This window comes from Hyposmocoma kahamanoa, unplaced genomic scaffold (genome assembly GCF_003589595.1).
Source record: "Hyposmocoma kahamanoa isolate Upper Pololo Valley unplaced genomic scaffold, ASM358959v1 99817, whole genome shotgun sequence".
Classification (NCBI taxonomy): domain Eukaryota; kingdom Metazoa; phylum Arthropoda; class Insecta; order Lepidoptera; family Cosmopterigidae; genus Hyposmocoma; species Hyposmocoma kahamanoa.
This window is the reverse complement of record NW_020656047.1, coordinates 35,562-93,618: the sequence shown is the minus strand read 5'-3', so window position 1 is coordinate 93,618 and position 58,057 is coordinate 35,562. Positions and strand designations below refer to the sequence as shown.

Here is a 58,057-nt window from a genome sequence, read left to right as displayed (position 1 = left end):
TTAAAACCGTCTTCTCGGTTGAAATTACGGTGTTTTTTAATTTCAGTAGCTTCATCTACGTTTCTACTATAGCGATGACGTTCTATAGAAAGGATCTTGGGCACTTGGGGCTAGGTACCTTTAACAGCTACTAGCGGCTGAGCAGAGGTGTAGCTTTATTAATTCAAATATTTATTTTATTGAATATCATGAGGTTTCTTTCGCATACGCGTTTTTGTACTGATTATTGTTGAAAAAACTTATAAGCTTCTTGCTCAATTATATTATTAAAGTAAATAGTATCTGAAAGAGCTATAATTTAATTAATTAAAATGCTAACGACAAACATTATTACGTTTACTACATTTTACACCACATTTCTATCTACGTCCTGAAAAATTACATGGAAATCGCACACGAGGTATTCACTCTAAGCGTCCTTAGGTATTCACTCCTCGTGTAACTACACGAGGAGAAAGTTTTCGCGCGGCCGCCGCGTGGTGGCCGCCCAGTTACCACGCCTTCATGTACATTAATGGCGAATCTGAGTTCTATTTACTAGGTAACAACATTCAAATTCCTCTGCATAATACAACAGCGCGGCCGCCGGTTAGACCAAGACAAGCCAGTCTCGCCCGCGCGTCTGAACCGCGGTTGTCGTAGTATTATCATATTTGACGGGGTTGAGTTGAACGGAGAAAGTGTGGTCCTAGCAGTGAAGAACTTCTTAATATGATAGTGACAATTTCTTCAATTTCCTCTTATAGGTGCAAGTGGCCTCAGAAGAGAAGCTGACGCTGATGTCCCGCGCGGGCGAGGCGCTGGCGCATGCTGCAGACCTCGAGCGGCAGTTGCAGGATGCCCGCAACCGTTATACGCAGCTGGCCAGGGATCGGGAGAGAGATGTAAGTGGCACTTCGCTGAATCTAAAAAACTGGACTATTTGTCGCTTGGTAGTGGAAAAATTTCCATTTTGAAAATATCACATTGTTCAGAAAAATAAATATTTTTCCGGATGTCTTTTCTTTAATTTTCCACATTTGAAGTTGACACCTGTCAAAAGTTGAAGTTACTGAACGAAAACGATGTAGCCAACAACAAGTGGTGGCGGTGTGGTGGTTGGAGGGTCTTTTTTCGCTGTTGTGAAATACTTTTAAATCTCGTTTTCGTTACGTGGCTTTTCGCTACAACACAGTCGGATTGAGAACCTCCTCCTTTTTTTGAAGTCGGTTAAAATAGAATATTAAATCTATAGAAAATCTAAAAAAAATATGCGGAAACGGTGAACAGGCAGCCAGGAAATAATTGAGAATTGTAATTCGCAGGAATCAGAATGGAAGCAATTCCAAAGTGACCTCCTGATGACAGTTCGCGTAGCGAATGACTTCAAAACTGAAGCCCAAAGAGAACTAGAGCGTCTTGTATCTGAGAACAAGATAGCTAGAGACCGCATTCGACATTTGGAAGACCAAATACATTCACTCAAAGGTAGGTGTGAAAGAGAAATATGCACTGCTGTAATCACAGAGGGAGATGCATGCGTGGTGTTTACATCAGAGTGAGTTCGTTGATCGATGTTTAATTTTAAAGGGGACACACAACACGTTGGCACTAAAAAAATTATATATCTCTAAATTATATATCATTATTATTTTTTTAATTACACAATATAGCTAAGATAGAAACCTACTCCAATTTTCAACTTGAATAGTGTGATAGCTAAAAACTCTTGGGAGATTTTTGTACGTACAGAATAGTCGTGAGATCAAAAATATTTGAGAGCGAGAAATACATTTGATCTAGTCCTGTGTCGGTTGATCAATCCTGACTGATTGATTCGATCGTATTTTCGATCATCTATCACTCGTCACTCACGATATTAAATAAATAAAAAAAAGATAAATTTCGTACCGGTCCGATCGATGATCCACTTACAAAATTATGTGATGATTTATTAATCCGTGATTGAATTTCGGTCGAGAGAATTCCATCGAATGAATGGTCTATCGTACAATTGTTCGACCTAAACGAACTAAGTGAGATGGCGGACTGGAGCTTGGGGACTAAACGTAAGAATGAACGAGACGAGACGATCTTATTATGGTATGATATTATTGTCAATTGCAGATTTAAGTGTGATGTGAATTGTTGAAAAACCTCTAAAATTATGAAGTCCAATTTTGCGACCATTACCCGCGCTTAGGTCAAACATAAATGATCTAATCTTCTAGAGATCCGCGACCAGGGTCATCTGATTATTTTAATTCCATCGAACACGATCGACACAGCTCTAATTTGAACGAATTTCACAATGTTCCAAAAATGTGCCCAGAAATTAAGCAGGCCTTGTATTAATATTATGCCTTATTATGTATATACATACATTAATGCTTTCATCTAACTCACTCCTTTGTAATATTTGAAAGTAGAATTTTAATTCTCTATATGAATAGCATAAATTGTTTTGAAGTCGAGTTTTTAGTTCTGTTTCTACATCACAGTAGTGAGTGTGCATGTGGTAAGTATATTGAGATGTAAATAAATATAATTAATAAGTTATGTTCTTCAACAGCAGAATTAACTTGCATTATCATGCACTAATTCTGTGTAAATAGCGCCTCCATAGACAGTGAATGTTGTTTGTGGTCTATATCAAACTGGTCATAGAGACAAATTAAAGTAAAAAGAAACTTATGATCTTTCATTGGTAATACCAACATATCCTTGTATTTTAAACGAATGCGTACATTTCTAACGCGTTTCTAAGTGCTTTAAAAGTAATATTTCATTTTATTAAAATCTGCATGTACAATTTTAGTGGTAAGGTCTATGGAGGCCAAGCTTCGAGTAATTTAACCGTACAGTCATACTAACTACTGTACAGTGATGTTAATGATATCTAATCAAATATTTGCCAAAACAGGTGATGATAACACGAGGGAATCCATCGAAATTTTTAACTGTTCCGATGATGAGAAAGTTACACAGGAACCAGAATTTGAATTGCTAGATGATTCGGATGATATATTCACAACTATATGCCATAAGTATTTGTCTAGGGTTCATAGTGCCTCTGAACCTATTGTAAAGGATACCAGCGTTGGTGACCAGACTAAAGCCGAACTGAAGAATGATTTTAAATATATCCAGAACGATAGAGTGATGATTGCCGTAGCAAATGTGACTGTTGATGAAACGAATGATGATGACAGCAGTAGAAGTCATGTAGAAAGTTCTTCGGATAATAATGATCATTTTCAAAGCAGAATTTTGGCCGAAGTCGTTCTACCTTCCTTTGAAAACAAACTGTTTAAAAGGCAAAACGCTGTTGACGTTTGTCGAGAGAAAAGCAGCCGACAGGACGCAGTAGATATCTCAAATTCTGATGATTCAAGTGAGGAAACAGGTGTGAAAAAAGAAATTAAGTTCATTTCAAAGTCCCAATCCAGTAACGTAATCATAGCTAAAGATAGAACAATATTTAGCACAAGTCCGTCGGGAATGTACAATGGTAAACCAAAATCATTCAGCTTGGAGAATTTGCATAAAACAAATGAGTTTGAAGATGTTTTGAAAGAGGCTACTAGTATAGAATTTTATAATTTAAACAACAATTATAGCGAAACGTCATTATACACTGAAGGCTCTGACAATGTTTTTTTATCGCCAGTAAAGAAACATTATGATAAAGGTCATGAATTTGGCTGTAGCGTTATAGTGCCTATAAATACCGACAGAAGAGAATCTGTAATACGTTCCGAGACACCAGTTAATAATGTAATTCGTACGCCATTGTCATTAAAACTGGATCATGATGTAAATTTGCCAGTTGTTAAAGCAGAATCTATTCTACCCATGGCCTACCCTGATGACATAAAACCTTTTCTACTCAAACCATCTACAGAGCCAGTTAAAGAAATCCCAGATTCAATAACTATTGAAGAGAACGTAAAACATTTTAAGAAATCGAACGACGATAAATTGACCTTGAAGTCGGCCTTTACGAAAATGATTGGAAGTAATAAAAATGAATCTAAACACAGACGATCGTCTTCGCCAGCTATGAAATTGAATGATACAGAGCCTAATATTGCATCGTTAAATAAATATGTCAAGGTTGATAAAAACATGAACACTATTGAAAATAATGACTCACAGAAAGCATTTAGTAGGCTTCATATTGGAAGACACTCTTCTCCTTCAAAATTAATGAAAGATAAACAGCCTGAGTCTCCTAAAATCGGTACTGTAAGCGAAAATCTTTTTGAGAACATAATTACTATTGATGTCGAAAATTCTCAAGAGACTAAACCGGGAAGTCATCCAGCAAAGCGTATTGGATTTAATAAATCGAGTAATTCTTCTTCTGCCATTCAGGTCAAAGAAACTCAATCTCCTAATAAGAATATTCTCAAAAGCTTTAATGAAGCTAGTGTTGTAGGCGGCGATGAAAAACCTTTATCAAGAAGAAGCTTCACCAAAGAGCCACGGGAAAGTAAACCAGAAATCACTAGCATGGAAGCTGTAAACGAAAATATTCAAAAAAGGACATCTATAAGTTCGCATAATGAAAACATACCTTCTGAACGGCCTAAAGAAACAACTTATTTGTTAGATGATGATATAATAACTTTGGACAGTTCTAATAAAGACGCTTTACGGACTAACTCTGGTGTTATTGATGAAGTGAAAGAAGAAAAGGTGCTTGCTGCTTCACCAAAGGCATCTGATGATCTTGTGACTAGTACTCCTCTTAGCACTAACGAAAAAGATACAGAAGCAATGATGTCTGAAAACATTGATACAACACAGGTTCATAGCCTACATACTCTAGAGTCGTATGTTAAGGATACAAGACAAAATTCAGAATCACAAGAAAGTGAAAACACATTGGTTAAACATTCACAAATAGTACGAGATAAAGCTGCAAAATCTATGGATGTAAAAGTTACAGAAGACTCCACTAAGTTGATTGATGTAACCACTTCCAAATACACAGAAAAGTCGGTCGAAGATAAAGCTGATAATTCTAAAATTCACGCAGAGAAATCTGAAGATAATCTTAAAGTTATGTCAGATGACATGCCTAAATGCAGCAATACTAATTCAAATCCCTTTTTGTATATAAATACTTTTTCTTCGCAATCAATAAAACCTAATGCAGTTGAAGCCCCGTTCGACGTTAGTTATCATTTAAAAATTAACACTGTTAACGATCTTGTGTGCCAAGATGTTCCTAGAGTTGCTATTTCTAAACCAAATGATGAAATTATTGCTACGACTCCAAAGACACTAGACAGGTCAAGGAATTTCCTCCCCATACAGATTATCAGCGGAAACTACTTAAATAAAACAGATAGAACACCGTCGCCGATAATAATAAGTCCAGTTCTAATACAACCGATTTTCTTTAAACAAAATTCTACGTTATTAGACTTTGATCGTAAACCAGAAAATAAAAAATCTAAAATTTACTACGATGATATCGATCAAGTCAAGTCATCGGAAAATAAAAGTCCAAAGGTTTCGGTATTACCAAAAGTGGACGAAAAGAAGACTAAAGGCATGTATCAAAAAAATATAAAAGGGAAAAACGTACCATTCATCTCTTGGAAAACTTTTGATTCGAACGGAAGTCTACCAGATTCTAAAATATCGTCTTCAAACAGAATTAGCCCCAGACCTGTGGAATCTCCAAACCCAAAAGCACTAAAATTGACAAAAACGCCAGAGTTTTTAATCGATAATCATTATTATCAACCGATGGAAAATGTTCCCTTTGTAATAAACACGACTCCAAATTTTACCAAACCAAAAGTACTGCAAACACAAATCAAAGAAATCAAACCTCATTTGCCAAATACGAATCCTTTCCTCCCAGAAAATCAGCCCATTAGAGATTCCGAAGAAAACTATTATGAGGAAATCGGAGAGCCAATGCTGATTTTTCAAAAACCAGGGAATAATATAGCTGATGACGAAAAAATATCAAACAAATTTCAAACCGCCCGAAATGATTTCTCGTCGGTAACTCGAGAGGAAATTCTCAAAGTGCCAAGACGTCCACGAAGACCTAAAAAAGAGGAAAAGCATGTTCTAAAAATAAACGTTGAAGACGCCACAGATGTTGTAAAACAAATGGCTGGTATCACAAAGTCGGTCATATCATTGTCAAGATCTCCGAGCGCTAAGGATGCAGAGAAGAAACATAGCGGACCAGTAGGCGCTATTGTGTATAATTTGGAGAAGAACGCTCCTCAAGAACGGTCGAGAAAGTTGTCTTTACAGGGGCAGAAAGCGCCTCAAACAGACGTGAACACAGGGTCGTTGCCGCGAGATCGGAAGCCGTATTGGAAGACTCAGGAACACAAACGGCTTTCGCATCCAATACGCTCTTTGAACGACCCTCCACCACTGCGGCCGCTACGTAAGTTGCCGATGGACGTGTGACATGTCAATAACTGTGGAAGACCCATAACGTGTTGTGTTCGATCGTTCTCATTTGGTGGAGGTGTGTGGTGGAGGAAGCTTTATCTTTAAGTGTTGAAAATAACTATATTTAATTTTGCTTCAGCATTTGCACAGCTTTTGTTTGATAGGCATCACGGCTTTTCTCATGGTAACCGGTTAAAACTTGTTAGTGAAGTATAATTGTTTTAGTATTAAGTTTCTTAGTCAACATTTCAGTATAGTATTCTTTCAGATACCCTTTTAGAATACTCTCATTTAGATATTCATAAATCAAAAGACCCTTTAATGACAAAGGACAAGAGCACATTAATATTATTGGTTTTAAAGCAGCACTCATTTGATCATTTTGATCGAACATAAAAAATACATCATACATCAAATTTTGTCTTAAGATACACTTATTCGATAATATCAAAACTATAAGAACCATTTGATAGACATTCACAAGCAAGATACAATCAGAGATGGGTAGTGGTTTAAAACCCAATGAACTCGCCCGGGTTTTTAGTCAAAGCGCGTGGTTTGAATACATTTTTGCCCAAAATCGGGGGCACAAACGAATACGGAATTTGGTATAATTCCATGTTTATTGGTAATTTCAATATAAATAATCTTTTTAGACGGAAAAAGAGGCAACTGCACGCAATACCCACCTCGTAATCTTAGGGACTCAAACTTACTACTAGGGATGCACATTATGATTAGATTTTTATGAAAATCGATTAAGTGTATACGATAACAAGTTTTTATATCGATTCATTTCAATGCGATTTTCAAGCGAATCGATTCAATACAAAGGCAAAATATGTAAGCAAAGAAATAAACATTTTGTAATAATATCAGTACATTTGAACAAAACGACGATTTACAAATATCTACTTGTAAATAGTTTCTGCCCTCGATTTCGAGTGTTAGTGGGTTTTAACCCTATTAAAACCCGACGTTAACAAAACGCTGGGTTGAAACTCGGGCGCTCATCTCTGGATACAATAAAATTTCCAATGCTTGAAGTCCACACTACTCTACAACATACACTAATATCTAGGAAATAGGTGAAATTTTAGTTAATAGTGAAAGTGTTACCTCAGCAATGCCTCCACGAAATGAAGAACCACCAGCGCCGCCACCGCTGCTAACCAGCGCATCACTACAAGACATCATGGCTACTGCAGCTTCGCATAGACGAACTAAAGGTGAATTTCACTTTTACATTATCCCTTGATTATCATAATAACTAGAGATGTGATAGTCCTTTCGGCAGTTTAGGACCACAATGAGAAATGACAATATTTTAAAATAACCACTTCTACAAATGACCACTTCTGAAATTGCCATTTCTTTAAATGCTACTTCAACAAAAGAACGCTTCTTGAAATGACTACTTCTTGCATAGACCATTTTTACAATTCAATAAGTTTCAACTTCGGATTGGAAACATTACCACAAGTTTGACGATGGACTTTTGGTAGTTGGGTGAACGCATACTATACAGGTGGTGCTGGTTTCGAATCTCACCGCTCCGCAGCAGTCCATACTGCCTCCGTGGCCAAACGGTTACCATGCCGGAATGCCACGCAGAGGTCTCAGGTTCGATTCCCGAGCCGGAAGAAATATTTGTATGGGCTACATTTATTTTTCTCGTGAGTTTGAGTGTAATTTGCTGTTATCTATGTGTGTCCATGGCACCCGCGACACAGGATTTCCCTAGTGCGGGGCTGTGTTGAGTGCGTGCTTTATTGTACTTATCGACTCGGCATGGGCTTGAGCCTTTGTTATTAAAAACGAAATAAATAAATTACTGACTAACTGGCAGGTGCCCGCGACTTCGTCTGCGTAGAAGTACTTCGTGTGGTCTACTCTGCCACTGTTAGCAGAAAGAGCGCATGTGACATTTTTTCAAAAAAATTATTATGTATACTGCCGTGATCAAAAAAAAAACCGATCTGTCACCATTTTTACTTTTTAGAGTTTGTTAAAGTAGATATTTTTTTAATTTCATTTAAGCATTATTTTATCGGTTTTGAGTTTTCGTCACAACCGCCCTTTCTATTAACGGCGGCACTACTGCACTACTTATTTGAGAAATTATTGATACTCCATACAAACTTTCATCCCCTATTTCGCCCCCTTTTAAGATTTATTTTTGTGACAAAAAGTAACCTATATCCTATAACCTAAGTCCCATCTATCTCCATATCAAAATTCATCAAATTTGGTTCAGTGGTTTAGGGGTAAAAACGTAACAGTAAGTTTCGCAGTTATAATATTAGTTTCGATAAAGTGCAAATATATTACATGTCCGAAGTAAGCATTCCAATTTATCGATAGTTTGAGATTGTATATCACGGCCCCTAAAACAAAAGTCTCCTGCATTCGTGACAACGGTTTTTGTTTTCTACTACCTACAATATTATTGTGTCCATATAAAACTCTGACTAAATATGTGTATAATATAGTAACCTATCACACAAACTCTTTTTTTTTTCGAAATGAACGTTTGTTCGAATTTTCATTACACCGAAAACCGAATTATAACGAAACCGTTGTTCTTTCACGATGTGTTGGATGTTTATTACTAAGGCACGATTAGGTTCGGTTAAATTAGGTTTAAAAGAAAAAAAACATTTTCCTCTCAAAATTACTATCGAGGTTACGAAAATTCAAGCAAACGTTATTTCTGGAAAATGTCATTTCGGACTACTGATAGGTAACCGTATAATATACCTTCAAAGTGAAACCATACTTATTTTGTATATGTCAACTACGGAATATCGTATAATTGTACTACAATTCAATCCAATTTCTCGTCACAGGTGTGAGTCGAGAAGACTCGAGACTATCAGTGAAGTCACTGATCGAGAGCATAGAGAACGCGGCCAAGGCAGCTAAGCAGTCGCCCGCCACCACCCCGGTGGGGGAATGGCCCCAGGTAAAATTTTGGTAGTTTCTCCGAATCATTATAGACCGAATAATTTTCTTATTCTAAATCGTACACATTCTAATTTGTTTGCACACGTAGCCAGTATCGGTAGCATATCTGTGTTGGGCGATTGAGTGAAACCGTCCAAGAACCGTGAAAGAGTTCGTTCAGAGAAGTGTTGCCACCTTACCTATTTCTGCCGCCAAGCATTAATGTGAACATTATTGTGTTCCGGTTTGGAAGGGTAAGGGTGAAATTACAGGCACATGGGATTTGTCAACTTATGTCTGAGGGTGACGAGGGCAGTGTCAGTGCCCCTCAAATCTTTGCGATTTAAAGCTCTAAGTGGCGTTGCAACTGCTATGGACATATCGACCCCTCCTACGTGAAGTATCGTATGTCGAAATTGCCAAGTTTATAGGGGAGCCTTTTAATATTTTCTGAATTCACTGAAATAAGCATAACACGTGACTACAGCATTTCTCACTTTTATTCGGCAATGCTCGTTTAACTGCCTCTGTGGCCGAACGGTTACCATGCCGGACTGCCACGCAGAGGCCCCAGGTTCGATTCCCGGGCCGGGAGAAATATTTGTATGGCCTACATTTGTTTCTCTCGTGAGTTTGGGTGTAATTTGTCGTTGTCTATGTGTGTGTCCATGGCACCCGCGACACAGGGTTTCCCTAGTGCGGGGTTATGTTGAGTGTGTGCGTTATTATTATTATTACTCAGATAGGGTCGTATTCCAGAACTGTACTCAATGCTCAAATCAGGATTTGAACAGACTTGAGTATGATTTCAAGCACTGGAAATACGACCCTAATGGCAAGGACTTGAGTATGATTTCTAGTGCTTTGAATCATACTCAAGTCCTGACTTGAGCATTGAGTAGAGTTCTAGACTACGACCCATAGAGTATTATAAAATCCTAGATATTGGTTAGATGATCACTCTATGTGAGTAACGAGCTTTGCGAATAAAACCGAGAACTTTAAAACGCTCCCCTGTAAACTTGTGCAATTTCGACATTCGATACTTTACGTAGGAGGAGTCCATATAGGCGTGACGCTTACCACCCGGCGACGCTTACCACAACTTGTTCGTCCCGTCACTTGATAACATAAAAAAAATCTTATATTTGAGCGGATCGCCTCTTTTTTGACTCGCTTGTACTCTCCACCGTTATCGAAGATAATGTCATTCTGATTATTACCTTTCTGAATTCAGGTCCAAACAACAGTGCCAGTGTCAACAACGAACAGCACGATGAAGAACGGCCTATCCGAAACCACGCCGGCGACCAACGGCATGGCCAACAACAACTTCACGACTAAACCGCCTACAGCGAGGAGCGCGAGGCCCTCGCCTATTGCGACTGGTGAGTCTACTATCTTTATTTCGGATGATAAAAAAAATAAATGAAATTTCTTGAGGTGATAAACCCTTAACATCAAAAGAGACGATTTTAAACGCAAAAAAGTTGTTGTTTTATATGATAAAGCTGATTTTATTATTTCTTATATGGCTTAAACACACAATCACCTTTATAAAACAGAGCCTTAAAAAAGAGAAAATAAAATTTGTGATTTAAAGTTTTTTGCTGCCATTTTAGTTTTTAAGAAAAGATGCCATCACATTATATAGTAATTACGAACACATGCACACACACGCACAATAAGGGGCGCGCGCACACAAACAACACTCGAGCGGAGTACATACAGCAGTGTTGCCAGATGGTTACATTACTTACATTTTTCGTAACTTTTTGCCCTCTCGCGTAGTATGTAAGTAATTTTTATTTATTTCAATATTCGTCAAAACCATGACATTTTTTTAAATTCAACTGTACATTATTTGTTATTGTAAATTCACACCCAAATTAGATAATAAAGTAACTCGGAGATAGCGCAAACAAATGAAATCAATTCATTACTGGTTAAAGCTTGATTTTCCTTAAGCATACTTACTTTTTTTTTCTTGTATTTAGTCGTATGTCGCACAGCTAATACAAAAGTGTATTAATTCAAAAAGTGTATTTTTTCAGAATCAATTAAAATACGAATTATTCACTTCCCGTGAAAGGTTTTTAAAATTTATGTATTTGTATAGGCTAAAGTTGTATTTTTTTTACATACAGATAGAATGCAGACATCTACACAAACTTTTATTTAGATTTTTTATTTTTAAAAAAATATTTAAAAATGAAAGATAATTTCAAGTACCTAAGGACTGTGTTGTCGAGAAGTAGCTCACACTCTACTTAAAAGTTTCTCTCTTTTTGAGTTGGATAGATAAATACCTTTTGATATTTTGTTGCAATGTTCTAACGACGGTTTAACAATTGTATAATCTTGAATATCACAAATTTTGAGTTACGACACTTTAGTAATCGCAGTGCGATATGAAAATACTTCACAGTTGAATTGTATAATAAAAAAAATGAAAATATGGCTTTAGCAACAAAAAAAATTATATTTTCAAGTAACGAAACGTAATTTCTGACTCAAGAGCCCTGCCACCACTGCATACATGTACAAACACAACCAAACGCGCTCGCACAGACACAAGCATACAGTATTTTAAGATTACTACGCAAATCACGCAAACACGTAAATTACTCACGTACGATTCTTCCCACCATGGATAATTTACATCGAGTATATAACAGAAAAAGAGACGAAATGTCATTTAATTTTTTAAAAACTATTCAGCCAAATCATTACTGTCACAACTGCGCTCCGATTGGCCAGCCCGAATTCGAAACAATTGACGGGTGTCAAATGTTTCACTTCAAATCGACCAGTTTAACTAACTAGCTTTGCTAGAATGGACGAAAATTGAAAAGTCACATATTTAATATTTAATTACCGATGAAATGTGATTCCGTTTGTTTTGTGATCAGCCCCCATTGTTAGAAATATTATCTTTATTACAATAAATACAGAATATTTTTGGAATATACGCTAACGTAGACACAGGTCAGTTGTTGGCGCTGTACTATTTCAGTTTTCTAATTTGTGATTTCAGCGCAAACGAGATATTTATATTTAAAAGATATTTATATATTGATATTTATAAGTGATATAATGACCATTACCTGATGAGTTGCCAGGGATGGATGGCCCTTATTTCGTCTCTATTTCTGGTTATATACTCGATGATAATTTATAACAATCACTTATTATCGCTTTCAAACTAAACTATTTTAATCGAACCTACACTATTGTACCGAATGCATCTTCAACACCCCCGCATGTTAATGCTTATTTGTTCCCAGCCCGGCATGAATCGAGCGCCTAGCGCGTAGCTGAACGCTTGCCTTTCTAATACTGTGTTCTTGTGTGCACTAATTTATTTTTAGTTTTATTATATTGTACTATAGTGTATTTTGGTTTTATTCTTTTTACCCAATATCGTGTCTTAATTATAACGTAGATTTGTGAAAATATTGGGTTTATTTTTAATGTTACACACCTAAGAACGAACCCTAATAACAAACATTAAGAGAGGTCACACACGGCGGCTTTTAGATGTAAACGCGCGTTCGTGAAAACCGCGATTGCATCGCTATATTTGCGATTTATATGCGATTGCATCGATAAAGTCGCGTGTTTGCACCGCGTTTGCATCGCTGTTTAAAGTCGCGCGCGTTAGCCGTGTGCAACCGCTCTAAGACTATGAAAAGAACTTTGCAAGCAAGTTTTTTGAATCTACAAAACGAACATAGCCTAAATTTAAGCAAGAAATTAAATACAAAGATCGAATACATTGGAAAAGTCTTCGAATCGACTTGAACCCACGACCATAATGCATCGTTGTATTGCTCTTACCAACTGAGCTACGGGTCAAGTTATCGAGTCGTCGAAATTTTCCTATGTGTTTTTGTTAAAGATCGTACTGTTTTTGTTCGTGTTTTTTTTCGGCTTTCTGTGCCGCTGGTGACATCTAGTGAGAGATTTTAGAATCTTTGTAAAATCTCTCACTAAATTGAATTTAATTTTGTGAACATGAAAACCTTGCTTAGCTCGACATATTTGCTTAGTCGAAGTCAAAATTCATTTTAAAAGTCTCAGCGTTAAGCATTCCAATTTATCGATAGTTTTAGATGGTATATCACGGCCCCTAAAACAAGTCTCCTGCAGTCGTGACAACGTGTTTGTTTTCTACTACCTACAATATTATTGTATCCATACAAAACTCGATACTACCTACGTGTTTAATTTACGCTAAAACAAACAAAAACAGTTTTATACTGTAACACCATAGTTTTTTCTGTTTATATGCTTGCTCCCACTTGGGAGCTTATTTGAGAGTTGACAACATTGACTTACAAATAAATGGACGACGGGTCTAATACAAAAACCACGAAAAAAATGTCCCAAGTCAACCTATTTAAACGTAGTGACATGTAAAGGAATATGAAAAAGCTAAAACGTTGAATTTAAATTGTAATGTCATCGCAGTACTGTCTAATTTTGCTTGCTTAGCTGTCAGTCGAACAAACGAAGACTAAAGCGTGAATGACGCTCTGTATACGATTTTAACGCCCTATAAGTTCGGACACTTTTTAGCGCGGACCCGACGTCCATATAATTGTAAGTCAATGGTTAACAAACAACTTGGATTTCAGAATTTTCTAGCACTCAACCCAATTTAACGAGTTTCTATCTATACAAAGCTGTATAGAGGTAAATTTCCAAAAGCCTTACAAGTTTAGAGGTTTCTTGTTATTAAAAATATAACAATAGTGTTATATATAGATAGTACCTTAGACACATACACCTATGGTATATACCTGAATTGAAGTCATGCTTTCTGGTAGTTATTATTTGAACAGATTTTCCGGACAATCTCAAAGAAAAAAGACTTGCTTGGTTGTGGGAAAGGGGACAGTGTTCGCAACTCGTATAATACGATGAAGATAATATTGACTTCAAACTTGTTGTTGAAAAACTTCCGCGAGATTCGCACCTCATATCGTGCTGCCGCCACTATCTGTGAATCTTTGTACGATAGTATAAGTGTGAATCAGTTGGTTGCATATTCTTTTGTGTCCAAATTAATGATGACCCTGGAAACTTGTCACGCTAAGAGCGTAGTCTTACGAGCTGCATCCTGACTGCAAAATAAGAATTTAAATACAGTCAAAAACTAATAATGAGAAAGAAAAGAGAAAAAAATAAACGCACAAGATTAAATCCACAAATTAAAATGCAAAAAAAAGAAATCACAACCAAATAAAGTTAAAACTAAAATATTTATAAAAAGATACTTAGTGTGGTGCGGCAATAAAAGGGTCACAAACTCGGCAATTGCCGAAACATGGCGGTTAGGAGCCAACAGACTGCGATGCAACTCCATCACAAATTGTCAACAGCTTGTAGTGCAACATCGTGTGACACCATAAGGGTCAAAAGCGAATTTATTATACTTATTATATAAATCCAATAAAGATTCGATGTCAAGATACATGTTCCATAGTGTTAAATAAGCTTCATCGTATTGTGCTTAGAACGTTGTCCTAATTAACTTGTGTCTGTGGTTTTTACAACTTAAATAACCCTTTCACGGTGATATGCCAGTTACGATATTTAACATTATTACTATCCAATATTGTTTATATTCTTTTCCGTTGTATAGTATATACTGTAAAAGTTTCTAATGGCATAGTATAATTAAGACAAGTAGGACAACTTCCGCTTATTTGGCGCGTAAATACGTATACGTCGCTCAAAGCGTAGGGTAGTACCGTTATTATTTTAGTGATGCCTACAGGTTGTAAACATAATTTGAAATAATTATAACTTTTTTTATAAAAAAACAAAAAAGAATAATCAAAATTAGTTCACAAATGCCGGAGTAATGGCGTAACATACGCAGAAAAAAAATACAGTCTAATTGAGAACTTGTTCCTTTTGAAGTTGGTTAAAGATTAAGGTATTCATAATGATGTATTGAAATAATATTAATAATCATCAATTTCAGACAATTTGACTGATATTTGTTTAATTACTATGAACTGGCAAAACATATTTTGAAAATTAAAGGCAAGAATCAAAATCGAGTTTTAAAATTGCATACTAAAAATAAAAAAAAATTATACATTTTTTGAAAATTTGACATGAAATAGTAATAATCAGTTTATTAACACAATTAAATTAGATTAACGAATTAAATTGAAGAATTAAAATAATCTATAAAATAACCTTTGTCTAATGCAGAACTTACATATTGTTATTATTATCCCAGCATCGCGGATTAGTACTTCGATTGTGGGGGTATGATGAATAATTCTGAATATGATACGGTCTTGTTCACAAAACTAATAAACACGTCTACTATTTGATGCCATTTTTTAAACACCGAGCGAACGCTTCAATACTACGATAAATTGCGCGTACCCACGCTGTGCAATTTGAGTGCACTGCGAGATTATGTGAATGTGTGCGCTGGCATATACGCATACAAGCTGCGTTGCTACGTTTGTATGGAGTTACACAACTTGTCTTGTTATACTATGCTATAGTCTGTCTTTATTGAAGACGGAGTAAAATGACATGTGTAGACCTATCAGTTTTCATAAAAATGTAAATAGTTATGTAGTTGTTGTCGATAGTTTTATCGATAGGTTGTGATTGAAAGAAGATAAAATTTTGCCAAAAATGACGGGAATTTGAAAGTTACGACGTTCTAATGATTACTAATTGAGTTATCGCCGTTGGTCTACTAGTATCGAGATAAATTTTTATTCATATACATTTTAACACAAATAGCTGGATTTGATTATCTGTATTGAACTGAAAAACTTTGAAATATGTCTCCTCTTTATATTTTTTATAAACATAGTTCTAAATACAGTGGTATTATGTATAAACTTATAAAAATTGACAATTTAAATGAGCTTGTGCGCAGTAATTGGATGAATAATAGGTCGAAGATGATTAAAATGAAACAAGTTCGGCTATTTATTCCATAAGCGTGACCCATATTCAGTCGATAGTCGATAGAATATTTGTCGAAAGCATTCACGCAAGCGGGCAACACTTTTAAGCCATGAACTGTCATTTTACTCTGACTTTAAAAAATACCGACTATAGAAATTCACATTGGAATCGTGGTGTTCTTCGTAACACGAGATGATGACGTATCGTAACTGGCATTTATCGTATCTGTGGCTTGTGGTTGACGTGTGTGGCGTAGCAGACGCGGCTGGCGGCAGCAACATTCCCGACGAGCAGCGCGCACTCGCATCGCTACAGCAAAAAGCGATCGAGTCCTTCGTAAGGAGGAACAGCCACGGCGACATATGTGAGTTGCTTTATTTTGACTTCAAATTCAGACATATGACTTTTCAATTAAAATAATTGTACTTGAACCAAATTTTTTATTGAATTGATATTCAATTATTTTTTGTGAAATTACTCCACTTGTTTGCATTGACTTACAATCATATGGACGTCGGGTCCGCGCTAAAAAGTGTCCGAACTTATAGGGCGTTAAAATCGTATACAGAGCGTCGTTCACGCTCTAGTCTTCGTTTGTTCGACTGACAGCGAAGCAAGCAAAATTAGACAGTACTGCGATGACATTACAATTTCAATTCAACGTTTTAGCTTTTTCATATTCCTTGACATGTAACGTTTAAATAGGTTGACTTGGGACATTTTTTTCGTGGTTTTTGTATTAGACCCGTCGCGTCGTCCATTTATTTGTAAGTCAATGACTTGTTTGTTATAATTATTAATACAAAGATACCTTATATGTATAATATATTGTTTTAAGCGTTCGGCTTAGAAAAAATTCTTCGATCCGGCCGGTATCTAGCTGGGTGATGAAATACTTTCATAGATTTCTCGTTTTTGGCGCTACGACTAAAAAGTCCCTGAAAACCTAACACAAAGATCCGACAAGAAGCACATAGACAAATACGTGAGGTCCGCTGGAGGCACGGCTTGCTAGGAGACGTCGGTTCGAATCCGGCCGAATTCAAGGAACTTTTTCTAAGTGTTCCATCTTCATATTAATAATTAAATTTTTTGTACTAGCAGTCACTAAGAAAACTTACTAACCAATTTATGGACACCGTTGTCTGAATTAAAGATAAAATAAAAGATTATTATTATTAATTAACCCTAATGGGTTAATGTCCAACTGATAAAATAAATAATCTTATGAAATAAAGGTACGCAGTAAATACTGCAATGCCAGACATTTTCCGTTTTGATTGATTGACAATTTATTTCTTGAGACAAGCTTATGAAAACCGTGTTCGTTGACACTTCGCCACTGTATTGAATTATAATTTCCCCTTTTTGTGTACCTAGGTGAACGCAAAGACCCCCTGAACGCGCTGCAAGTGAAGAATGGCGGCTCCAAACGAAACGCGTTGCTCAAATGGTGCCAGCAGAAGACGTTAGGATACAACAACATCGATATTACCAACTTCAGGTAGGACATATTTTGGAATAAGTTAATTTGAATTTTTATTATATTAGACAACATTACATACGTTGCTGTGATCGCAAAGTAACTAAAACATTTCGGTTTTGGAAACCGGTGACAATGACGGTACCAGACCCGAGACAGTCCCATATTTTTCTACATAAGTTTTGCTTACAGTGACCCTCGTATCAACCTCTTGGTTATGCGGGAAGGGCGCTATAACCTGTACGAGTAAGCCCGTACAGGGACCATCGTAAGTCAGGCCCTAACCCCAGATCAGCCCGTTTGCACGGACTTCATCCGGTTCTCAGAAGGCTAGTGCCTTAGGGCTTGTGCAGCGTGTCGGCGATATGTCGCGACTGCGGTCGCATCGACTCGCAACGACTTCTAACTATGAAATACAGAGCAGCGTGCGGGCGACTAGCGACCTATAGCTTAGTGAATTTTCGAATAATTATCGACCCAAAGGGAAAATTCCGTTTTACGGTTCCATGCCATAGGAAGGATAAGAAGGAGATTTAATATTCATCCAATTAATATTATGCGGCGATTACGAACTGCATCAATTAAGCTATCTGGGTCCATTATTATAATTTTAATTACTTGTGTAATAATCTAATAATAATAGGAACATTAATTGGTAGGACTGATCGCTGCAAGTCTCACGATCAATGGTTGCCTGTCGCGGGCATGATGCACTAAGCCATTTAGTTCGACATGTTAAAACAAGTCGCAGCGAGTCGGAGCGACCGCAGTCGTGAAAAATATCGCCGGCACGCTGCACGAGCCCTTACGTGAACCGCCACTGGTGCACGTACAGCACCCTCCCCATTTTCCAGATAGGTACTTAGCTGTGGGCACGCTCAATTTCCGTCGCGCTAACGGTTGCCACCCCTGAGCCGTCGACTCAAAGTCGACTATCAAATTTCCTCATTGATGGCGGAGCTGTAGGGCTCACGCCTCTCCCTAGTTCCCAAATTTCTACGCGGCTGGAGGAACCGGAGGACGTCTAGCTCATCTTCTCCTAGCCTTCTGGGCTAGTGCCGGAGTAATCGCGTAACTTTATAAAAACTACAGTCGAATTGAGAACCTCCTCCTTGTTTTCAAGTCGGTTAAAAACAATCGTTATTAAACATGCTCCAGTAGCAGTATAGCTCCTTGTGAAAGAGTTCGTCCAGAGTAGTAGTAGTAGTACGCCAAGCAGTAATATCAGCGTTACTGTGTTCCGGTTTTGAAGGACAAGTCAACTATTATCTCAGGGTGACGGGCGTAGTGGTAGTGCCCCTCAGATCTTTGCAATTTTAAGCTCTGAGTGGTACTGTAACTGTTATGGACAGGCGTGTAGCTTACCGTCAGGCGCATGAATTGTTCGTCCTGCCACTTGAAGTTATTTAAAAAATGCTCCCTTGAAAAATTTTTGGATGACGCTTTCGCCCTTTCTAATAAACCTGGCGATTTACTAATATAACCCTGAATTAAATTTAACTTGACTTCCTCTCCGTAGTTCATCATGGAACGACGGCATGGCCCTCTGCGCACTTCTCCACTCATACTTGGGTGACGGGCGCGTGCCGTACTCGACATTGGCCCCCCACGACAAACGGACCAACTTCTCTGTCGCGTTCGCCGCTGCCGAATCGGTTGGCATTCCTACTACCCTGGTAAGTTATTTTTTTTTAAATTAATAATAAATAAATAAATATAAGACAACATCACATACATTGCTCCGATCTCAAAATAAGTAACCAAAATACTTGTGTTATGAAAATCGGAAACATTTACGGAACCACAAACACCAAGACCCGATACAATATACAAAAGTTTTTTACATTGATCTGGCCGGGGATCGAACCCGGGACCGAACCCGGGACCTCAGAGATGACGACACCATGAAAACCATCTCTCGTCGCGGAGGTCGTCGAAAAATTACGACCAGTTAATGTTCAATCTATTATAGTTAATTAGAATTTCTATAGAGGAAGGCTGATGGGGACATCAAGATCAACGCAAACTGTCTTTCCTAATAAATATCAACCCGCATTGGGCCAGCGTGGCGGATTATGACTCGTGTCCAGCAGTGAGACGTATAAATGGGTTAATGATGATGACCCCGTTATTTACTTTTTACTTTCTGTGTTTATTATCTGTAACATTTCGATTGTAGGACTAGAATCCGAGGTCATGTTTTAAAACCTAATTTTTTAAATTGAAATGTTATTTTGTTCCAGAACATTCAAGATATGATTCAGCAGGAGCGTCCAGACTGGCAACAAGTAATGGCCTACGTCACCAATATTTACAAACATTTCGAAACATAGACTTTGCTTCAAAATTCCTAAAACTCTTTAAAATAATCCTAGACATAACCTATCTACAACAAAATATACAAGATCTCATTTCAAATCGTCATCTCTAAAATTATTTCAATCGATAATTATCTCGCACTTTAAATAAAGACAACTATAGATTATCTACGTATTTATATGTACGCGTGTAAATGAGACAACTATACTTTAACAATTCGTCTTCTATTATTCTTCCAAACATAGCTTCAAAAAGTATCCTATAAGAACTTGTTAGGTTGTAAAGGACATTCCTATAAAGTAAGCTTGCGAGTGATATTTTTATATCAGTTTGTACGTATTTGATAGAATGGATCGATTTGCCTTTGACTGCCTTGTTAGATTGGTGTAAAGCTGTATAGATTGCCAGAAGACTCGAGAAAATGGTATCGATAAAGGTCGAAGTATAGTTAAGACGCGACAGCTATTGTTCTCTTTCTCGCATGGTTTTAAAGCAATGTCAGAGTAACAATACCTTTCGCATGCTAAAGACAGACAAGTCAACAGATTCGCCACGTTTGCGGTAGTGGAACGAATGGGGAAAAAATACGTCTTCAAACAAACATTTTTTGTCTATAAGTTCGAAACTTTCTCATAGATGGCGTTCAACGATTTGTTGATACGGAAAGCACGATCAATGCCTTTACAATGAGTTTACACTACAAGTTGTGTCAGGTCTTGCTAGCTAGAATAGCTTAATTGTTTACCAGTAGGGCTAGCACAACTGTCGTCCACTAATTAAAACGTGGCTGAGTGATAAATGGTGAAATATGCGTTTTAAATAGCAAAGGATAGAGCACAAAGTTTTCTTTTAAAAACGGTTAAAATTAGTTAACGTGTTCGACTTATCGGAACTAACCCTATCGATGCATAGCTGAAATATCATTGAACAATTTCAATATTCTAATACTGGTTTATGGTTTTTGTATGATATCTCAAGAAATATTTTGTCACTTTGCCGCGTTTTAGTTAATGGACGGCAGACAATAGGTCGCGACTTGCGCGAGAGCGACATAACACGCGAGATTTCTATGCGAGAATTGCAGTATCTCGCAGTCCTGCTGCCGAAATAAAGATGGCTATAGTTTTCCTTGTCAATATCGGAAATATTTGAGGACTGCTTTTTTTATAATAATAAGTGACGGAACGAACAAGTCGTGCGCCTGATGGTAAGCAACACGCCTGTCCATAATAGTTGCAGTGCAACTCAGAGCTTTAAATCGGCTGGAGGGGTCATCGCTCTTAACCATAACACTGACATATTGATCTTTGTATCAATTATAATAACAAATAAATATCATTCATTCATTCGGTTATAGCGACCACGTCAAATTGCACAGCGCCTCCAGTGGTAAAAAAGAAGTACACTGGGTACACAAACGTTCTATGGGGTTTACAGGAACCATTCTCTACGTCTATGCGAACATTAATGGAGCATCGGATGCTAATAGATCTTTTTGTGTGGACAAACATTTGATCGCCGTCGATGAGTGTGTATTGACCCTAATTTTTCAATCCAATATTCACGATTATCGCCTTGTCTGTGGTGTTAATGAGCTAGTGGTGTCTCTGTTAACTTGTCATAATATCGTAGTACCGTCTTTCCAATCTTCAAGACTGAACTTTATAACGGAAACCATCTGGTTATTTGTTTCTTGTCTATTGTAGTTATAGAGGTGAATTATAATATTTTTATATGATATAGAAGAGAACAGTGCTCAGCGGTGGGATATTGTAATGGATCGATGATGTATGGTATATATAAAACCGACAAGAAACGAGATTAAACAACCTCTATCTCTACGTGGATGAGAAAGGAACTCATTATGATAAGCTAGAGTTAGGAATTGCCTTAATTGTGGATCGGATAGCCTTGAAAGCAGACTTAGGTAGAATATTTTCTTACTGTTTATTAACTTACGGCGTGATACAGTGTTTACAGAGTTTATGTCAAAATTGACAGCTCGTGGACAATCTTCATTGACATTTCTGTATTTAATATCTTTGATTGCAATTCGTTTATAGAGAAACGATGAGTAAATTTAAAAAAATATTTAAATTGTCGCTCTAAAGAGACGCCGGATTTATATTTGCCTGACGTGTCGTGAGGCGTCAGAACGGTATTGATTTCATACACATAGCACAAATCGTCACATCAGATTGCGACACACTTATATAAATCTAACCATATTAAATGTATGAAATCGATACCTTTCTGACGCGTTACGACACGACACGTCAGACAAATGTAAATCCGGCTTTAGTTTTCTCGACTATAATATGACATCGAGTATATAACCAGAAATAGACACCAAATAAGGGCCATACATTCCTGGTAACTCATCAGTGATACATCACTTATAAATATCAACTCCCGTTTGCACTGAAATAAAGACAGGCCAACAACTGACCTGTGTGTACGTCTCCGTATATTCCGAAAATATTCTATATTTATTGTAATAAAGATAATATCTCTTACAATGGCGTGCTGCTTCAGTTGGTGGTAAGGGGAAAAACAGCAAAACATCTAATTACAAAACAAACAAAATCAAATTTCATCGGTAATTAAATATTAAATATGTAATTTTTTAATTTTCGTCCATTATAACAAAGCTCAAGTTAACTGGTCGATTTGAAGTGAAACAATTGACGACACTTGTCAATTGCTTCGAATTCGGGCTAGCCGATCGGAGTGCAGTTGTCACAGTAATGATATGGCAGAATAGTTTTCAAACAAAAGAAATGACATTTCGTCTCTATTTCTGGTTATATACTCGATGTATTACAACTACCTATAAATAATATACGAGGGCGTATAAACTACAATGGAAAGAGCATCCGTGTAAAGGCTAATAGCGTAGGATAGACCCCGTGAAACTGGCGCGTGTTGGTTCCCTTTTCCTTCCAAGGTCTTTACACGCGCGTTCAATCGCGAACAAATGCCGTATCACGGGATAGAGTGTCTGTGTAAAGCCCGCTATTTACACATAACTCTTTCATACAGAAATGTTCTAGTTATGGCATTAACTTCGTACACTCTGCGTATTATTATTGCTGGACTGATACCTTATATTATAAGTAGATCTATAATACTTATTATGTATTTGGAATTGTACTACATATTCGCTTATTTATACTTAATACTTAACTGTCATATGACCATTTACTTATTTATTTATGCTTTTCATAAAAATCATAATTATAATCAATTTTATAATCGCATATTAATATCTATTCTATAACGCACATAAAATAATGTTGTCGATATTTTTTTGAGCTACATATGTACGTGAAGATGTGGCCGAAGATGGTACAATTTTAAATAATTCAGGGTGCACCGTTTGTGTAATATGACTTTTGATGGTAGAGTACTTTAAAAAATAACTATCATATTTTTTCTTGCCATTTTAGAGTTATGCCAGTTTTTAACCCGGCGTGCTATAAGTAGTAACACGTCTTGCTATAGTTTATAGAATATCTGCTGCAGTATACGGGAGAAATCATGGTTGACCTGTGAGAGGAAAAATGGGAGGGATTTGATCATGTAATAACTGCGCACACTCCCCTAAATATATCGTACATCGCTTCGACACTGGCACATCTCAAAAATAGCAACTATGGCAAGTAATCATTTTATATTATTACTTGTGGTTATTTTTTCAAATAGGTAACCTACCGATCAGTCGTCAAGAGTGATATTAGTGAACTTATCAAATGTTGTCATAATTTTTTACAGGTAAGTAAACATCTTTGCTTTATTTTCCCCAGTTCGTGCACGTCCATAATAGAACACAAACAAAATGATTTTTGACTTCTGACACTATTTATGTCAATGTGCAATGACCTGTAAAAGACTGAAAATATATCTATTTGTTGACAATGTTTATTTGTTATGTGCGTTTTAGAGTAGACGTTTCTTTATAAGTGTTGTGTAATACACGGGTATATTATTCGACAGAATATTGTAATTTTTTTTTTCTGGTGACTTTCGCAATTAGATAAAGCAGCTACAGAAACTTTAGTTTAAAATAAATGTTATTTTAAATTATTTTTCATTGTGAAATTTAGTTTTAATTTTTATTTATCTACTGATTTTGAATGTGAGAACGAACCTATTTTGTAAGTTTATTAATGAAAACAATAAGACATAGTTCAAGTTGAATGGTGATTTAGGCGCTACACAGATCACGTTTTTTGCACGGAGCCGTGAACATGAGAACCCCTTGTCAGCACCGCGTGTTTCATAGTAATAATGAATTTGTTTATCTCAACAAATTAATAGTAAATATAAATTAGGTACATACAGTTTGCAATCAGACAATAATGGTATGAGATAAAAATAGTAATGTTCAACATCGCCCCTGACATTATGCCACAGCCTGGCATATTCAAAACTAACATTCACTTTATTCCTGTCGTAAGCATAAAACAATGAATAGCTATATAGCTATTAAAATTATACCCAGATCAGTAACTACTTCTAACTATTTCACTAGGCCTATCCCAAGGATTGCTTATAAAAGAGCGTTTGTTTGTATGTGATAAAAAATGTGACTGTCTCACACAATTTGTGGAAAAAAGAAAAACCCGACTGCAAAAATATTTAGCTGGATATAAAAAAAGATTAAAAAAAATAACCCTCTTCACTATTTAGATAATCAAGATGAATCTAACGACACCTCATATAAATCAAAATCCATCAATCCCAGCCGTTTAGGCTGTACAGGGAAAGATGGAAATGGACCTACATACACTTGAAAATCATACCCCTCCCGCAGTCGAGTAAAAACATCTCACAAGCGACGTGTTAGAAACAATTCGGGGTAATTTATAAATAGTATATATATATCTTTGATCTAGCAAAGTCTATCTAGACTGATTTTATTCTTCAGTTGTGTCAAAAAGTTATATGTGGTTCCATCTGCTCGCTTGCTGACAATACTTCATATGAGACATACGTTTTGTATAAACGCAGTGCTAAAGCGTGGTCACTATACAAGGTTCAGTTGCTGATAACGTCATATGTAACAGTGCAATGAGATGATGTCCCTGATTGGCTCCAGTTGGAAGGGAGTTTACAAAATGTGAAATTGAATATTGTTAAGTATGATTTGAAGTTATGTTTCTGACTCGGTTGTTGAAGCTATACCTAGATTTAATATAATTAACTATTGTCTATTTTCGAGAGAAGTTTGTATTTTTGTACATATAGCTTAAATAAAGTTCCTGATTTATTAAACTTGAGTATTTTTTACGCTACTGTTAATAGTTAGAAAAAAATATAACGAAACTTATAACATATTTGACAAAGAAGTATCCATCTCTCTAAAATATTTATTTAGGGCATCAAGTATATAACCAGAAACAGAGACGAAATAACTAGCATAGTAATAAGTAAAGGAAGCAAGGTACAATTTTGAACAAAGGGCTTTCTAATCATCTTCATTATTCCCACTAGTTCTGTTGACAGAACTACTAATACTTCGTTCCCCATTTGTTCTGTTCATAAGTAGACAGTTTTCTTCATAGAACTACTGAGAATTTTCTGTCCCACTAGTTCTTTGTGTGCCCCATCTTAAAATAAAATTAATTATTAAATGAAATCCAAACCAAATGCCAATAAAAGAGTTCCTTTATTGGATGAATAAAATTATAATAATGGTAGACATATGAACAAAAATATAGTAGGTAATACAAACATTATACAGAACTTAAAATATTCTTACAAAGTAATGACTATAAACTAAGTCATGTAGTGACATGGTCCGGGATTTTTTTTTTTAATAATAATAACGCACACACTCAACATGGCCCCGCACTAGAGAAACCCTGTGTGCGGGTGCCATGGACACACACATAGACAACCACAAAATTACACCCAAACTCACGAGAGAAATAAATGTAGGCACTACAAATATTTCTCCCGATCAGGGAATCGAACCTTACTTACATATCAGTCGCTGATATGTAAGTAAGTAAATTTAAATCGAGGACACCAGTATGACGGTAAGTCGGTGGCGAAACACCTCCTTCCTAATTACATCTTTCATCGTTTTTAATTTTCATCTTAAAACTATAGATAATAAAGATTTTGGTTAATTATTCTACCATTCGATAATGCCAGGAATATATTTCTCGATGAGTTTCTCGTAATACGGCCAGAGTGCTTCTATGTCAGGAATTGCAGCACTTTTAGTGTACAAGTCGTATTTACTGCAAAAAAAAAAGTTTTTATAACATGACTATTATTAAAAGAAAACTTGTTGTCATGTAATTCGAGTAATGCTACTCAAATGACGCGCGTTTACGGAATGGGATAATTTTATTCTTATTGTAACCCTTACCCGATTAGCACTTATTACAGATTTCTTACCACGGTATGAGATAAAATACTTTGTTTTAAACTTTCACGATTTTTACACATTATTTCATTTATATCAGATTGATTGAAAATTATCACATAGATTGCTCTCACAATGTTGCAGAAGTTTAAAGAAGTTGCTTCAACTGATAACACGTAAATATATAGTTTTTACATCACTAGCTCAGAAAGATTTCTTTCTCATTAGAAATCTGTGACCAAAAGCCATTGACCTACCAACAAATGGACATCGGGTCTAATATAAAAACCACTAAAAATGTCCGAAGTTAGCCTATACAAACGTAGTGACATGTAACCAAATATAAAAAACTAAAACATTTAATTAAAATTGTAACGTCATTGCAGTACTGCCTAATTTTGCATGCAACAATTTAAGTGCCCAAAAACACCATATTCAGCTTCTACTGGAAACTTAACGAAATGCACCATATTTAGCTTCGACTGAATAATACTTGAACATAAAAGTAATGGAGTAGCCTTTCTCGTAAATATTAATTAATTTTTATATACAGGGTTACAGGAAAAGTCGTGCTAGATCCGTTAAGGGCGTGGAGAGTACTCATCATTTCTGACTTATTTTACTATGAAACACCCTACCCTAAACTTAACCCTTTTCGAGTTTTTTTATCTGCCGATCAACTGCCATAATATTTTTTTTAGATATCCCTTAGAGAAAAATAAACTTTCTAATTTTTTTTTAATTTCTTAACTTTCTCTTTTCTACTACGGCGTATTGAATTAACTTATTCACTATTTTAATGATTGAGGTCCTAAAGCATCTTATCACACATGTAAAAATGCAATAATTATAATAATAAGACACACAAAATAAACAAAATTAAATTTAGTAGCCTAAAAATCGGCAATTTTGAATAAAAAAAATAAAAGTCAAATATCTCGAAAAGGGTTAAGTTTAGGGTAGGGTGTTTCATAGTAAAATAAGTCAGAAATGATGAGTACTCCACGCCCTTAACGGATCTAGCACAATTTTTCCTGTAACCCTGTATATTATTATGTCGAATTTTGTACAACTTCACTTAAAGATATAATAAAGAGTTGGCCAGATACATACATACAAATATTACTACAAATGTGAAAATAACTATAAGAAATGTACCACTAAACTAACTACTACTAAATGCCAAAAGCGTTATTTTTTACACGCTCTAGCGTGGAAATGGTTTTTAAATTCGAACTTGGCGATGGCCTGTGGTGCATCTAACTTTTTCTTTCGATGAAAAAACATAATGACACGTTCAACTACGCGGTTTGTTTTACATTATTATTATGTAATAGAAATCCGTTGGTGTATTTTATTATTATTATTGTATTTATTTTAAACTCTCGCCTCTCCCAAGGCCTAAAAGATTAATTTTGAATTTTTAAATGGGAGAGGCGGTATTTCCCGGCAATGGCACAGTCGGCCGGGGTCAGGGACTCAGGTCCAAGAATCGGCGAACAATACGTGCCGTATCGAGCAGGACCGCCTTCTGCATTTGTGCTGGAAGCAACACGCCACAGAAATCCAACCGCCTCAAACTGTTAGAAAGGCTGACTGGAATTAACCCATTTGCGGACAAAACAATTGGGATTATTTCAGTGGAGGCCACATCCCACATGTCGGTGATCTCGTGCGCCAGGTCGAGATACTTCCGGCGTTTCTCGGTTTCAGCTTTCACGAGACCCTCGTCATGCGGGATGGTGACGTCCACAAGAAATACCCTCGACTGCGATCGATCCAATATCACAATATCAGGCTTATTCGCAAGAATAGTCCTGTCCGTGATAATAGATCGATCCCAATAGATTTTGGTGCGGTCATCTTCGAGTATTGGCTCCGGTGAATACTTGTAATATGGCAACCTCTGTTGCACTAGTCCGTACTTGAGAGCGAGCTCTTGGTGTAATATTTTGGCTGCCTGGTTGTGTCTGTGCAAGTACTCAGTGTTAGCAAGAGCGGAACAACCGGAAACAATATGCCTAAGTGACTCTCCGGGACGGCCACATGCCCGACAAATGTCTACTGTGCCGTCCTTTAGGATATATTTCCGATAGTTCCGCGTCTTGATAACCTGATCCTGTATTGCGCAGACAAAACCTTCGGTTTCCCCAAAGAGGTCCCCGAAACGCAGCCAATGTAGGGAGGCTTTACGGTCCATAAAAGGCTCGTGGAGTACCTTGAAGAACCTCCCATGGAGCTCCTTCTCTTTCCATACGGACTCGCGGTCAGAGGTGCTAAGCACCACCGGGTCTCGCCATTCCTCTTTGGCCAACGATAAGGGAGTTAGCCCTTTATCACATGTGACAACCTCTCCACGAATTACGTCATCCGTCATCGTCAAAAAGTAGTTTCTGAGACTGCATATCTCGCGGTTGTGCATGGTTTTGACACTTAATAGGCCTCTACCTCCACACTTCCGCGGGACATACAATCTCATAACTGACGATCTCGGATGATGCATTCGGTGAGAGGTCATCGTCGTGCGGACTCGTCTATCCAGAGCGTCTAATTCCGTCTGAGTCCATTTGAGCACGCCAAATGTGTACATCAGAACAGGCATGACCCAGGAGTTATAAGCTCGGATCTTATTAACGCCTGACAAATAGCTATTTAGCACATTTTTCAGGCGCCCATAAAAAACCTCGCACACACCCTGTTTCACGTCTGCTTCCTTCACACCGATGGTCTGTGACATGCCCAAATACCGGTATGTTTCAGTCTCGGAGAGTACCCGCAGGTGATTGGTGCCAACATTAATGCCATCAGAATGCATGACACGTCCCCTCTCAACATGGACCACCGCGCACTTATCGCTCCCAAGCTCCATCCTAACTGAACTGCTGAAATCGTTGGTGATTGTCAGCAGCTCCGCCAATCTGTCAGCTGTGGGGCCGTATAGCTTGAGATCATCCATGTAGAGAAGGTGAGGCATTCGCGGCCCACCTCTCCGAAACTGAAAGCCTGTGCCCGACCTCTCCAATAGAGTACTCAGAGGGTTCAGGGCCAGGCAAAACCACAGTGGACTCAGACAATCACCCTGGAAAATACCTCGCCTTATTTCTATTCGGTCATCCGCATCCGTCATCCGCCGACCGTCCAGACTCAGGATCGTTCTCCAACATCCCATGCATTGCCCGAGGAAGTGTCGAACTGCATTATCAATTTTATACAGTTCGAGGACCATCGAGAGCCATGAGTGGGGCACCGAGTCGAACGCTTTCCTATAGTCTATCCAGGCAGCGGAGACATTCCGACGGTTGCGTCTGACAAGTTGGCCAGCGACCGCGTCGATGAGGAGCAGCTCCTTACTACCGCGGCTACCGTCCCTACATCCGTTTTGAGCCCCAGATATCACACTATTATCAACAATGTGCTGACTTATCTTGGAGCTCAAAACAGATGTTAAGGTTTTGTATATTGTACAAAGACAAGTTATGGGGCGATATTGTGATGGATCCGCGGTAGCTTCGCTCTTTGGAGCTAAATGAGTGACCCCAGTAGTTAAGAAGTTTGGGAGCGTCCCACTCTCAAGGGCACTTTGGAACTGACGAGCGAGAGTAGCGTGGCAGCACCAGAACCCCTTCAGCCAATAATGATGCAGTCCGTCCGGTCCCGGACTTTTCCAGTTCGGAGCCTTACGGACCGCTACCGCTACATCCTCTTCGGATATGCTGATGGGATTCATAGGCGCTATGGTTGCACATGCTCCCTCGACCGCTTCGAACCATGGGCCCTCTTCGTGATCGACGGGCTGCGACCAAAGCCTTCGCCAAAAGGCGACCACTTCTGCTTTGTCCGGACGCTCACCCGCCAAGACCACATCAGGACGCTCCAGTGTCCTATAAAACTTCTTTTGGTCACTCATGAAGAGACGATTCTGCCGATACCTCTTCACCCTTTCGGAATATCGCCGAATCCGCTTGCCTCAAGCAGCTATATTCTGCTTCAGATCATCGATGCGCCCTGTCAGTTTTCGTGCAAACTCCGGTGAGTCTACAAAAATGTTCTCACCGGGGAATGCTTCACGGACAAAGCGCACCACTCTCGGCCTTGTGACGCCTGATCTGAAGCTAGTCAGTTTGCCGATGAGGACCCTGGCCCATGCTATACGACCCTCAATTCGCCTCATCCAGGCTGGCTTAGTACTAGTCCTAGGAGTAGTACTGCCAACCTGGTGGTTACCGCCAGGTCTTGTTGGCGGCATCCTGATGCCGACAAATTGACACACAGTCATTGCGGCAGCGAAGAGAATTGAGTCTGTCTCCCAAAGGCCTGCGCTTTCCTCTAAAAATGAGGGAAGCATGTTGTTAATGGCCCCAACGACATCCCGAACCTTGACACTGAGAGGCACTCGAGGCAGCCGTGGCCTTCGCTCAAGAGGCACGTGGCGATATTCCAGAATCGTCTCCTCCAGACTACTCCTCAACGCTTCCAAATCCAGGGCGACTGTTCCCCAATCACTTTCAGTACCACCCGTATCCGGCTGCTGAGCACTAGGTTCCCTGTGAACTTCTCTGCTGGGAACAGGAGAGCGCTCCAGTCTGGGTGGCTCTTCTTCCAGTGGAGGAACAGCCTCGCATCGTAATTGCTCGAGTTCGGCAGCGCTAAAAAGTCCTGAGCGCTGTAGGTACCGAACTCGGTCCGCCAGGTTTTGTTCTGTGACGGTCAAAGTTGGCTCCAGCCGAAGAAATTCGCGATACATTACTGCTCGATAACCTGTCCGTCCGGTTCCCGAACCTGAGGCCCTAAAATAGGCCCGCATGGCATTTTTATTCATATCAATCGTCCATGCCATGCGGCGCCGTACTCCACCAGAAGCGGGTACCGATTGCTGGGACCGAGTTGCCCCAGCCCCTGCCGATACCAAGCCAACTGGTGGTGATGGATCGTGAGTAGACTGGCCGGATGGTCGGGCCAGTCTGCCGCGGCTGGGGGCCCGCATACTGCCACGCCCAGCCCCAGCGATTACCCCCGGGAAGCGGCCCTATTCGCTCATCATAACTGTTGTGCTCCATCATTTACGATGAGCAATTTTACACCCGGGGCTTTCACTCACTTACCCCGGGGAGACCGTTATTTACCCTATTTCACGCTGAGACCAGTTCCTTGACACGGTTCTGTACATCAATGAACTTAAGCGCTGACTGTTTGCACTACTAAAACGGTAAAGTGACATGATATTCACTGTGCCGTTTCACCAGTGGGCGATGAGGTCGTCACATCCCTACGCCTTATTATTATTATTATTGTTGACATTAAATTGACAACAACAACAAATTTTGTTTATTAGAACTGATTTGGTATAGTTGAACGGTTTTTATTTCATCTACCATTTTCCTCGCAATAGTGACGTGAAAAGTTGTGTGTTCAATCTTAAGACTCTTTCGCTAAACTCAGGTTTCAATACAAGCGTCAAATAACAACTTTGCAGCCTTGCATAACAAGTAACTAATACTGTCTTAAACGTTAAAAACGGTTACTTTTCAAAACGGTTACACGTTCCATGGTCACGGGTTGACTGAGTCAACTCAGAAATAGCGGGAAAATAAACAGAACTCATACCGTGGTAAGAAACATGTAATTAGTTATAATCATTTAGTGAATAACCACGAAAGCCTTAAAATCTATATTGGTACTTTCCTTTTATGAAAGCAACGCTTTCCTATGATAAAAGGGCTATGCTTTCGTATTATAAAGGCCTTATGCATTCCCACTATTAAGGCACTATGCTTTCCAATTATCATAGTTCATTTAATTTGGTTAATTTAATTCAGCAATTTCGGCATCAATTTATGAAACGTTTTGAGAGGGATGACGTAGGAAGCTTTAACAAGAATGCGACGGTTCTTTTTACTTTTAATAAAAATTAAAAGTAATAACGTATGTATTTTTATTGGTATAGGTATATATAATGATATTGCTGGTGGCACTTACTTGAATTCAAGAACGATTTTCAATATTTCTTCATCACTGTCCTTGAGGAGGTGCTTGTAGTCTCCGCCAGCATGCCATGGGTAGAATGAGTGGTATCTGCGAAATAGCACACTGGGTGTAACTAAAATGAGCAACTATAATTTATATTAATAATACCAATTAATAAAAGGTTTAACCATAATGATGAGCTTGACAAAAAACACACAGCAGAACAACAGGACATATTCCCTTCTTACCGGCGCATAGTTTATTTTATTAGCAATTATATTGTCAAAATCTTGACAAATTCTTTAGGAACAGAGGTTTCAAAAGGTAACATTGAGCTGGAAAAACAAAATATCCACCTCAACTGGCTGTGTTTCGCCCTACTCTTATATTCGTGAGGAGTGCAGAAGCTGCTACAGTATTACTGATGCAAATGTTATGTTAAGAAAGACAAGAGATGATATGATACTAAAGACATAAGTATCCTTATTAGGAAAAAGGATAGAAAAAGCTGTGGTGGCCTAAAGGCGCTCCCTCACCGCGAGCATTCGCCTGTAATGTAAAGGTGTGTCCAAACATAAAGCGGCATTCGAGCGCGGCTGCAGCGCGCGGCTTGCCGCGCTATGATTGGACGACTGCCGCGCGCGGCAGCCGCGAGCTACCTGCCGGCAAACTTGTGTCCCGCGAATGCCGCGCGTAGCTGCCGCGCACCTCGCACGCCGTGTTTGGACACACCTTAAGAATCCAAGATTCGATTTCGAGCATTACATTACAATACGAGCATTAGGCTGCGATTCCATCAAAGATGTTCGAGGTAGCAAGGCATGCGTTCTAGTGCCTCCGAGTGCGTGCGAGTGCCTTTGAGTTCCTGTGAGTGCCTACGAGTGCGTGCGAGTGCCTGCGCCTGCGATCACTCGCAAGCACTCACCGTATTTTAAGTGCTGAACGTGAGAGGAACATTCGATAATTGGACTTTTAGGATATAGCGTGATTATATGGATGGTGACATAAAAGATTGAAGACACTGACCTGATCATGTACAGTCCTTTCTTAGGGAATTTAGCTTTGTTGTGAACAAGCACGCGGTAAAGGTATTCGTCGTGTCCCCACGATATCATTAGGTTCTCCAGTCCGCAATGTGGCTCGTACATGCCGCATTCAGTGCTGAAATGGAAATTCAGATATTATAGTTGATGTAGAAGGGATATCCGAAGTCCTGGTACAAGATTGTTTTAGTTGTTGGTTCGCGGTTTGGTACTTTCCAGCTGTATAATATTATGGACAGAGTCAGGGGCACCACATTATTTTACCAGCCTGTATACTTTCTGGGTGATGCCTCCATGAACTGGTAGAAAAAATATTCGTTTTAAATACAAATCTAACGTATTATTATAAGTAGAGACTACAGCTCGGCAAACGTATTGTAGGACTCATCTGGTCAGATAGAGTGACGATCTGCGTAAAGAAATGGCATACTTTGGTGTCGGAGGCCAAAATCCACTTAGGATAGATAGACTAGCGAAGTAAGTAATTTTTGTAAGGTCAAACGACAACAAAGAAGCTGTGTAAGAAAGTGACCTTATAGAGCGACTAGTTTTTAACCGAATTTAAAAAAAGGACGAGGTTTCCGATGCGATTTTTTTTGTATGCTTCGCGATTGGCTCCGACATTATGAACCGATTTTGAGGATAACTTGGTATTGGTCCCATTTAAATATGAAGAAAATATTCCACCTCTAAGGGTGGCAAACTAGGGGATGAATCCAGTTTCAAGCATTTTCCGGTAACCGATTTCAATAAAACTCCTAGATGTTTACTACGAACTTTTGACGTCGGTTTTTTTTTCTATACAAAAGTTATAATTGTAAATTACATTTTTAAATTGTTAAATGTTAAAATAATCACCAACAATTTTTTTTAAACCTTTAAGTTTTATTGAAGATTTCACCACCATGATGTTCAATAATTTTTTTATTGTTATAATTATTAAACAAAGATTGAACACTTAGAAAAAACTCACTTCGATCTGGCTGCATTCGAATCAACGTCTCCTAGCAAACCATGCAAGTCGCTTTGCCAACGACAGTACCGGCACGCTATGACGGTTGTTTTGACAGATTACAATAGTGAGGTCAAATCTCAATTCATTATCGAAAAAAATATAATCAAATGCGAGTCGCATCCATAAGTTTTTAGATTTGTAACGAGTATTGCAAGGAGTAGCTGATTAAAAAGTTTTAATAAAACGAAAATAAAAATGTTTACTTAATATATCGTCATATCGAAACTGCTTTGTTTTGTATTGAGCTTTTACGCGAGTTTGCCGGAGGCAGAAGTTATGCTGGCCAGCGATCCCGTAAGTGACGATCGTATTAGATTTCATTTTTTAAAATTTCGAATTTCCAAAAACAAATTCCGAGTTGTGTCGTAAAATTATACATCCATAAATTTCATCCTATAAGCCATGTAACGAACCAACGGACCTCACGAATTTTTCTATGTATTTTTCTATTGTGCTTACTTGTACTTAGGATTGTACGTATCAGGGTTATCCTTGAAAGAATCGTCTCCGTAAACTATGGACTTTCCCCATTTACAGCCCATGGCGAAGGTGTCCCCTACCACGCACCATTGGGGCTCGTTGTAGAATGCCATCACCTGGAAAAAAATATATGTTTCATAGTCACGTGACGTGTGAACACGACATTCAAGATTCAATAACGAAAAGATCTATTTTAGCTTATCATTTCTTTGTTTATGTAAATACGCAAAATATTGAACAAAACAATTTATTTCGGCATTGAACCAGTACCTACTTATATACGTATAAAATTCTTTTATCAGAATTATAATTTGACGACTTCTGTGGCCGAATGGCTTGCTCTGAGGGTGCTGGATGAGTTTAACTTCTTCGTCTTTAAACGCAAATCCCTTACCTTCCCCAAATCATGTATCAGACCAATAAGATGGAACCAATCCTCATTAGGGTGGTCCTGCCGGATCTTCTCTGCTGTTTGAAAAGCGTGCACGATGTTAGGCAGGTTTGTATCAGGGTCTGACTCGTCCACCAGCGCGTTTAGCTTGATGAGAGACTCCTTTATTGTCGCTTTGAAATGGTTGAATTTTAGCCATTTGTCCATTTTTCCTAAAAAGGAGAAATATAAATATACATAAATAAATGTGTTACGGCAGTGGAAATGGGTGGACATTTGAAAAAGGTAAGCCGATGTAGAAGGTGCCCAGTTAGTTCTACATTTAAAGGTATAGTGTTGGGTAGGAGATGAAATTAAAATGAGTTTGAGGGAGTACCTCATTTGGAAAAATGAGGGGGTGCAATGTCCTACCTCAAATGAGGTGAGGTAGTGGTAAGAATGTTTGCACCTATGGCAATGACTCCACTGATAGGGAATTAAGCACATTTTCATAACTTGATGGTATCAATCAATTCGATAACTTAAGTGTTATGATGTAGTATAAATATATGCTAATTTTATTTAGCACTATGACAGTATGATTTTATTATGTAAAATCAGCTAAACAGCGGGCAGGGCATTGGTCAATCATTGTTGCATTTGTTGAATTCGAAGCAGTGTGACGTGAGTGAGGTTGTGACATGACTGGCTATGACTTGAGATGAGGTGTGAGGTGGAACATTTTTATGGCATGAGGTGTTGTGACAAACTGACCAAGCGAGTGGTACAAACAGTTGCCTCGTGTATGAGTAACTCAACACTAGAAAGGTAGTTTAAATTCATTGTCTTACTATACAATTAAAATGGAAATGTGCTGGCCACGTCGCCCGCATAGAAAGTGACAAATGGGCAATAAAAAATAACCACGTGGACAGTACCAAAAAATAGGAGGACCAGTGGTAGAACAAAATAGAGACGGACAGACGAAATAAACAAAGTAACTGGCAAAGACTGGATGAGATGATGAGTGATCATTATTGTTATTTTTATTATTTTATGTCGAATTCTTAAGTGAATAAATGAGGCTTTATTAATATTATTTTATTTTAAACTCTCGCCTCCTATGGCCTAAAAGACAAATATGTTATATATATAAATAATATGTGAGATATTCTCCGGGCGGTACTATTGAGATGGAAAATAAAATTCTTAGGCAAATCGTGTTATATGAATTCTCCGCCACTATGCCCTCCTCGTCATAACTAATGCATTTCCAATTTGTTCCAACCTCAGAAGTTTGTTTATCGGCTTTTTTATTCGATTTTTTATTACATCTATTGGCCAAGTTTTATTGAAATTGGTTACCGGATTCATCTCCCAGTTTGCCACCCTTAGAGGCGGAATATTTTCTTCAAATTTAAATGGGACCAATACTGAGGTACTCTCTTTCCAACAAAAAAAGAATCATCAAAATCGGTTCAAATGCCGGAGTCATCGCGTAACATACAAAAAAAGGGTCGAATTGAGAAGCTCCTCCTTTTTTGAATTCGGTTCAAAACGATTGTTTTATAAACATTTTTGTTGTCATTTGACCTTATAAGAATTACTTACTTCACTGGCCTCAGCGATCCGAAGCGTATTTTGGCCTCCGATACCGAATCATCATAAATCATTATGTATTTTTCTTTATTATTATTATTAATTCAAACTCACCTTTAACAAAATCCACAGTCATGTTAGTATGCATGTCATAGTAAGTCTTGCGCACGCGCTCCTTGATCGGATCCTTATCGTCGACAGAGTAGTCGCGGAATGCGTCTATCGGCTTGCCGTTGAACGCCTCCTCCGGACGCAGTTTAGCAGAAGGGTCCAGTATTTTTACTGGAGAATCCTACAAAATAACATTCATCTTTATACGTAGATAACGCACAGACACTCAACATTAGGGAAACCCTGTGTCGCGGGTGCCGTGGACACACACGTAGACAACCACAAATTACACCCAAACTCACGAGAAAAATAAATGTAGGCCATACAAATATTTCTCCCGGCCCGGGAATCGAACCTGGGACCTCTGCGTGGCAGTCCGACATGGTAACTGTTTGGTCACGGAGGCAGTTAAGTTAGATGACGTATTTCGATTATTATTATCCAACGGCCCCCTCGAACCATTTTGAAGCGCTAGTGCAATTCTACTGAATTTAGTAGATTTCATATAACAATCCACAACATGAAAACAATGACCTACTATTATCAGCCGACGTGCTACCCTCACGCACAACCCTTAGAACACAAACTTCCCGCACATACTTTAGTAACAGTAGAGCTCCATGTGAAAGGGTTCGTCCAGGGAAGTACTGTCACTTTACCTATTTCTGCCGCCAAGCAGTAATGTGAGCATTACTGCGTTCCGGTTTTGAAGTATAATGGGTGCTGGTGAAATATGAGGCATATGGAATTTCTCATCTTATGTCTCAGGGTGACGGGCACAGTGGTAGTGCCCTTTAAGATCTTTGTGATTTAAATCTCTGAGTGACACTGCAACTGTTGTGAATAGGCGTGTAACTTGCCACTTGTTCGTCCCGTCACTTGATATTAACACGTAGCAGTGGAATGTATAAGGATTCACGCAGTAAATTACTATACTGCTCTGGCCATACAGAGGCGGCCGCGAAAACGTTCCGGGTGCGGGAATTTTTGTAATGTACGAGTTGTAGTGTTTAGGAGTGGTCAAAAATTGTTTCTAACTTTACCTCAGAGTATGATTGAATAACAAATTTATCGCACTGGATTGTAGAAACGCAATTATAATAAACACAACACAGGGCTCTCCATGCTAAGCAGGCGGATTGGCGATCGCATTAAAGCAAATAACACAGGTGTTCTTCAGGTTTTATCTTGGTGTCCATAGTGGAAAATATCCACTCTAATTAGTAACCAAGAAACATACACCTGAACGTGGGTCTAAGAAGTCCCTATTCCGCTAGCACAGTGGTTTAAGAAAAAAACTCACAGGTTTTGGCTTCATGGTATCGGATAACCGTGTCTATCTCTTGAAAGGACAGAAGTAACTATACTGCTCATGACGAGCGCCGCGTTAAATGAGATCTCCTAAGCTAATTATCATTATCTGAGGTCACATGCGCCATAATATGGTCAAAGGTTATCGTGACCACGTTGGCAGATAAGATGATGGCGAAATTATCGCAATGTCAACCCATGTACTGATAATATAAACGATTATTGAACAAAGATCTAATAGATTAAGGACCTCAGTATGACTATGCTTTGGTAGCCCAAGACAGTTTTTAGCAGCAGTAGCTCCTTGTGAAAGAGTTCGTCCAGGGAAGTACTGACACCTTACCTATTTCTGCCGCCAAGCAGTAATGTGAGAATTACGGGCACATGGGACTTGTCAACTTATGTCTCAGAGTGACGGGCGCAATGGCAGTGACCCTAAATCTTTGCGATTTAAAGCTCTGAGTGGCACTGCAACTGTTTGGATGGGAGGGTTTTGATTTCCTTCGTGAGCGGAGAATTCGCGTCGTTTCTGACGGCAGCATTTCGAGGTTCGTGAATGTGAACGCCGGCGTACCGCAGGGATCCGTCCTATCTCCCACGCTTTTCCTTCTGCATATCAATGATATGCTTCCACTTGGGAATATTCATTGTTATGCAGATATATTACGTCGCTTGGTATATTAAAAAAAAAGTTTTAGTAGCAGTAGAGCTCCAAGTTCTTTACCTATTACTGCCGCCATGAAGTGAGCATTACTGTGATATAAAAAAAAATAACTTAACTCAAAAGTTTCGTTATTCCTGAAACTGAAATCAACACTGTCGAGTTTTGAACTAGCCTAAAAAAATCGCGAGACTGTTTAATTACTTCTTTAATAAAATTTCGAGATCGCGACACCCAGGATGAATAGCTTAGTAGCTGCTAGCCCTTTGGTCTTCCATTCAGGTCGGTAATTTCGAAACGAAAGGCACTGGGAACTACAGCTAGTGGAATTTACACAGCGCCCATCCGACAAGTTTTCGTCTCCGAACATTGCAAATACGAAGCCGTTAACCTGGTATCTTTGGCTTTTCAATTTTTTGTTATTTTTTTTATATTACTACCAAGTGACGGGACGAACAAGTCGTAGGATTGGTGGTAAGCGAGTTGTAAACTGCATTGATCGGAGGGACACTGCTACTGCGCCTGTCACCCTGAGACATAAGGAGACAAGTCCCATGTGCCTTCTCGGCGGCAGAAATAGGTAAGATGGCAGTACTTCCCTGGCCGAACTCTTTCTCTCTACTGCTAATACGGTTATAATACGGTTTCGAGGATAGCCTTGCTGGTGTTGGGAAGGTAACTGTGGTACATCCCTGGTGTTATTGAGGGAGGGAGTTTTTGGCAGTAGTTTACCTCACTAACATTGCGTCAGGTGTTAATAATTTTACAAGAGATCTGTGAATTAGTCCGTGATATGATTTTCCATTCGTTCATTGAAAATAACTCAAGGATGCGATTCGTTTATCTATACGAAATATAAAATAACATATTTTTTAAAACGTATTTTTATTGTATTCGCACAATACATCCGTAATACATATTACGTAATTATTAGTTAGTGTAACAAAATATTTACGTCACGTTTTGAATAATAATTAATACGACAATTGTTGTTGTAAGGAGTGATGGTCATTATTACTCGGAGTTGTTAGTTATGAATATGGGTGGCTTTAAGAGTCGATACCGATTTAAAATTTTTCCCGTATTGAATCGATTTTATTGCACTGGTCGAGCGGTAGGGAAAAATGTATATCGTATACTTGGTCTATTTAATTCAGTCATCATCATCAGCCATATGACGCCCAGTGCTGGGCATAGGCCTCCCCCAACGATCTCCACGACGATCGGTCCTGAGCTACCCGCATCCATCGGCTTCCCGCGACATTTACCAGATTGTCGGTCCACTTGGTGGGGGTCCTATCCACTGAGCGTCGTCCGGTGCGCGGTCGCCATTGCAGAACCTTACCGCCCCAACGGCCATGGGTTCTCGTAGCTATGTGCCCCGCCCACTGTCACTTCAGCTGAGCAATTTTTAAATTTAGTTCAGTCATTGACTTACAAGTATATGGACGTCGGGTCTGCGCTAAAAAGTGTCCGAACTTATAGGGCGTTAAAATCGTATACAGAGCGTCATTCACGCTCTAGTCTTCGTTTGTTCGACTGACAGCGAAGCAAGCAAAATTAGACAGTACTGCGATGACATTACAATTTAAATTCAACGTTTTAGCTTTTTCATATTCCTTGAAATGTCACTACGTTTAAATAGGTTGTCTTGGGACATTTTTTTCGTGGTTTTTGTATTAGACCCGTCGTCCATTTATTTGTAAATCAATGAGTTCAGTAGGAAAAAAATATTGTAAAATTTCGAGGTAAGTTTGTGTTTTTTTCTATCGTGAAAATTCTTAGGGATATTTTCAGACCGTGTAGAATAGGTGTATATCCTTAATTTTACTATATATTTGTTCCAAGGTGATTGGTGAAACACTTTCACTGTTATGGGGAATCAACCAAAGCCACTTGAGGTTGTATAGACTCATAAGAGCAGAGAAAGACCATTGAAAGTATGGATGGTATGTCATCATCATCAACCCACTGATACGTCGCACATGCTGTGCACGTGCTTCGCTTGGGGACATCACATATTTTGCGGACTTCATTACGATGTTTTCCTTCACCCAAAAGCTCATAGTAAATTTACATTTAAATTTCACATATACATTTCAAGAAGCTCACAGGCTCACGGCCTCTGCACCGCGAGCTTTTGATGATGGTATGTACCCACATGAAAAGAATGAACAACGAAAGGATATAACTTGCTGCGACGATCTCGAAATAATGGGATAAGGGCAGGAAGATGGTGACAATGTTGTTATATGTATGTTATTCCATATACAAATAGGTATATCATAAAAAATATTTTGTTTTAATTAAATTGTAAATTAAAAATTACTTTCTTATATGTATTTAAAATACGAGACACAAAATACTTTCAAAATATAAAAACAAAATACGGTATTTTGATATTATTTATTTAAAACATTTGAAACACCAATCACAAATTTTTGTAAAGTTACGTAGTTGAAATATCAATTACAAAATACATCAATGTCAGATATTTGAAACACGATTACAAAATATCTTTTTTATAAAAAAAACAGACCTCAAAAATTCGTCTATTTGCCAAGTTTCATTGGGTGAAATCCAATAAAAATAGAGTGATCGCGTAAAATACGTACAAAGAAATACAGTGGAATTGATTACCTCCTTTTTTTGAAGTCGGTTGAAAATACATTTTTACGTAATAATTACAAAATACGTATTTATATCTCAAATACATATTTCAATTATAAGTAATTCGAATACTGCCTTCATTGTAACCTACATTATAATTATAGAAATGCTGCCTTCATTGTAACATTATAATTATAGAAATGGTAATTAATGTATTCTAAACTATAACAATAAAATAATTAAGTAAATAATCCTTTAACACATTTTTTATTCGTATTTCTAACATAAATAACTGACCTAACTACATAATAGTACATTATGATATAAGTGCGGTAAGTTGAAAATTACAGCCGAGGCGGTATTGCTAGCCCGAGCCGTAGGCGAGGGCTATAAGAAAGCAGAGGCTGTAATTTTCAAAGCGCACGTATGTCATACGACGTTTTATAACATATTTGCGAGGAAATAAATAAGACTCTGACTTTCTTAAACGAATAAATCTTTAATTACTTGTTAAAGCAGTTATAGAAATTTGAACAATTTTTAAAAGTGATTGTTACGTTGCCAGTTGGCATTTTTAATGTTGTCAAGTTATTATTATTAGTTACAATCTCCCCAGTCTCTCTCTCACTCTCTTGAGTGAAAGTAGGAGAAACGAGACCACAGAGTTCTGCAGTCGGTGGAGGCGGCGGAGGCGTTTGCGGCTGCGGCGACGATGGTGGAATGTACGCGTGTGTGCTCGTAGATGGTTGAAAGTCAACACTTGACTCCAAATTTATGTTCCTTGTAATGCGAGAGCTAATTTCTTCTTTATTTCTTATCGAGTCTTCTATGTATCCTTCGGCTACATTGCTTGACCGCCATCCTCCGTGGCGTTTTAGTGTCAATAAGTCCGCACCTGAATCGGCGAGCAATGTAGCCGAGGACCTTCTGAAACTGTGCCCTGTGTATTCATGTGCTTGAGGCAAATTTAAGAAAGTGGCAATTTCTTTCGGCATTGCTCCCAATTTATTAATGCCAATGGGTTGGTTAGTGCATTTTCCATTTTGGTAATTTTGAAAAAATCTGTTGGAATTAGCTTTAGTTGAACGAAGCGCTTCGTATTTCTTCACTACGTCGTAAAAAGGCCCCTGTATTGTGAACGACCTTGGAATTTTATTTTTTGTGTTTTTGACCTGTACAAGAAGAACCCGCCCATGGTTCTCGACATCATTAGTTGTTATGTTTGCCAACTCTTGACGTCTACATGCACCATTTATACCGAATATTAATACAACCTGAAAAGAGATAAAAAGAACGTATAAACACCTATATTGTAAAGAAATACGAAAGTGAAAGAAATTAATAACAATAATTTAGTTTCAACTGACCTTTGTTGCCAAATATCGCCAATCCGGAGCTTCTTTTAGGAACTTCTTGATATTGTCAGCCGAAAGTACTTTCGACTTTTTACTTACATGGCCATCTGAGCGTCTTTTTAGAAATGCTATCAAGTTGGAGTATGACTTGATATCAATACCATGGTTTGTTTTCATAGTGCTTTTTAGCATTGAATAGTAGCACCACAATGAGCTTGACTTATATTTTTGAGAAAGTTCCATGAAATAGGCTAAAAACACATTTTCTGAAAATGAATTTGCATCTTTGCTTGTTTTCCATATGATGAAATTTTGATACGCTTGTAAGTATCTATCGGTCGATTTTTCAGGTAAGAGGCTTAGAGTAGCCTTCTTCGCTGCGTTTAAGACTTGTGGCGGTGTCAAATTAACAAATTCATCACTACTTGACGACATTTTCAAATAAAAACAATACAGCGAAAAGAAAAAGCGCGCGAAATAATTTTTACTTGTCCACAAATTAGCCATGCGCGCGCATCAACGTTTTTTTTTTAGGCAAAGGTATAAAAATAGCCAGTATTACTAATTAAGTAAATTAATATTTTTGTGTTTTTGTTACAGATAAATGTTGTAATTTGCTATCAAAATTAATTAAATGAAAGAATTAAATGTTTATTTACTATATTTTATCTCCCAAAGTTAATTTTATTCATAAAATATTGACCACTTTTCTAACGTAAAAACTCTTTGCAAAGATTTAAAAAAGTATCGTTCATTTTTAGACGGAGCATCTTAAAAAACCGTGCATGTTACTTTATTAAAAAAAAAACTCGTGCGTTTTACATTACAATAACGCACTTGTGCGTTTTACATTACAATAACGCACAAGTGCGTAATGAAATACATTACGATATTGAAATTGGTGTGATTTCAGCCACTTTACGAGCAAATATGTTATAAATCAAATTATAATGCACCTTGTCGTTGCTTTACTTTCTTAAACTTCTATCTTAAAGCCATTGACTTACAAATAAATGGACGACGTGTCTAATACAAAAACCACGAAAAAAATGTCCCAAGTCAACCTATTCGAAATTTAAATTGTAATGTCATCGCAGTATCGCGCTGTCAGTAGAACAAATGAAGACTAAAGCGGAGTTTGGCGCTCTGTATACGATTTTAGCGCCTTACAAGTGCGGACACTTTTTAGCGCGGACCCGACGTCCATATAATTGTAAGTCAATGCTTAAAGCACAAAATTACTGAAATGCAAAAAATAGATTGTATATTACAAATTTTGCAGTCTGATTTCATATCACATTTCCTTCATATTCACACACTGGCTTTTATCTATTCTCAAAGTAATGCATCCAAATTAACCACCTTGAAAAGAAATTTAAAATAAATAGAAAGTTTTGCCATCTCCTGAATAATCAGAAAGTAAGATGACCTACTATAGAATAAACAATTCAAAACTCGCAGATACCGCAAGGTATGTACTTCTCTATAAGATTTTCGTAATAAGGCCAAAGAGCTTTGATGTCTGGCACATGCTCGCTCTTGGTGTAGAGGTCGTATTTGCTGGAAACATAGAAAACGCTTCATGAAATATTTTTTGTACAAGAGTGTTGTGCAGAAATTTTAAGGACTCATCACACTTATCAGATAGGCTTGAGCCGGTCAGAACAATTATGTTTCCAGTCGATTATGTGAATACAACTTTTAAATATTTTATTTTATTTTGACTTATTGGAAAGCCAACGGCTATCTTACAGAGTAAAAAGTGAAATAACAATGGAGCTAATCGTAGGTCCTCACCAGACACAGATTAAGTTGATTAATGAGCATTGAATTATAACTATATAACTACTATCTGTACTACATTTACGTAACACTTAGTAATTACCTACTAGACAAAAAACAAACTAATAATAAGACGCTTCACCGATGCAACACTAGTGTTAAAAAGGTCAATATCGACCTGCTTGGACAATTCTATAAGGATTATTAACCATACGTATTTTCTAAGGTCAAGGTTTTTCAAAATCTATAGAAAATGTTCCTAGGTATTTAAAAAAATTACATAAAGCATGGACTTGCGCGACCGCGCTCTCAAATCGCCAAGCGGTCGCTGCGCTGTTGTTGTCTCTGCGTGCACGCATTCAATTATATTTCGTCGCTTCATTCTCGATATAATGTTAACCAGGTCCTTTTAGAGTGGGAAGTAAAACTTATTAGGGAGTTTCAGAATCTTTATTTCTCATGGAGTACCTATATAACCAGAAATAGAGACGAAGTGTCATTTAATTTGTTTGAAAACTATTCTGCCATATCGTTACTGTGACAACTGCGCTCCGATTGGCTAGCCCGAGTTCGAATCAATTGACGGGTGTCGTCAAGGGTGTCGTCAACTGTTTCACTTCAAATCGACCAGTCAACTTGAGCTTTGCTATAATGGACGAAAATTACAAAATTACATATTTAATATTTAATTACCGATGAAATGTGATTCGGTTTGTTTTGTAATTAGATGTTTTGCTGTTTTTCCCATGCACAAACAGCACGGCATTGTTAGAGATATTATGTTTATTACAATATATACAGAATATTTTTTGGAATATACAGAGACGTACACACAGGTTAATAGTTGGCCTATCCATATTTCAGTGCTTTTTATGTTTTTATATTATGGCCCTTATTTCGTCTCTATTTCTGGTTATATACTCGACGTTACTTCTGATATGACGATGTCAAGGGAGAGAGGGTGTTGATTATGTATTCGAATGAAGCGACCATGAAGCGACTCATATAATAGTGATCGAACTTCACTTCAAGCAGTTCGTTTGATCATGTATTATTTTTGTGAAATTATTCCACTACTTTGTCATAATTATTAATACAAAAATCTGGCACGTATTTTCGTGTTCGAATCCAGCCGGATCGAAAGAATTTTTGGACATGGACAGGCGTGTTGCTTACTACCAGGCGCGCAATCCGTCACTCAGTATTTTATTATAAAACACATAAAATAGGTTTGTAACAGCCACTGGAATTTCGTAACATCTAAGGGCGCGTTTCCATTATGTCGTGACGACATGGTGACGACAGATAGTCGTGCAGTTTAAGGTGTCGTGTCTTGTATATTTAAATGAAGTTGTTCCCACATAGAACAACACGATTAACTATCGTTCACGACTTTTTTGACGACTGTCGTGAAAATGGGAAGAGCTAGAACGCCAGTCGTCTGAACATAAATTAAACGTCACGATAGAAATGCCACAACAGATAATTGCAACTTCTAACGATTCTGTCGTGCAAACGAGAAGGCGGCTGCCGTGAACCGATAAATTTATTCGAACACGACGGTCGCTCAACAATAAAATAAACGTCCACGACACAGTCACGACAGATCACTTTTGCTAGATTAGGCGATTTTTCCCCACTTAGGATACTTTGAGGGGTCGCGCAGCGATAAAAAATTGATCGGCGACTCGGTGATTTAGGCTGTGTTAGAAATAGGAAAAGGCGATTTTAGGCTATTTAATTTAATGTCTGGGGAATCACAAATTTTATTGGGAATTTTGTGGGAGAATGGAGTTGTAATATAACTCATTTGGGGGTTTGAGTAGTTCGGCGTGTGGGGAATTGCTGCCGGACATTGGGAAATATGAACTCTTATTTCCTCAATTCCCCAATGTCCGGCAGCAAGCAGAATTGTAAAATTGTTTTTCTTCATTTTTAAGGATTTTATGGCTTAGGCAAATATCGGAACATTTTAGACGCGACAATTGTCCAACGATAAATAAAACGTTACAACATAATGGGAACGCGCCCTATGACGTTAGATATTAATTTCTGGACCATGTGAACTGAATGTCATTCAGGTACATTTTTGTCTGACTTACTTGAACTCCAGCACCCATTTTAGGGTCTCTTCGTCCTTCTCATTGGTAAGGTGACGGTAGTCGCCGCCTGCATGCCACGGATAAAATGAATGGTACCTGCAATTGTTAATTTATTCATGCTTACAACTCTAGAACACGTGTAATGTACGTAACAAAAGGTCCGTCTACTCGTATATCTCACCTTGCGAAAACCAACAACTTTCGAAAAAACGTCGTCGCTAACGTCATGTTCATTTATTTTATTTTTAACCGAGGAGGAGGTTCTCAAATCTACTGCATTTTTTTACTACGGCATTTGTGAACCGATTTTGATGATTCTTTTTTTTGTTGGAAAGAGGGTACCTCAGTATTGGTCCCATTTAAATTTGAAGAAAATATTCCACCTCTAAGAGTGGCAAACTCGGGAATGAATCCGGTTTCGCGCATTTTCCGGTAACCGATTTCAACTTGAAACTTGGCAAATAGATATAATTCCACGAACTTCAAACCGACTTCAAATAAGTTGGTATTATTTTAATTTGTTATAATTGTCTTGGTTACTTGCTCTAAAGGTATAGAAGCAAAACCTCTACTTTGCAATAAACTGGCACGTCGAAGAAGATTCACAACCTTCGGAAAACATGTGAAGTCTCCAACCCGCATTGAGCCAGCGTGGCGGACTATGACCTAAGCCCACGCCTCAGAGTACCCGTGCCCAGCAGTAGGATTTATAAATGGGTTAATGAAATGTGTTCCAAATCTGTAGATTCATGTGTAGATACAAATCTGACAATTTTTTATTCTTTGCTTTGGTAGAAGATCTGTTATCTACTGCAATTTTTAAATGGAGCCTTTAGAATTACTTTAAAATCTAAGTTCGACTTCCTAGGACAGTAGTTTTGTCCTACGTTACTGTAAAACCATTTCCGGAAATCCGAAATTGGAAAACAGTAGTTAGTTAAAATTTGGAAGTTTAAACAACTCTATGTATGTCAATACTTGTACCTATATCTATACATGTATCCATAGATTTGGAACAACTTTTTCCGACCATTGATAATGATGAAACATCGAGTATATAACCAGAAATAGAGACGAAATGTCATTTAATTTCTTTAAAAACTATTCTGCCAAATCATTACGGTGACAACTGCGCTCCAACTGGCCAGTCCGAATTCCCGAAACAATGGACGGGTGTTGTCAATTGTTTCACTTCAAATCGAGCAGTTTAACTTGAGCTTTGCTATAATGAACGAAAATTGAAAAATTACATATTTAATATTCAATTACTGATGAAATGTGATTCCGTTTTTCCCACGCTACTGAATGAAACAGCCCCCCTTTGTTAGAGATATTATCTTTATTACAATAAACACAGAATATTTTTGGAATATACGGAGACGTACACGCAGGTCAGTTGTTGGCGCTGTACTATTTCAGTTTTCGAATTTGTGATTTCATTGTAAACGAGAGTTGATATTTAAAAGTGATATATGGCCCATTTGCCTGATGAGTGGCCAGGAATGGATGGCCTTCATTTCGTCTCTATTTCTGGTTATATATACTCGATGTGATGAAGTGACATTTTTACTAAGCACACGCTTCGATTGACTCTGTATGATGCGCTACGCGTTTTCTACTGCTACTCGCTCACCTGATCATGAGCAGTCCTTTCTCGGGAATCTTGGCGTTGTTGTGTTTCAGGAACTGGTAGAGGTATTCGTCGTGTGACCAGGAGATCAGCAGCTTCTCCAACCCGCAATGAGGTGAGTACATGCCGTATTTAGTGCTGGTAACAAAATATAATAATGCTATAAATGTAATGAATTATGATATGTTGTGAAGTCTGTGACTTAGTCGTTAGTATTCTGCTTCGTGAGAATTTCCGGTCAAACTTAGTAATAGTATAAGACAAATAGTGTAGCTCCATACAAACGATGGACCAATAGCTCAAAACGACAGCTAAACGCGTTATAAGATAGCGTAGTCGGGTACGTAGTAATGTAACTATTGGTAACTATTGGTATACCAGATGTCGCGACGACTACCAAATAGCTATTTGTAACTAATTTGTTTTACATTGGCAGAATGCAATTTATCAAAACTACTCTAATTTCTAGTGATAAATAAATCAACTAGATGGCGCTTACTACACAGATTTATAAGGATAGTGCCGGCTATTCTTTTGTTTACGATTAGCGCCATCTACCCATATTAGGAAGCGTTAATTTATAAATTAGTTTGTAACATACAATGCCATCTATTAACACGCATATTTGTCAAAATTTGGAAAATAACTAGCTCATGTATAACGAAGAGAGTATGGATTTAGTTACTATAGCTTACAAACAAATAATAAACATAACAAAAGGATTCAATTATTATGTTATAAAGGTTACTAAAAAACTACACAAAAAATTAAAAAATCAACAACAACCAAACAAAAAGTCAACCACAAAAAAATAAAATCAACAGCGAAACGAAATTTTGTACAATGACTCAACATCGTGCAAAACTCAAAATAAAAGAACACGACTCGCATAGGTAATTGTAATGCAATTTGCACGCGTATTGACGTAAGATGCACAATAACAGATTCGATCTCTGATTCTATGATATAAATCTGTGTGGATAAATATTCCGTTTTACGTATGAAGTAGTTGGAGTAATTTATTTTTAACTTTATCATTTCATTTTCTATCTACTTAGTATATTGTGATTTCTACTTAAAATTTAAACTGGAACAAATGTTGTTTGATTTTGGTATATTATAACAAATTTACTATTTCTTTTCGTAACCTGGTCGTAACGTAAGAATTTGAAATGTCACAATACCCACCCTATGTGAAATTGACTTTAAATAATGTGACAACCCTACGTTTCGAGCGACATATAGGCGGCACTATAATGTCTTATTATTACTATGGTATAGCAGCTAGCTATTATGATCTTACTTGTATTTAGGATTGTAAGTGTCGGGGTTGTCCTTGAAGCTCTCTGGGCCGTAGACGATTGAGTCAGCCCACTTGCAACCCACAACGAAAGTGTCGCCAACGACACACCATTGCGGCTCGTTGTAGAACGCCATTACCTACAATAGACATCTCTAATAACGAAATTTATAATAATATCATAATCTAACCAATATAATATTGAGAAGTGATGATGACATGTGGAGTAAGGTGATCACCGAATGGTGGCCAAGTGGTGGCTATAGAAACGTGATACGCCCTACATGTGCCGCAACGTGGGTGCCCGGCCTCGGAAACGTGTACATGACATGCTTCGGTCAAAATTCCTTCATGAAGGTCGACAGATGTTGAGTTGGTACTCTCAACACAAATTAATTAAAAACCGAATTAAAAACAGCTCGAAATTCAAGGTAGCACTGGGTGTCACCCGTATGTATGTACTATATTTACTTACCTTATTTGGATGGAATTATACTATAACAATACGTAATAAGCATGATAAGCATGGAAAATTTATAATACTAAATGACAAGAGTCATTTGTTTCAAGCTAATAACGCAGAGTTTATCGAAGCGATTAATTAGGGTTATCTTCAGATGGCAATAAAGCCAGTATTCTCTTGTTGTTTAAGGGATCAGCTACATTGTTTCTGTACGCTTCGGTAAAAAGTTACAAAGTGCCAGTCTTCTAGTAAAAAAACCGGCTAAGTGCGCGTGGAACTCGCGCACTGAACGTTCCGTGGCAGATTTAATCCAGTCTTGTCGAGAGTCCATGGTCAGCCGTTTGGATTTGACACTCAAGGCAGTAGTTGACTGGGGCGATGCCAATCTTGTCAAATTTAACGCTACTAAAACGCAGGTGTGTCTATTCTCCACAAAACGGAGTCCCTTTGAGCTGACTCCGACTTTTCGTGATACTCGTATATCCATACCGATAGCCGACTGTCTCTAGCTATTTGGAATGGACCTGTAGTCCAATTTGAACTTCGGCAGATACATTGAATCCATGGCTAAAAATGCAGCAAGGAAACTTGGCATCCTTTCCAGTGCAGAGTGCAGCTTTATTTTACATCGGGACAGTTGCTTCAGCTGTACAAAGCACAAGTCCGATCGTGAATGGGTACTGCTGCCACCTTTGGGATGGCTCTGCTACATACCAACTGGCCACATTGGATTCAATTGACAACCGTGTCAAGAGGCTGATAGGTGAATTAGTGGAGGCGAACGTGCAGAGCCTTGAACGCCGCCGTAAAGCCCGCTCATCGGTATTTTACAGGATATATCACGGAGAGTGTGCGATGGAATTACACGATTTAATTCCCCTTTCCATCACCGGGGAACCAGTGGTGGGCTTGGGTTCCACCCCTATGTTGTGGATATTCCAAAGATTCGCACGAAACGTTACGTTTCCACATTTATATGGCTAATGGTTATGGAGTGGAATTCCCTGCCTACAGACTTGTTAGGAATAGGCATTATTTCGGCGTACATGCTCCATCGTCTACCTCATCGTCACTTTCCATCAGGTGAGGCTGAGGTCAAATGCGCACTTACAATAAAAAAAAATCATCATCAAAGTCAATCCATTACAAGTTCCACTGTTATTTGCAGGCCTCTTGTAAGGAAAAAGCTTAGATCATAGGTTCTCAAACTTTTTGGCTCACCGCCCACTTCTTCTTCTTCTTAGTGTGCCGCTTCTCTACGAAGGTTGGTAACTATCATGGCTATTCTCATTTTCGAAGCTGCTGTACGAAAGAGGGAACGTGTGCTAAGGTGGAACCAGTATCTCCGATTCCTCAACCACGAGGTTTCCCTTCTGCCAAGAGTACGCGTTCCTTGTATTTTTCCCTGCATTATTATTAGTTGAATAATCCGGTATCTCTTATTCCTCCTTACGTGGCCAAAATACTGCAGCTTCCTTTCCTTTACAATTCTGAGTATTTCTAAATCTTTTCTCATACGACGAAGAACCTCAACATTGGTGACCTTTTGTACCCACGATATGCCAAGCATTCGTCTGTACAGCCACATCTCAAAGGACTCCAGTGTTGAGCATAATGTTGGAGTCAAGGTCCAACACCATACCAAACAGCAAGATTCTGAAGACATAACAGCGGACCAAACGCTTATGGAGTTTAAAAAAAAGCATAAAATCTTTTTCATTTCCATGAAGGCACTTCGTGGCTGTTCGATGCGAATACGAACCTCTTGTGAGCTATCCCAGTGTTCATTTACGTAGCTACCGAGGTATTTAAATTGGTGTACGCGTTCTATTGGATTATGTTCCAAAGTCAAGTATTCATTCACTACTGGGGTCTTAGATACGATCATGAAGTTTGTCTTTTTTGTGTTGATTTTTAATCCATAGTTGTTACTTGCTACAATTACACGATTCAGCAGTTTTTGTAGGTCTGCAATATTCTCCGCAATCAGTATAGTATCGTCTGCGTAGCGTATATTATTAATAACTTCTCCTTTTATCACTATACCCTTTTCGGCTATATGTAGAGACTCTGTCATATTCTCTCTGCATACACATTAAATAAAACAGGTGATAATATGCACCCTTGTCTTACGCCACGTTTGATTTCAGTTTCTTTGGATAATTGAACTTCCACTTTTACCATTGCTTTCTGGGCCCAGTACAGATTGGTTATATATAACTCTAAGGTCATGTCTGGCAATTCCAATATGTTCCAGAATCTGCATCAGATGTTCATGGCGAACCCTATCAAATGCCTTTTCATAGTCTATAAGACATAAATAGATTTGTCTGTTCATATCCAAACATCTTTGAACTAAGATATTAAGACAGAAATGAGCGTGTCTTGTGCCTAAATTGTGTCTCTGATATGTATTCTTCGCACTTTTGATAGATACGATACCGCTCACTAGACAAGATAAAAAAGTTCAACGCCCACCATCACAAAAAAATAATAGAAAACACATATGTATTTATTGTCATATTAACTTAACACAAAAAAATCACAAAGAAAATAAGTTACAAATATGTGGTGTAGTTTATATAGATAATTCAGGTTTTTTTTCAAATACGGTAACACACCCTGGACGGCATCAACGCCCTCTAATTGCTTCCGAAGCCCCTACCGCCGCCCTAGAACTCTACAGCGCCCACTGGGGTTATGAGTTTGACGGCACTTTACAGAGCGTATGTGGACGGGTGTTATTAGCTTGTGGTACAAGTACTTTTGGCGTACGATCACGTATGGCTATATTGTACCAATCAGTCAAATTAAGACATTACAGAGGCTAGAAAGGTCCCACGCGCCATTCAAAACAACGACAGCATACATTAATTATTTTTAAGTTTTTTACATTTAAGTTTGACCGTGAACTTTTAAGTTTAGATTAGAGATTGACGTCATCGGAACCGAAAGAATGGGTAGCTTTATTAAATCATGAAGTAACTTATATTCTTACTACATTGTATTTAATTGCTCTATTTAATACACACGCATATCGATTCGCCCATTTACTTGTGAGGTAATACTTTTCTTATATTTTATTTTTATTAAAAATAAGTGCGCATTTGACCTCCATCTCACCTGATGGAAAGTGATGATGAGGTCGACGATGCAGCATGCACACCTAAATAATGCCTATTCACTCTTGCCTTGAAAAGGTCCAAGTTATAGCGTTCGGAACAATTCCGCAGGCAGGCAATTCCATTCCTTAGCCGCTTGCTATATAAATGTGGAAGCGAAACGCTTCGAGCGAATCCTGGGAATACGCACAACATAGGGGTGGAACTCCAGCCCACGACTAGTCCCCCGATGATGGAAAGTGGAAGGCGGAATCAAATTATGCAATTCCATCGCACACTCTCCGTGATATATCCTGTAGAATACCGATAAGCAGGCAGCTTTACGGCGGTGTTTAAGGTTCTGCAGCTTCGCCTCAACTAATTCTAAGTCATCTATGAGCCTCTTGGCACGCTCGTCTGGGGGGCGGGTCGGAGGACAACTGAGCTGCCCCTCCGTTGGCGCGGGAGCCCTGGCGCAAGCCAGGGCGGCCGCGCGGCGTCGTGGTGAATGTGCACCGACCTCATGGCGCCGACTCAACCGGCGGGACGTAAACCTGGGGGGCTTTTAGTGGGGTAGGCCCTCCAGTCTGGAGGGACAGTCGCCACATAACCCCCGAGTCTCCCTCAACTCTACGGCGGTGTTCAAGGCTCTGCAGCTTCGCCTCTACTTATTCCGAGTCATCTATAAGCCTCTTGGCACGCTTGTCTATTGAATCCAAGGTGACCAATACATCACTTCAGTAATTTTTACACGTTTTCATGACCAGTACCTACAGTATGACTAACGTACCTAACCATACGTTAACGCTTTTAAGTGTCCCACTGTCCCCAAAGTAAAAATATCCCGCTTTGACAAAACAGAACACACCTGACAATAGATCTCAAAAAATGACACGAAAGCGTGGCAGTAAGGAAGCCTTGTCGCCCGCAATACCAAGTGACAGGACGAACAAGTCGTGCGCCTGGTGTTGAGCAACACGCCTGTCCATAGCAGTTACAGTGTCACTCAGAGCCTTAAATCGCAAATATCTGAGGGACACTGCCACTGCGCCTGTCACCCTAAGACATAAGTTGACAAGTCTCATATGCCTGTAATTTCATCAGCACCTTTATCCTTGAAAACCGAAACACGAAACGAAATAGGTAAGATAACAGTACTACCTTGGATGAACTCTTTCACAAGGAGCTCTACTGCTACTAAACAGATTCCATTGAGATTATACTGCAATGACGATAATAACTAACAATCGATGTTGCCTTACTAAAACAACTTACTATACGGAAATTACTATAAAAATGTATTTTCTCCGAATCTCTGCAAAACGAATTACTCACTTCCCGTGAAAGTTTATTAAAATGCATATATAAGTTTATAGTTTATTACGGACGATTTCCTACTTGCCAATATTTAAAAATAAAAGGGAAAAAAACAATATCATATTGAATAAGGATTATTTTGGCCACATAGGGTGTGTCTCATTTTGAGTTAAGTAGATATCTTTTAGTTGTTTCTCACAATAATTAACGACGGTTTTATTGACGTGTAGAGAATATAAAATTTTACGTTCAGCAATAATACAATCTTGAATTTCACATATTTTTAGTTACAAAACCATTGTAATAGCAGTGCGATATCTTAATATTTATCTCGTTTAATCAGCAATTTAGTCTTCAAATTAAAACCATCGAAAGAAACGTACAATAAGTAGACTACGCTCTTGACATGTCAGCGACTTGTTACTGAATAGCAGAATACCCAAAAAATTCAACGGCGGTTGATTAGTAGTTTGGTAGCTAGCCACTGATGAGCTACTGTTAACTTTTAGCAGAATACCAAACATACAAAACCCTGCCATTGACAATCTATCGACACAGAACTAGGATGACTTAAAACATAATTTCCCAAAGTGGTCCCTACCAATTGAGCGCTGAAAATCCTAGCGGAGCGGTAGCAATTGCGGCGCGTTGATGCCGTCCAGGAGGTGCTTTCGCACTTGAAAAAAAAACCTGAATTATCTATATATACTAAACTACAAATTTTTTTGGTGGCAGTACTTTCCTGGACGAATACTTTGACATTGAGCTCTACTGCTAATAAAAAGTTGTGCGTCCGTACTGCGCGTGTATTGTTTTTTGGCGGTAATGAATCAGTGCGATGCTGTGGATCGTAGAAATTTAAAAACTAAACTTGACTACATTGATACTAAAGCAAATTTGCTCATCCGAAAACTATTAAAGCCAGCCTACCAGACTACACAAGAATAGTTCTTTTTTTGATCATTAAACATTTTGTAACTATTAAAACGTGTTTTATTTTTAAAAACAATAATGACGTCTCGCTATGACGGAAAAAAACAGTCACGTTATGCATGCCTGACATGTGCGGTGTCAGTCGATCAAATGAAGACTGACGCACGATTGTTCCTCTTTTTGCGATTTGTTTCTCTTTTTTTTGGACACTCAAGCGCGAACTCGCAGTCCCTTCCATTCTGTAGCGCGAGAAGCTTAGTGATAACGACGAGGCGACCGAGGGCATCGTGGTGAGTCTTCGGGATCACACAGCGCCCACAACACCTGGCCAAGAGGGTATGGACAAAACATTTAACTCAGGTGACATTCCTAAATGACCTAATGCCATATTAAAATCGAAATTTCACTAGTTTCACACTCTCTTCACTCCACGAGAATCGTGGCTCTGATTGGAGTGTCTCTATTTAAAGCAGCGTGGTGCCGTTTTCCAAACCCTTTGCCATTTCAAGAACGTTGCTTACCTTGCCCAAGTCGTGAATTAGTCCAGTCAACTGGAACCAGTCCTCATCTGGGTGGTCTTCCCGGATCCTCTCAGCAGTCTGAAAAGCGTGCACGATGTTGGGCAGATCGGTGTCAGGATCCGACTCGTCTACGAGCTCGTTTAGCTTTTCTAGAGCTTGTTTTATCGTTGCTTTGAAGTGGTTGAATTTTAGCCATTTGTCGCGTTTTTCTGGAGAATTAGTTAATTAAGTTAACATTGTTAAATAGTTAAGTTAATGTTAAAAAAATTTACGAATTAAGTTAACTAACTGGTTACGGTTGCGATTGTAAAGAAATTTACCCTTGATATAAAAAGGTCATATCAACAAAATGGCATCTTTTTATGAGCACGGTTTAAAGGTTCTACGAACGAAATTAGTCGAACGAACGAAATAACTTTTTATGCTTAAATAGAAGACATTTGCCCTAAAATATCGCATATACATAATTTGTTTTATGTAGTTCGTGCTATTTCATGACAACCGCATACGTCTCGCTTAGGGCTCTGTTTCACGATGCGACGTCGTATCGTGGAAATCTACGATGAGCAACGTAAAAATTCACGACACCACTTCGCCACGTCTTACGACGCACGGTACGATGTCGTATCCATTTGCCGCCATGTTGCAGTGCCGCATTCATTTGTTATTCAACATTTAAAGAGGACAGAACATTGAGGTTAATTATTTAATAACGCTAGCCGAGGAGCGTCCCGTACTATGGGACAAAACATCACAAGAATAAAAAGTCACGTCAGTCAAGTCAGTCAGTAATTTCCACGACACGACGTTGCATCGTGGAACGATGCCGCGTCGTAGCACGACGCGACGTTGTATCGTGTTTATGTGTAAGAGCAACGCTTTTAAATTTCTGCATTGCATTATACGAACATTTTAATAGATAATATTAGCTAATTGTCTACTATAACCATCGATATATGTATGCAATTATACAAAATGTACTGTATTAATTTAAAATATATAAAATGCAATTGAAGACGTTAACAAACCTTAAGAGTACCTACGTGAGTTGTTCACTTCCTATACGATCGCCATTTTGTTCGATCGAGTAGGGATGACTCGACCTTAAAAATAGGTAGGTATCCGACTGTTTTTAAAGAAACAGAAACGCTTGACGTCGAAAAGTGAACAACTCAAGTCCTTCTTGATACTGTGAAAGGGTTGTGTTGACTCAGTGAGTACCTACTGATATTCAACGATTAAAAATATTTTTTAGTATATGAAGTATACGAAACAGATTTCTCACAGATGGAGCAACAGCAAAAAAGTCGTTAAAAATCAAAAACAAATATCTGCAACAAGCGCATAAAAAAATTCATAATGTCCCCTAGTTCGTTCCGTGGCTTAGTTGGCATAGCGTCTGGTACGGTTTGCTGGAAGACATAGGTTCGAATGAATTTTTTAAGGATTTTTTTTGTTAGTGTTCGATCTTTGTATTAATAAAATTATAACAAACAAGTGGAGTAATTTCACAAAAATAATTGAATATCCATAAACTTAAAGAATACTTGTTAGTAGTTTTTGCTGTAACTCCGCTGTGTGAGTATAATCGGGTGTTTTGTCAAAATGTTTGTAAAATATAGGAACACTTAATAACCCTTGCTAGTTATTATAGATACAATAAAAATAGATACGTATAATAAACATTATATTTATCTTTAATGCACTAAATACAAAATGCCTTATTTAATGTATTGCAGACCCAAGTTACTCGAGCAATAAATTATCTTTATAAATATTGTTGCACTCTTTCATTTACATCTGCATAGGGGGAATACTATTAAATTTGTTTATCCCGTTTATTCCCCTTTTTGTAATATTAAGTAGTATGTAAATATATTTAAGAAAACTTTTT

At 38.2% G+C, this 58,057-nt stretch overlaps 3 protein-coding genes across 4 annotated transcripts; 1 reads left to right on the top strand and 2 right to left on the bottom strand.

Annotated features, from left to right (window-relative positions):
• Positions 1 to 746: 746 nt before the first annotated feature.
• On the top strand, positions 747 to 20,830 carry LOC113239291 (cytospin-A-like; the record flags this gene model as incomplete). The annotated part of the gene is made up of 9 exons (XM_026476211.1): positions 747 to 884; positions 1,305 to 1,467; positions 7,539 to 7,643; positions 9,264 to 9,379; positions 10,598 to 10,748; positions 16,571 to 16,678; positions 17,695 to 17,818; positions 19,317 to 19,473; positions 20,041 to 20,830. Coding segments are annotated over 9 exons (1,152 nt in total), but the record flags the coding sequence as incomplete, so codon positions are not given.
• A 5,030-nt stretch (positions 20,831 to 25,860) lies between these two features.
• LOC113239289 (inositol oxygenase-like) lies at positions 25,861 to 38,477 on the bottom strand. Of its 2 annotated transcripts, none has more exons than XM_026476206.1 (7): positions 38,381 to 38,477; positions 37,081 to 37,258; positions 35,392 to 35,600; positions 34,977 to 35,113; positions 33,486 to 33,620; positions 32,472 to 32,567; positions 25,861 to 26,367 (listed from the first exon to the last, which is right to left on the bottom strand). In XM_026476206.1, the coding sequence occupies exons 1-7, from the start codon at positions 38,393 to 38,395 to the stop codon at positions 26,259 to 26,261; spliced, it is 879 nt and encodes a 292-aa protein (XP_026331991.1). In that variant the 5' UTR covers positions 38,396 to 38,477; the 3' UTR covers positions 25,861 to 26,258. The 2 variants fall into 2 exon arrangements, with proteins under 2 accessions (XP_026331991.1, XP_026331993.1); XM_026476208.1 differs by lacking the exon at positions 38,381 to 38,477 and adding an exon at positions 38,121 to 38,272.
• Positions 38,478 to 44,452: 5,975 nt separating this feature from the next.
• LOC113239288 (inositol oxygenase-like) lies at positions 44,453 to 56,805 on the bottom strand. Its single transcript, XM_026476205.1, has 6 exons — positions 56,763 to 56,805; positions 56,164 to 56,372; positions 49,832 to 49,968; positions 48,532 to 48,666; positions 46,899 to 46,994; positions 44,453 to 44,574 (listed from the first exon to the last, which is right to left on the bottom strand). The coding sequence occupies exons 1-6, from the start codon at positions 56,803 to 56,805 to the stop codon at positions 44,463 to 44,465; spliced, it is 732 nt and encodes a 243-aa protein (XP_026331990.1). The 3' UTR covers positions 44,453 to 44,462.
• Between the last annotated feature and the right edge of the window lie 1,252 nt (positions 56,806 to 58,057).

Coding starts and splice junctions, on each gene's coding strand:
- LOC113239289 (XM_026476206.1), bottom strand. Junction 33,621..34,976: donor ACGTACAATCCTAAGTACAA/GTAAGCACAATA, acceptor TTTCCATTTCAG/CACTGAATGCGGCATGTACG. Junction 32,568..33,485: donor AAAGGACTGTACATGATCAG/GTCAGTGTCTTC, acceptor GCTATTTCGCAG/ATACCACTCATTCTACCCAT.
- LOC113239288 (XM_026476205.1), bottom strand. CDS start 56,805: ATGGCGGCAAATGGATACGACATCGTACCGTGCGTCGTAAGAC. Junction 56,373..56,762: donor CGTACCGTGCGTCGTAAGAC/GTGGCGAAGTGG, acceptor CTAATTCTCCAG/AAAAACGCGACAAATGGCTA. Junction 44,575..46,898: donor AAATGGGTGCTGGAGTTCAA/GTAAGTCAGACA, acceptor CTATGTTTCCAG/CAAATACGACCTCTACACCA.